Here is a 72089-nt window from a genome sequence, read left to right on the forward strand (position 1 = left end):
TGTCTTCTTGAACGGTGGCATGCGGCAATGTTGGGGACCAGCGAGGAAGATGGCTGGTGTGCATTGTTTGAAATAAAGCTGAAGTAAGCCACCACTGTGCCTACTTGGCGGACCATCTTGGTGTTTCAGCAACAAGAGCTGCACATGTTAGCTTTCTCTCTTGCAACTTCTTTTCAACAATCAGTGGCACAAAGAGATGATTAATATGTCATCTTGTTGAGTCAATCCTGTCCAGAAAAATCAAGACGGTGTGCAGGCAGTTGGTCAGGTTGCCAAGACCAAATTGTCTTCACCCGACAAAACCTGCAACTTCTTAACAGCGGCTGCATGCATGTTGGGTTAAACTTCTCTCTGATGCATGCATGTACTGCATGTCGGCAGCAGCAACACTTACGTGACTTAGTGGTTAAGGTAGTAGCATGTAGCAACATAGCTTACTAGTTAAGCTAGTATGTAGTGACATAAGTGTTTATGTACTAGTAGTAGATATTTTGCTCTTAGTCGGTTCGACCTAGTATAAAAGGAGCTGCACACCCCCCGGTTGTAATCAGGCCATCCATTCCAAATCCAGCAAAGGAAGCAAGCTAGCTTCTAGTAGTAGTGGTAGTACTGGTACACCGTGAGTTTCTCACTTGTATCAGTGTGTATCTCCACTCACTTGTATCAGTGTGTATCTCCAGAATATATCAAGTGTGTGCTACTAGTTCGTACTAGCTTCAGTATACTTTGTTTTCCTTGACTTCGTGTGATCATCGACAGCCAACTACTTTGTAGTCTGGGCTAACAATTGGTATCAGAGCCTCAGGTTGCGGTAACCATGTCGGGTGGTTCCAAGTCGCAGCCATCACAGGACGGCTCACAGTCGCCGGCTCCGCGGGAGTGGCAAGGGTGCAGCCGGTCCAGGCACGGCCGTGGCAGTGAGGTCGTGGTTAGGGAGATCGTGCGCGAGACTGTAGTCACTGATAGCGTACCCATCACCTTCCCGATGCTCACGCACTCGAACTACAACGAGTGGGCGTTGATCATGGAGTGCAACCTCCATGCGGCGAGCATGTGGGTTCCCATGAAGGACGACACAGTCGACAAGGAGGACAGGAAAGCCGTGGCGGCACTCATGCGTGCCACACCGTCGGAGATGCACGGCATGCTCGCGGCGAAGGCAAGCGCCAAGAGGCGTGGGAAATCATCCAGACCCAGTGCCCCGGTAGCAACCGCGTGCGCGAGGCGAATGCGCAGAAGCTGCGGGCGGACTTCGAGAACATCACCTTCAAGGAGGGCGAGCTCGTTGACGACTTCGCCATGCGGATCTCCAGCCTTGCGTCGCAACTCCGCGCACTCGGCGACACCATGGACGACGCGAGAGTCGTGCGGAAATTTCTCCATGTCGTGCCACCTCGCTTCGCTCAGGTAGCAGTCTCCATCGAAACCTTGCTTGACCTGAGTGAGCTCTCCATCGAGGAGCTAACGGGCCAGTTGCGGGTGGTCGAGGACCGTCTTGAAGACGGCCGCGAGAGCTTCGGCGGCGGACAACTCCTACTCTCGAAGGAGTGGGAGGCAAGCAAGGGTCATGGACGTGATGGCTGTGCCCCGCGCAACGGAGGCGGCACCAACGGGGCCGGCACTAGGGGAGGCGGCACCAGCAGAGGCGACGGTCGCACCCAGGGCAGGGCCGGGCGAGGTGCTAGCAAGGAGGTCCGAGACAGGTGCCGGTATTGCAACATCAAGGGCCACTGGGCCCATGAATGCCGCAAGAGGATAGCCGATGAGGATGCCGCAGCCGCGGCGAACCTCGTCGAGGTTGAAGAGGACGGTGGGCCAACAATAATGATGGCTTGCGTCGAGACCATGCAGGAGGGCCTAGCGCCTCCGGCGACCATGGTCCCGACAAGCATCAAAGCCGTGCCAGAGGGCGCAGCCCCTCCGACGACCACGGTGCCGGAAATCGTCAAGTCCGTGCGGGAGGCACGGAGCTCTTCAACTAATCCCCTCCCGACATCAGTAGCGCTCTCCCCGACAACAACGTTCTCGGGGGCCTACGATTGGGAGGCGATGAAGACCCAGGTGTGGGGAGCCACACCCCGGCAACCACGTCCCCTGCGGAGCTGGTGAAGCCCGTGCAAGTTGGCACGACAACGTCGTCCCCGACATCCTCGGGACCCGACAAGCCAGTGTCAGGAGGCACGGCAATGGCGCATCTGGTGGGACACGTCCCAACCATGATGCTGGCGACCACTGAACCCATGCAAGAGCACACGTCAACTCAGGTCAGCCACACCCGGAAAACCAGGTTCTCCAGGTTCTGCAAGCCCGTGTGGGTGACACGGCACTCTTTACTCGCCTCAACACCAACTCTGACAGGCCACTCACCGACAACGTTGTTTTCGGGGCCTTTCAAGTGGGAGGCAAAGAAGACACAGTCATGGGGCGGCAATGACTCGACCATGACATTGGCGACCAACGAGGTCGTGCAGGATGCGTGGGGCTCTCTGGTCGGCCACACTACAATCCCGGTGCGCTCGGGGTCCATTGAGTCCGTGCGGGAGGCACGACTCATGACTGTCGGGGAAGACCCGCCAAACAATTCTGATGGGAAGAGCGACGCGAACTTCGCTGTAATGAGAGGAGCCACTCCGGTCAGTGCGACGTCCGGCACATCGACCCCGGAAAGGGAGTTCTCGGGTAGTGCAACGTCTCGCACAGCGACCCCGGAAAACGCTACCTCGGGATGTGCAACTCCAAGAAGCTTGACCCTGACAAGCATGGCGTCCGGCACAATGACTCCGGGAAGAGCGACGCGAACTTCGTTGTAATCTTCAATCAGTGCGACGTCCGACACATCGACCCCGGGAAGGGAGTTCTCGGGCAGTGCAACGTCTGGCACAGCAACCCCGGAAAACGCTACCTCGGGATGTGCAACTCCAAGAAGCTTGACCCTGACAAGCATGGCGTCCGGCACAATGACACCGGGAAGGGAGTTCATGAGCAGTGTGACCTTGGGAACTGCGACCCCGGCAACACTGACGCCCACGAGTGACGTGGTTCCCAGGCCATTCGTGTCCCCGCTAACAGTGCGGCCAGATCTGTTCGATGTCAACAACGTCGTTGGTGTTGCACACAGGTTTCGAGGCCTAGGGGGACCTTCTCGGCAAGCATGCGAGACGACCGCAAACCCCGAAGAGGCGGACATCCCGACGAAGGGACTTGATCACGATCGGATCCAGAAGCTAGGCGACAAGGTCAGGATCATGAACATCAAGCGCCTACGACAGGATTGAGGGAGAGATTGTTGAGTCAATCCTGTCCAGAAAAACCAAGATGGTGTGCAGGCAGTTGGTCAGGTTGCCAAGACCAAATTGTCTTCACCCGGCAAAACCTGCAACTTCTTAACAGCGGCTGCATGCATGTTGGCTTAAACTTCTCTTTGATGCATGCATTTATTGCATGTCGGCAGGAGCAACACTTACGTGACTTAGTGGTTAAGGTACTCCCTCCGTTCCGTGTATAAGTCATTTACGTAGTTCTAGATCACTGATTTGAGGAATTAAATATGTGTTATATGTCATGAAAAGTATATCACTAGATTTCTACACGGATGTAGTTTCTAAATATGTATTTTTTATCACATATGATACATATTTAGATAGTTAAATTGTCGACCTAGAACTACGCGAATGACTCATACACCGGAACGGAGGTAGTAGTAGCATGTAGCAACATAGCTTACTAGTTAAGCTAGTATGTAGTGACGTAAGTGCTTATGTACTAGTAGTAGATAGTTTGCTCATAGTGGGTTCGGCCTAGTATAAAAGGAGCTGCGCACACCCCGGTTGTAATCAGGCCATTCATTCCAAATCCAGCAAAGGAAGCAAGCTAGCTTCTAGTAGTAGTGGTAGTCTAGTACACCGTGAGTTTCTCACTTGTATCAGTGTGTATCTCCAGAATATATCAAGTGTATGCTACTAGTTCGTACTAGCTTCAGTATACTTTGTTTTCCTTGACTTCGTCTGATCATCGACAGCCAGCTACTCTGTAGTCTGGGCTAACAATCCTCCTCTTTGTTCAGGGTGAGGAACTTAGGAAGCAGACCGGTGCTGCAGCATACATCGAATGCAGCGTGGAGACACATCAGGTGCAATAAAGACCAGGAATTATGATTGGTTCTCATTTGTTTGACCAAAAGTTTGCTGGTACATCAGTTTAAGCTACTGTTAATGGACCAAAAGTTAATGTTGTTGGCCTTGCCAGAATGCCATGGTTGTCTTCCACACTGCCTTCAAAGGGGTCCTTCAGCCTCCAAGGAGAAGGGAACTGATGACTGACAGGGAAAAAAACTAGGCGAAGCTCTGGATGCTCGATCGAGTAAGCACACACTTATTATCACTCTACTTCGTCGATTGTCCACATGGCAAGCAAGATGTCATGGAGCAAATTTGAGGAATAGTCTGCTCACACCATGGTCACCTTACCTCAAAATTGACATATTATAATCTACGAACTACTGTTTAGGCAGGGCTTTATACTTCAAGTAAACTATACAACCAAATGATTGTTCCAAAAATTCAAATTTGCACCATGCTTTCCACCTCATCTTCCTGCTAAACTACCCTCTTAATTGTACGGCAGACACTTGATGTGTGGTCATACGTGTGTGATGAAGCATGGTGTAATAGAAAATTGGCGATTGAATTTTTTGACATACCATGGGTTTCTTTCTGCCTCTATTTGATGCTCGGTGGTGCTGATCCGAAGGTCCTGACGGACCCTGCTCTGGACATGTCTCCTTGATTTCTGTACACCCAGAATATTTAGCTCATGTTGCCCTTCCATCATGCACCCAGAATAGTTTACCTTTTTTGCTTTTTATATTTAGCTCATGCTGTGCCTCGTGGGTTAGCCATTGCGGTGCCGATTGCCTGTACAGCTATGGTGGCGCCCAGCAGGGTAACGCGAGATGTTGTTTGATTGAAGCATCGCCAATAGCAACCCAAAGCCTTGCCAAGGATGTCCAGGCGGACTGGTAGGGATCGGAGAGTGCATGTGATGTGTGGTGGAAGGGATGCAAATGTTGTCGGTAGTGCCCTGTTGTCATCATTCGTTGTAATTGGAGCCAAGTGTCGACGAGATGGCTATTGGGAAGGCGGGAAGATGGCACTGGGAGGAGAGAGGCATCATTCGCCACCCTACATATTTATGTGCGTCAGCCGCGACGGTTGTGTGCAGATGTGGTATCTACATGTGGGTCTCTTAGTCAGAATGACATGACATGGTTGTTGTGGAGTGAGGTGCCACATCTCTTGCCCCGTGTGAGTGTGTTTGGTGGTTGACGGTAGGGCAATGAGTTATGTGGTTTGGCCTCACGCAATCCGAGCTCCCTTGTGTGGCGCAGTGGTGATTGACCTGGATAACTTTATGGTGTAGTTGGATCATGGTTATGATTTGTGTTACATTCGCTCATTTGAAGATTGAAACTCGAGAACTTTAGGGTGTAGTATATGATCAGTCGACGATATATTGGATTTATATGGGTGTAATGTGATCAACATAGTTGGGGAAATATATGTGGTACTAAATCATCTTGGATTGAATTAGTATGAAGAAAACATAGACCTTTGAGTAATAGAAATGATGATTGCATCAAGTTAGATGGTATAACTACTTGGATTCCACTCCGGAGTTTAACTTGGGGATGGGCAGTTGAATTTGTGATATTTTGACCTGAGCTTGGTGTCTTTTATGTGTGCCTCCTAGGTATGAGCATGAATCGTAGTTGGTAGACTTTGATGATTTTGTTAGCCCTCCCCAAGAATGTTATGAGTAAAGGATCATTATGGGAGGATGATTTGAATTAATTAGAATAGATGGCAAATTTAGTGGTATGTGTCTTGTTGGAGCAACTATCTCGCATTTATTATGTGTTTGTGCTCATTTAGATGCAGAAGTGGTATTATATTGGTGGATAAATATGTTAATCTTTGAATAGTTTAGATTTAGTTTGATGATTGTGATCTTGAAAAAAAAAAGATCTCGGCAGAACATATAATTTTTGGATCTATAGTTATTCAACGGAAGCTTGTTTTATATTGGACTTAGATAACCATGATACTTGGCTTAGTTGGATCGTTATTATGATTTGTGTTAGATTCGCTCATTTGGAGATTGAAACTCGAGAACTTTAGTGTGTAGTTCGATCATTGTTATGATTTGTGTTAGATTCGCTCATTTGGAGATTGAAACTCGAGAACTTTAGGCTGTACTATGATGGGTCGAAGATATATTGGATTTATATGGATGTAATATGATCAACATAGTTATGGAAATTGATGGGCTACTAAATCATCTTAGATTGAATTAGTAGAAAGAAAACCGAGTTTTTTGAGTAATAGAAATGATGTTTGCGACAAATTAGATGGTATGTCTACTTGGATTTCAGACCGGAGAGAAACTTGGGGTTGGGCAGTTGGATTTGTAATATTTTGACCTGAGCTTCGTGGCTTGTATGTACTTCAGGATATGAGCATGTAGATGGTACACATGGATCGTATTTGGTAGGCTTTGATGATCTCGCTAGCGCTCCCCAAGAATGTATGAGTAAAGGATCATTATGGGAGGACGATTTGGATTAATTAGCATAGATGGGAATTTTAGCGGTATGTGTCTTGGTGGAGTAGTTGTCTCGCTCTTATGTGTTTGTGCTCATTAGATGCAGTAGTAGTAAAAGAGTAATGCATATGAACTGATATTATACTGGTTGATAAATATATTAACCTTGGATACTTTGGTGATTGTGATGTTGAGAAATAAAAATCTTGGAGGATAAATAACCTATAATTTTTGGACCAATAGTCATCCACTTGTAGCTTGTTTTATATTGGACTAAGATAACCATGATACTTGGCTTGGTTGGATTATGGTTGTGTTAGATTCACATATTTGGAGATTGAAAGTGGAGAACTTTAGGGTGTAGTTGGATCATGGTTATGATTTGTATTAGATTCGCACATTTTGGAGATTGAAACTAGAGAACTTTAGAGTGTAGTTAGATCATGTTATGATTTGTGTTAGATTCACACATTTGGAGATTGAACCTAGAGAACTTTAGGGTGTAGTATGATCAATCGAAAATATATTGGATTTATATGGGTGTAATATGATCAACATAGTTGTGAAAATTGATGGGCTACTAAATCATTTTGTATTGAATTAGTAGGTAGAAAACAAAGATCTTTGAATAATAGAAATGATGTTTGCGTCAAGTTAGATGGTATAACTATTTGGATTCCAGACCGGAGATAAGCTTTGGGTTGGGCAGTTAGATTTGTGATATTTTGACCTGTGCTTGGTGCCTAGTTTGTGTCTTATGGATATGAGAAAGCACACGAGAAGTGTTGCTTGATCACCTAAACATCGACGTTGCCTCAACGCCTTGGCACAAAGGAACACTTGAGAAGTTGGTGCATAAGCCTGATCCGCCTGACAGGGTTTTCACGCACCTCCTGTGCATTGTTCATTTCCCTCCCAATTCGGCTTGGCACACTTTCCCTGTTTGCGGGTTCTGTGCCACTGACATGTTCCGGCATCCCACGTTCTCTCGCCGTCCGTCCCTGCCTTGGCGGTAGGTAACGTCGTTCTCTCGGGTGTGCCTCGTGGGTTAGCCATTGCGGTGCCGATTGCCTGTACGGCTATGGCGGCGCCAAGCGGGGTAACGCGAGATGTTGTAAGATTGAGGCACCGCATATAACAACCCAAAGCGAGGCAAAGGATGTCCAGGCAGACTGGTAGGGAGCGGAGAGTTCATGTGATGTGTGGCCGAAGGGATGAAAATGTTGTCGGGAGTGGCCTGTTGTCATCATTCGTTGTAATTGGAGCCAAGTGTCGACGGGGTGGCTATTGGGAAGGCGGGAAGATAGTATTGGGAGGAGATAGGCATCATTCGCCACCCTACGTATTTATGTGCGTCATCCGTGACGGTTGTGTGCAGATTTTGTATCTACATGTGGGTATCTTACTCAGAATGACATGCCATGGTTGTTGTGGAGTGAGGTGCCACAACTGTTACCCCGTGTGAGTGTGTTTGGTGGTCGACGGTAGGGCAATCTGTTATGTGGTTTGGCCTCACGCAATCCGAGCTCCCTTGTGTGGCTCAGTGGTGATTGAACTAGATAACTTTATGGTGTCGTTGGACCATGGTTATGATTTGTGTTACATTCGCTCATTTGAAGATTGAAACTTGAGAATTTTAGGGTGTAGTATGATCAGTCGACGATATATTGGATTTATATGGGCGTAATGTGATCAGGTTAACTGGGGAAATGTAAGGGGTACTAAATCATCTTGGATTGAATTAGTATGAAGAAAACACAGACCTTTGAGTAATAGAAATGATGTTTGCGTCAAGTTAGATGGTATAACTACTTGGGTTCCAGACCAGAGTTTAACTTGGGGATGGGCAGTTGGATTTGTGATATTTTGACCTGAGCTTGGTGGCTTGTAGGTGTGCCTCATGGATATGAGCATGAATCGTACTTGGTAGACTTTGATGATTTTGCTAGCCCTCCCAAGAATGTTATGAGTAAACGATCATTATGGAAGGATGATTTGAATTAATTAGAATAGATGGCAAATTTAGTGGTATGCGTCTTGCTAGATCAGCTGTCTGGCATTTATTATGTGTTTGTGTTCATTTAGATGCAGAAGTGATATTATATTGGTGGATAAATATATTAACCTTTGCACAGTTTGGATTTAGTTTGATGATTGTGATCTTGTAAAAAAAATCTCGGTAGAACATATAATTTTTGGATCTATAGTTATTCAATGAAAGCTTGTTTTATATTGGTCGTAGATAACCATGATACTTGGCTTAGTTGGATAATGGTTATGATTTGTGTTAGATTTGCTCATTTGTAGATTGAAACTCGAGAATTTAGGGTGTACTATGATCGGTCGAAGATATATTGGATTTATATGGGCGTAATATGATCAACATAGTTATGGAAAATTAATGGCTACTAAATAATCTTGGATTGAATTAGTAGGAAGAAAACCGAGTTTTTTGAGTAATAGAAATGATGTTTGCGACAAATTAGATGGTATAACTACTTTGATTACAGACCGGAGATAAACTTGGGGTTGGGTAGTTGGATTTGTGATGTTTTGACCTTAGCTTCGTGGCTTGTATGTGCTTCTGGATATGAGCATGTAGATGGTACACATGGATCGTAGTTGGTAGGCTTTGATGATTTTGCTAGCCCTCCCCGAGAATGTTATGAGTAAAGGATTATTATAGGAGGACGATTTGGATTAATTAGAACAGATGGGAATTTTAGCGGTATGTGTCTTGTTGGAGTAGTTGTCTCGCTCTTATGTGTTTGTGCTCATTTAGATGCACTAGTAGTAAAAGGGTAATGCTTATGAAGTGATATTATATTGGTTGATAAATATATTAACCTTGGAATAGTTTGGTGATTGTGATCTTGAGAAATAGAAATCTTGGTGGATAAATAACATATAATTTTTGTACCTATAGTCATCCACTTGTAGCTTGTTTTATATTGGACTTTGATAACCATGATACTTGGCTTGGTTGGTTTATGGTTGTGATTTGTGTTAGATTCACATATTAAAGATTGAAAGTAGAGAACTTTAGGGTGTAGTTGGATCATGGTTATGATTTCTGTTAGATTCGCACATCTTGGCGATTGAACCTAGAGAACTTTAGGTTGTAGTTGGATCATGGTTATGATGTGTTAGATTCACACATTTGGAGATTGAAACTAGAGAACTTTAGAGTGTAGTTATTGATCAGTCAAAAGATAGGTGTAATATGATCAACGTAGTTGTGGAATCTGATGTGTTACTAAATCATATTGGGTTGAAATAGTAGGAAGAAAACAAAGATCTTTGAGTAATTGAAATGATAATTTCGTCATGTTAGATGATATAACTACTTGAATTCCTGACCGGAGATAAACTTGGGGTTGCACAGTTGGGTTTGTGATATTTTGACCTGAGCTTGGTGGCTTGTTTGTGCGTTATGGATATTATGGATATGAGAAAGCACATGAGAAGCTTTGCTTGATCACCTTAACATCGACATTGCCGCAACGGCTTGGCACAAAGGAGTACTTCATCAAGTTGGTGCATAAGCCTGATCTGCGTGACAAGGATTTCACCTCTTCGCACACCTCCTATGCATTGTTCGTTTCCCTTCCAATTCGGCTTGGCCTACTTTCCCTGTTTGCGGGTTCTGTGCCACTAACTTGATCCGGCATCCAACATTCTCCAGCCGTGCGTCCCTGGCTTAGCGGCAGGTAATGTCGTGCTCTCGGGTGTGTATCGTGGGTTAGCCATTGCGGTGCCGACTGCCTGTACGACTATGGCATCGCCCAACAGGGTAATACGAGATGTTATGAGATTGAGGCATGGCACATAGCAACCCAAAGCCTGGTAAAGGATGCCCAACCGGACCGGTTGGAAGCGGAGAGTGCATGTGAGGTGTGGCAGAAGGGATGAAAATGTTGTCGGGACTGACATGTTGTCGTCATTCGTTGTCATTGGAGCCAAGCGTCGAGGGGATGGCTATTGAGAAGGCGGGTAGATGGCACTGGTTGGAGAGAGGCATCATCCGCCACCCTACGTATTTGTGTGTCAGCCGCGGCGGTCGTGTGCAGATTCTCTGGTATCTGCATGTGGGTCTGTTACTCGCAATGACATGTCATGGTTGTTGTGGAGTGAGGTGCCACATCCATTGCCCCGTGCAAGTGTGTTTGGTGGTTGGCGATAGGGGAATCTGCTATGTGTGTTGGCCTCATGCAATTCGAGCTCCCTTGTGTGGTGCAATTTGAGCTCCCTTGTGTGGCTCAGTGGTGATTGAACTAGAGAACTTTATGGTGTAGTTGGATCATAGTTATGATTTATGTTAGATTCGTTCATTTGGAGATTGAAACTAGAGAACTTTAGGGTGTAGTATGGTCAGTCGATATATTGGATTTATATAGGTGTAATATGATCAAAATAGTTGTGGAAATGTATGGGTTACTAAATCATCTTGGATTGAATTAGTATGAAGAAAACAAAGACCTTTGAGTAGTAGAAATGATGTTTGCCTCAAGTTAGATGGTGTTGAGCAGTTGGGTTTGTGATATTTTGACCCGAGCTTGGTGGCTTCTATGGATATGAGCATGTAGATGATACACATGGATCGTAGTTCGTAGACTTTGATGATTTTGCTATCCCTCCTCAAGAATGTTATGAGTAAAGAATCATTATGGAAGGATGATTTGAATTAATTAGAATAGATGATAATTTTAGGGGTATGTGTCTTGTTGGAGTTATCATTTTAGGGGTATGTGTCTTGTTGGAGTTATCATTTTAGGGGTATGTGTCTTGTTGGAGCAGTTGTCTCGTTTTTATTATGTGTTTGTGCTCATTTAGATGCAGTAGTAGTAAAAGGGTAATACTTATGAAGTGATATTATATTGATGGATAAATATATTAACCTTTGAACAGTTTGGATTTAGTTTGGTGATTGTGATCTTGAAAAAATATCTCGTTGGAACATTTAATTTTTGGATCTATAGCTATCCAATGAAAGCTTGTTTTATATAGGACTTAGATAACCATGATACTTGGCTTAGTTGGATCATGGTCATGATTTGTGTTAGATTCACATATTTGAAGATTGAAAGTAGAGAAATTTAGCCCTGTTGCAGCCTTGCAGGAAGCACACCTAAGCTCACATGGAACGTATGCCCTGTTGCAGCCTCGCTCGCCAGGTACCCACAGTCGTCTCTCTCTCTCTCTTGATTTGATCCCAATAATTTGTCTGCTTTATTTCTGTGGATTCTGTTTTATCTATGCCTGCTATGTGTTTGACAAAAGTCCAAGCAGGCTGAGGGAAAGATGTGCTTAGTTTTTTACTCGAGTATTTCATCTTTTTTCTGAAATTTAGCTCTAGTGAACTGAATTTTGTTGGCATCCCTTTTTTTCCTGCAGGTCAATATCATCTCATCTCACTACAATCATGCCACATGACCTGGCGAGCTCACTCCTTACTCATTCTATGTACCAGTTCTGTAGCTTTATTCACTAAACTGAGAGATGATGCTTGTGCTCAACCTGATGTTATTTGCTCGATTTTGACCATGCTGGCTGCAATAATCAATCTATTTGATATGGGGCCTATAAGCTATCCTTCATTGACCTTTGGTTACAAATCCTGGAGCTATTCTTGATGTATTGAGTGGCATTTGTTAGAACCCATTACCACCTTTTTTTGGCTGTGATTCATCTTTGCCATACTTGTGTTAGTAAACTGAACTGAGAATGTTAGATAATTTTATCTGATTTTCGATTTTGCAGCTGCAGCCGCCCACTGTATGTGGCGGTGGGTTACTTCTCCTGGTGCAGTAATACCATTTTAGAGTGTCATGTGTTTGCAACTATCCTTATCTGCTGCTAACAAGGCACCGGTTCAGAGAAAAGTAAAGGGTCAAACGAAGTAAGCTGATAATAAATTTTTCCACTTGGATATGGTTTTTTGTACTGCTCTAATTTGTCCTGGCTAAATTAACTATTTTCTATATGCCCAGTCTTGTGTCCCATGTGTTTTTCAGACGTTGAGGTCTATTCATTCATATGTAGCTCGATTGCACAGCGCGAGGCAGCAATGGTGGCAGCGTGTCGAAAGAAGTGGAGAAGAAGGTTCCTCCAGCTTCCATCCATGAATGGTGTGGGTCCGATGCCTTAGGTAAATTTCGGCTCTTCCTTCATTTCTTCATCTTCAGTTGAAGAATCAACCGTCTACTGTTTGTCTTCTTGAACGGTGGCATGCGGCAATGTTGGGGACCAGCGAGGAAGATGGCTGGTGTGCATTGTTTGAAATAAAGCTGAAGTAAGCCACCACTGTGCCTACTTGGCGGACAATCTTGGTGTTTCAGCAACAAGAGCTGCACATGTTAGCTTTCTCTCTTGCAACTTCTTTTCAACAATCAGTGGCACAAAGAGATGATTAATATGTCATCTTGTTGAGTCAATCCTGTCCAGAAAAATCAAGACGGTGTGCAGGCAGTTGGTCAGGTTGCCAAGACCAAATTGTCTTCACCCGACAAAACCTGCAACTTCTTAACAGCGGCTGCATGCATGTTGGGTTAAACTTCTCTCTGATGCATGCATGTACTGCATGTCGGCAGCAGCAACACTTACGTGACTTAGTGCTTAAGGTAGTAGCATGTAGCAACATAGCTTACTAGTTAAGCTAGTATGTAGTGACGTAAGTGTTTATGTACTAGTAGTAGATATTTTGCTCTTAGTCGGTTCGACCTAGTATAAAAGGAGCTGCACACACCCCGGTTGTAATCAGGCCATCCATTCCAAATCCAGCAAAGGAAGCAAGCTAGCTTCTAGTAGTAGTGGTAGTACTGGTACACCGTGAGTTTCTCACTTGTATCAGTGTGTATCTCCACTCACTTGTATCAGTGTGTATCTCCAGAATATATCAAGTGTGTGCTACTAGTTCGTACTAGCTTCAGTATACTTTGTTTTCCTTGACTTCGTGTGATCATCGACAGCCAGCTACTTTGTAGTCTGGGCTAACAATTGGTATCAGAGCCTCAGGTTGCGGTAACCATGTCGGGTGGTTCCAAGTCGCAGCCATCACAGGACGGCTCACAGTCGCCGGCTCCGCGGGAGTGGCAAGGGTGCAGCCGGTCCAGGCATGGCCGTGGCAGTGAGGTCGTGGTTAGGGAGATCATGCGCGAGACTGTAGTCACTGATAGCGTACCCATCACCTTCCCGATGCTCACGCACTCGAACTACAACGAGTGGGCGTTGATCATGGACTGCAACCTCCATGCGGCGAGCATGTGGGTTCCCATGAAGGACGACACAGTTGACAAGGAGGACAGGAAAGCCGTGGCGGCACTCATGCGTGCCACACCGTCGGAGATGCACGGCATGCTCGCGGCGAAGGCAAGCGCCAAGAGGCGTGGGAAATCATCCAGACCCAGTGCCCCGGTAGCAACCGCGTGCGCGAGGCGAATGCGCAGAAGCTGCGGGCGGACTTCGAGAACATCACCTTCAAGGAGGGCGAGCTCGTTGATGACTTCGCCATGCGGATGCACTCGGCGACACCATGGACGACGCGAGAGTCGTGCGGAAATTTCTCCATGTCGTGCCACCTCGCTTCGCTCAGGTAGCAGTCTCCATCGAAACCTTGCTTGACCTGAGTGAGCTCTCCATCGAGGAGCTAACAGGCCAGTTGCGGGTGGTCGAGGACCGTCTTGAAGACGGCCTCGAGAGCTTCGGCGGCGGACAACTCCTACTCTCGAAGGAGTGGGAGGCAAGCAAGGGTCATGGACGTGGTGGCTGTGCCCCGCGCAACGGAGGCGGCACCAACGGGGCCGGCACTAGGGGAGGCGGCACCAGCAGAGGCGGCGGTCGCACCCAGGGCAGGGCCGGGCGAGGTGCTAGCAAGGAGGTCCGAGACAGGTGCCGGTATTGCAACATCAAGGGCCACTGGGCCCATGAATGCCGCAAGAGGATAGCCGATGAGGATGCCGCAGCCGCGGCGAACCTCGTCGAGGTTGAAGAGGACGGTGGGCCAACAATAATGATGGCTTGCGTCGAGACCATGCAGGAGGGCCTAGCGCCTCCGGCGACCATGGTCCCGACAAGCATCAAAGCCGTGCCAGAGGGCGCAGCCCCTCCGACGACCACGGTGCCGGAAATCGTCAAGTCCGTGCGGGAGGCACGGAGCTCTTCAACTAATCCCCTCCCGACATCAGTAGCGCTCTCCCCGACAACAACGTTCTCGGGGGCCTACGATTGGGAGGCGATGAAGACCCAGGTGTGGGGAGCCACACCCCGGCAACCACGTCCCCTGCGGAGCTGGTGAAGCCCGTGCAAGTTGGCACGACAACGTCGTCCCCGACATCCTCGGGACCCGACAAGCCAGTGTCAGGAGGCACGGCAATGGCGCATCTGGTGGGACACGTCCCAACCATGATGCTGGCGACCACTGAACCCATGCAAGAGCACACGTCAACTCAGGTCAGCCACACCCGGAAAACCAGGTTCTCCAGGTTCTGCAAGCCCGTGTGGGTGACACGGCACTCTTTACTCGCCTCAACACCAACTCTGACAGGCCACTCACCGACAACGTTGTTTTCGGGGCCTTTCAAGTGGGAGGCAAAGAAGACACAGTCATGGGGCGGCAATGACTCGACCATGACATTGGCGACCAACGAGGTCGTGCAGGATGCGTGGGGCTCTCTGGTCGGCCACACTACAATCCCGGTGCGCTCGGGGTCCATTGAGTCCGTGCGGGAGGCACGACTCATGACTGTCGGGGAAGACCCGCCAAACAATTCTGATGGGAAGAGCGACGCGAACTTCGCTGTAATGAGAGGAGCCACTCCGGTCAGTGCGACGTCCGGCACATCGACCCCGGAAAGGGAGTTCTCGGGTAGTGCAACGTCTCGCACAGCGACCCCGGAAAACGCTACCTCGGGATGTGCAACTCCAAGAAGCTTGACCCTGACAAGCATGGCGTCCGGCACAATGACTCCGGGAAGAGCGACGCGAACTTCGTTGTAATCTTCAATCAGTGCGACGTCCGACACATCGACCCCGGGAAGGGAGTTCTCGGGCAGTGCAACGTCTGGCACAGCAACCCCGGAAAACGCTACCTCGGGATGTGCAACTCCAAGAAGCTTGACCCTGACAAGCATGGCGTCCGGCACAATGACACCGGGAAGGGAGTTCATGAGCAGTGTGACCTTGGGAACTGCGACCCCGGCAACACTGACGCCCACGAGTGACGTGGTTCCCAGGCCATTCGTGTCCCCGCTAACAGTGCGGCCAGATCTGTTCGATGTCAACAACGTCGTTGGTGTTGCACACAGGTTTCGAGGCCTAGGGGGACCTTCTCGGCAAGCATGCGAGACGACCGCAAACCCCGAAGAGGCGGACATCCCGACGAAGGGACTTGATCACGATCGGATCCAGAAGCTACGCGACAAGGTCGGGATCATGAACATCAAGCGCCTCCGACAGGATTGAGGGAGAGATTGTTGAGTCAATCCTGTCCAGAAAAACCAAGACGGTGTGCAGGCAGTTGGTCAGGTTGCCAAGACCAAATTGTCTTCACCCGGCAAAACCTGCAACTTCTTAACAGCGACTGCATGCATGTTGGGTTAAACTTCTCTCTGATGCATGCATTTACTGCATGTCGGCAGGAGCAACACTTACGTGACTTAGTGGTTAAGGTACTCCCTCTGTTCCGTGTATAAGTCATTTACGTAGTTCTAGATCACTGATTTGAGGAATTAAATATGTGTTATATGTCATGAAAAGTATATCACTAGATTTCTACACGGATGTAGTTTCTAAATATGTATTTTTTATCACATATGATACATATTTAGATAGTTAAATTGTCGACCTAGAACTACGCGAATGACTCATACACCGGAACGGAGGTAGTAGTAGCATGTAGCAACATAGCTTACTAGTTAAGCTAGTATGTAGTGACGTAAGTGCTTATCTACTAGTAGTAGATAGTTTGCTCATAGTGGGTTCGGCCTAGTATAAAAGGAGCTGCGCACACCCCGGTTGTAATCAGGCCATTCATTCCAAATCCAGCAAAGGAAGCAAGCTAGCTTCTAGTAGTAGTGGTAGTCTAGTACACTGTGAGTTTCTCACTTGTATCAGTGTGTATCTCCAGAATATATCAAGTGTATGCTACTAGTTCGTACTAGCTTCAGTATACTTTGTTTTCCTTGACTTCATCTGATCATCGACAGCCAGCTACTCTGTAGTCTGGGCTAACAATCCTCCTCTTTGTTCAGGGTGAGGAACTTAGGAAGCAGACCGGTGCTGTAGCATACATCGAATGCAGCGTGGAGACACATCAGGTGCAATAAAGACCAGGAATTATGATTGGTTCTCATTTGTTTGACCAAAAGTTTGCTGGTACATCAGTTTAAGCTACTGTTAATGGACCAAAAGTTAATGTTGTTGGCCTTGCCAGAATGCCATGGTTGTCTTCCACACTGCCTTCAAAGGGGTCCTTCAGCCTCTAAGGAGAAGGGAACTGATGACTGACAGGGAAAAAAACTAGGCGAAGCTCTGGATGCTCGATCGAGTAAGCACACACTTATTATCACTCTACTTCGTCGATTGTCCACATGGCAAGCAAGATGTCATGGAGCAAATTTGAGGAATAGTCTGCTCACACCATGGTCACCTTACCTCAAAATTGACATATTATAATCTACGAACTACTGTTTAGGCAGGGCTTTATACTTCAAGTAAACTATACAACCAAATGATTGTTCCAAAAATTCAAATTTGCACCATGCTTTCCACCTCATCTTCCTGCTAAACTACCCTCTTAATTGTACGGCAGACACTTGATGTGTGGTCATACGTGTGTGATGAAGCATGGTGTAATAGCAAATTGGCGATTGAATTTTTTGACATACCATGGGTTTCTTTCTGCCTCTATTTGATGCTCGGTGGTGCTGATCCGAAGGTCCTGACGGACCCTGCTCTGGACATGTCTCCTTGATTTCTGTACACCCAGAATATTTAGCTCATGTTGCCCTTCTATCATGCACCCAGAATAGTTTACCTTTTTGCTTTTTATATTCTGGTTGGGCATGTTTTTTCAGGACAGATCGGTGATAGTTAAATTTTTTATGGTGGCCGCGGCTACTCCCAGTGCCTGCTAAAGAGCAGGGCCGGCAGTAGGCATTTAGAATACGTGTTAGTAAATTTATCTCCAGGTAACTTATTAGGATGCATCTGGTACTTTTCAGCCATGGCAAATGCATGGGTGCAGCTGCATCTTGATGAGAAGATCGATGATTGGTGATGATTTATAAAAGTAGACAATGGAACTAAGATTTGGTGGAAAACAAATGATGATGTTTTAAATAACGATACTAAGCTTTTATTCCATAGATGACATTTTGGTTGTTCCGCATTTTGTTTTTCCTTTGCAAAGTTATAGATGTTATAAGAGATAAACATCATGTACAGGTTAACCTTTTGTGTGCCTATTAGTGCATGCCTTGCTGCCAACTGGAAATAGTCTATATGATGCTCATAAATAGAGCTTCCTGGTGGGAAGGATGAGGCACACTCATGTATACTTTGGTTTTGTATCCATTTGTAATACAGATTTTTCTCTTCCAAGCATATAAAATTTAGCAAATTAGAGTGCAATCAAGTCTCCTAAGTGGACAATTTTACCATATTATCAAGTTTCAGAGCATATAAGATAAGAGCATGTCATGCTACGTGAAAATCTGTTTGGAGATCTAATTTCGTATTTTTCTACTTTGTGAGTTAGAAAACCAGTTTCCTGAGGTTATAGTCTGAGCATTCAAATTGATCCGCAGAGTTCAGGGCTTCTGGATGGAAGAGTTTCCTATAGGCTCAAAATCTTAGTACTCTCTACCTAGACTTCATAATTATGCCTGACTTCTTCTAAATAATTGTTGAAGTATGCCTTTTATTTGGGTTGTTCGTGCATTAACAGTGTTGGAGGTGTTTGTGCAAGATTGTAGAGTTGGAAAGTATAGAAAAACGTCAGTTGGTGCAGGGACTTGGTGAAGCCATCAGCCTTGACTGTGTCTGCTTCCCCAATGGTTTTGACTTCTGACTACTGATTCTGACACATATTACTTGGTGTTTTGGTCTTTATGGCAGCTTTCAGTTTGAACTCGCATTCCGTGGCTTCATCCTCTTTGGTGCAGCTTGGAGTTAGTAGTGTGCGCATCTCAATCTTCTGATTTTCCTGAAGCATATTACGTGGTTTATGGTGTCTGTTAACTTGCATGTGATTTTGATGGAATCTGATCCCGTTTTTTGCTCCCAGGGAATATACAAAAGGCTAGAAGTAAATGATGGAAGATCCTTTGTTCTCAAACTTCGTATAGTAGATAATCAAATTTTGCCCTTTAGCTTGCAAAATTATCACCTGATAGAAGTAAAGGTTGCATGTACATGAGCTCTGATTACCTCCATAATACTTGAATTGTTTTTGGCGTCACGCTTAGATTTGTCAAACTACCATTCGAAATACTGTTCTCGATGATCGCACTTGGTTTTTTAATTATGTATTTTCCTGGTGAGTTCTTGAGGCTCATATTATGCCACGGAATTAGTTTTTGGTATGCGCAGACTTTTAAATTTGCTGATAAAGAAGTATCACGCCTAATTTGCTGGCTCTCTTATTTATTACTATGTTGACACTTAATAGTAGTGGCCTCCTATCCTTGTAGTTGGATAATGTTGATGACTCGATATGTGCAGAGAGGTTAGGAATTGCTACTATGAAATAAAATAATGCAGAGTTGAAGGTTCTGAATTGGAAGCTTGAACAAACAACACTCTTTCTGATGTCTTCAGTTAGTGTCATCTTCACTAAATATGAATCTGGTTTGTTGGTTGTGGAGTTGATTTTCGGAAGTGAATGTTCTTCACATTGGTGCTTCTTCTGTGGGATCTGGATAATGGAATCCTCAATTGTATCTGCTTGTTTTACTGGGAAACTTCCTAGTTTTAATTTTATTTACAACTAGCAAAACAGTCCTCCTAATTTGATGATTAATACCTGCTGATTGTACACTTTCAACTCAAGTTACATTGTAACATATGCAACCATTTGTTCACGCATCCTACAGCCGGGCCATGGGGGCGGAGTGGATCCCGGCCCTTGCTGGTGGGAGGGCTCTGTTTTTAGATCTTTCAGCCCTTGTTGATGGGAGGGCTCTGTGTTTAGATATTTCATTAAGTTATGTCCTACTCAGAAAAGCGAGATGACGATGACTCCCTGAAGATGAAATAAGGTTCTTCCTGTCTAGTCCCCGTTTTGGTGGTGTGCCTAGCATCATCGATGTGCGTGCGGAGGTGTGTCTCTGGTGGATTTGTCTTTGCTGGATTTGCTCGGATCTGGTTGTTGTTCGTATATGTTCTGGTGTGTTGGTCTTATAGGACCTTAGCACGATGACTTCCCAATTGTCTACTACAACAAGTTTTGTCTGGCTACGACGAGGGAGGGGCGATGACAGCAGCGTGTCTTCTGCTCGCTTGTCTTTTGCTCATTTTAGTGCTTGTAGTTGTCGTTAGATGGTCTACGATTCTGGATGTTATTTTATTATTCTTAGTGTTCGTTGTATAATCATGACTGAAGATGAACGGATGGGAAGTTATCTTGAAAAAAAAGAGTTAGGGAATCTTTAGTTACATAGTTTGCTGCTGTACTTTATAGTTTTTAAATTTAATTGACAAGAAGTAAAGCTACTCTCGTTTGATATTTCTTGTCAACTGCTTATTCCATACATCCTGGATTTTCAAGGCGCAAAGTATCCTGAATTCATCATGTAACCCTTATAATGGCTAAACCACGGAAGCTCTTTCTGTGCCTGGTGAGACAAAATTCATGTTTTAACCTTTTTGCAAAAGTTAAGCCGGATCTGATCCCGGTTGGGAAAAAAATTCGGATTTGACCCTTTTGCTACCGCCGGAGCCCTTGACTATGGGTTATGACAACCTACCGCCGCGGGCCCTAGCGGTAGGAAAATGGCCTACCGCCGAAGAGGCTGGCGGTAGCGCATGTAAACCTACTGTGGGGTCTGGTGTTAGGCACGCGCGTGCACTGTGTCCACAACTTAGAATTCTTTTTACGGTAGGCGTACAACCCTTTCGTCAGGGACCTCGACGGTAGGTTATTATACCCTACCGTCAAGGGCTCCGACGGTGGCAAAAGGGTCAGATCCGAATTTTTTCCCAACCTGGATCAGATCCGGTTTAACTTTCACAAAAAGGTCAAAACAGTGAATTTGTCCGTCGGGTGATGAATCTGAGCTCCATGTGCAAAAACAGAAAAATGCATCTGCATCCTGTACCACTGGATTGGAGATGAATGATGATTTAGGTGGAGGGATTTCACACCACTTAAGGCCTCGTTTGGTTAAGGGGGATTGGGGAGGTTTTGAGAGGGAGGGATTTTAAAGGATTGGGTGAATCCCTTTGTTCCACCCAATCCTCTCAAATCTCCAGGGTTTTGCTTACACTAGTCTTTCGAGGAGGGTTTTGAAACACATGGATAGGAAGGGATTGAAGGAGAACGGGGGGATTGGGCTAAGCAAACCCCTCCTATCAAATGGGCGCTCGAGGATCTGTGGGGTTTCTGGACCCCCCGGGGATTTTCCTCTCAAAACCTTTCCAATCCCTTTTAACCAAACGAGGCCCAATGCACATTTCACATAAAACCTCCTGCTAACAATTAGATACTCCCTCTGTTTCTTTGTATAAAGTGTATATGTTTTTTCAAAAGTTAACGAGTGCAAGTTTGATCGATTTTTTAGAAAAACATATCAATATCCACAATACAAAATTTATATCACTAGATCCATCATGAAAAATAGTTTCATATTCTATCTATTGGGTATTGCAAATGTTGTTATTTTATTCTATAATTTTGGTCAAACATCCAAATGGTTGACTTGCAAGGAAATCAATACACCTTATATTCTGGAATGGAGAGAGTATGAAATAAGATTTGTACAGTAGCAAAGTTGTACTAAAATAAAGACATTTATTTGGGACAGAGTGAGTACTGAAATATTACCAATTGCACGATGATACAACGCGTAAGAAAACATCATACCCTACACGAAGGTGTGGAGAGGGAAGCCGAGGCCCCGAAAGAAGTGGGGGATGAACAACACCCTCTCGACCTCCTTGGGCATGGTGATGACTTGGTCCTTCTCTGGAGCACGCCGAAAAGTAGCTGACGTGCTTCAACTCCAAAATGTCGTTGTTGGTGACACAGGAGGCCACCCACTTTCCTTTAGAACCCGAGCTGACCATGGTCAAATTGGGGAAAATGTTTGAAAGGATTGGGGGAAGATGGAGCTTGGGAGCTTGGAGCTCAGAGGATTAGGGAAGTCGATGACGATGTGATGTCTGGAAGGCGCGTGAAAACTATTGTTGTAGTTTCCTTTTTATAAGCTGATGTAATACCAAGAGCCCCTCTACTACGCCGTGGATCTCGTCACTTCCCGATAAATCGTGTAGTTATGCGCGCATGGGATAGCCCAAATCATAAACCATATCCCGTGAAAAGCGAGGCACGATCTCCATATTGATGGGACGTGTCAATGAAAAACTACCTCGAACCACGGATCAACTTTTTGTAAGTGATGAGTGGTCATGACCGTCCGCGACCTTTCATTGAAAGATTGTTAGACAGAAGCATTGTTCACACTTGAGCGGCTTGTCTTCAAGGCTAAGTAACATATGTTGCTCGGAAAACAGGGAAATCATTGATGGCCAAACTGTTACCGGCTGAACATAAATGGAGAGAGGAGCTCGCCCCGCAAGCCGAAGACCTTGTGTGCAAAAAGACTGCTGGGAATCAAGACTACGGTGTTGGAGGCCAGTTCAGGGGCTACTGAGGTAGTCCGGGATTAAAGGGTCCTCGGGTCGTTGACCTATCTTCATGGGTTGGACTCATGGGCCGCCCTATGGTTATCACCGAAGGGACGAACTACAAGACAATGTCGTATCCAAGATGGAATTCTCCTGGGCTTGGCATGCACTCCAAGTCCTGATGATGGATTCGACATATTTACTCCTTGATGTAACCGACATTGTGTAATCCTAGGTACCCCTAGTATCTATATAAACCAGAGGGTTTTAGCTCATAAGGAACATTAAGATCAATACTCCTAGGGTTTAGACCATAGCATACGATCTCGAGGTACATCAACTCTGTACTCGATACTCAATCATCAATATAAACGAGAGCATGACGTAGGATTTTACCTCCATCAAGAGAGACCGAACCTGGGTAAACATTGTCTTCCCTGTCTCCCGTTACCAATCGATCCAAGATCCACACTTCGGGACCCCTACGCGAGATCTGCCGGTTTTGACACCGACAGTCGAGCCATTATACCGGTAGTAAACCCGGACAAACGTCATGTTAGGCTTGTAAAAGCCCGACCTTCATTTATGAAGCCCGAGCCCGACTCGAAGCCCGAAATACTCTTTGTTTTCAAGGCCGAGTCTGACCTGAAATCATGCTCGACACCCAAAAGCCCGACCTAAACGATGTTTTTAGTTTACCAAATGTAAGGCCGACCCGACGAACGAAATACAAAAAAAGAAAAGCCCGGCCCCGGCCCAAACTACCTTCCGAGCTGTAAAACAAGGCCTGAGTCCGGCCCAAATGGCAAGCCCAACCTGGCCCTGCGTGAGTTTTTCAAGTCGGGCTACCCATGCCCGGGTCTAAGCAGCACACAAAGGCGGTTTTAGGTACCTTCTAGAAGGTTCCCAGTTCTTGGTTGATATTTATTTATTTTTTACTAGGTTTTGCGGTTTCCTTTTTTTATGTTTCTTCTCCTTGCTTTTAGTTTTTACATAGTTTCATTTTTTTCACATTTTCAAAAAGTTTGGAATTCCAATTTTTCTTGTGTTTAAAAATAAATTTCATAATTTGAATTTTTGTTCATGTTTCTCAAAACAAATTCTGTTTAAAAAATGCTCGTAATTCAAAAATTTGTTCAGTTTTTTTTTCATTTTTTGAAAAATTAAAAAATGTTAAAAATGTAGAAAATGATCAGAATTTCTAATTTTTGTTCATGTTTTTAGAAATATTGCAATTTTTTAAATATTTATTGAATTTGAATTTTTTCACACTTTTCAATAAAAATTATAATTTGTTTTTGTAATTTAATTTTTTTGTTCAGTTTTTCAGAAATTCTGCAAGTTTTTCAAAATATATTGGATTTGATTTATTTTGACACTTTTCAGTAAATTTTATATTATTTTTTGTAATTCCGACTTTGTTTATGTTTTCGAAAAAAATTCGAAATAAAATGTTCACCCTTTTTCCAATTTGGTTAGCAAATTTTTGAATGACAAGCTACAGTATTTTGACGAGCTACACTGGGCCGATGCAGCGTTGCGTTAGCTGGTTTGCCGGGCAATGGGCCGGCCCAGTTCGCTGCCTGCCTGTGCGTCGCCGCCTTGTCTTCTGACCGTTGGTGTGTGGCCTCCACTTACCAAAGTTGTCGCTCGCACGAAAACGAAAGAGGAAAGAAAAACATACCTAGCCCACGCAATCGACCGTCTTCCACATGATGAAGCAGTCTGCCGCCGCCGTCTCCAAGAACACGGGCGGGGAACTGCCGCCGCCGTCTGCCGATCTTTTCCCTCACATCCGGTCGCTTCCGTCGTCGGCCGCTTCCCGTTTCTTCGCCCGTCGTCCCTCCCCGCACTCACGCACGCCTGCACCTATCTCGAGCGGAACAGGGGATCAATTGATGGTTCGGCTTCCATCCAAACCGGCCGCCGGCCAGTCCACCGAGGAGAGAGCCCAAATTGTGCTTGCGAAACCCTAACATCTCCGCTGCCTCGCCCAGTTCTTGCTCGCCTTAGCTCGGAGGGAAGGAGCAGGACGCCGCCGCCCGTCCCCTCGCACCATGCCCAGGACGACGGCGCCATGGACGGCATGGCGCGCGACGTCACGGAGCCTCCCTCCCCTGCGGCGCCCCGGGGCCCTAGATCCTCCTCCTTGCCGGCGCCTCCGCGTGCGCGACCCTCAACTACGGCCGCGCGTGCCGTTCAACCCTCTGTTCGAATCCATGATGTATTGTCATTTCTTTCTGATCTAAGCATACATGGATGGTGGCAGCGGTGGGGAGGAGCCCTGCGACGACCTCGACGCCTGCTCCGTCGACCACAACCACCGCGTCCGCAAGAAAGGTACAAAACCAACCGCACATCCCCCCTTCAAGAATCAGAAACAACCATACATGCTGCCACGAACAACCCATACATTACATTGCCTTGTTAGGACAAGCGAATTCATATGGTAGTAATGATTAATAAGATTAGGAGCCGTGGATGCAGTGAAGTGGCTAGAGAATTTCGGAATCCAGACTGTTGCTGCTATAGATCTACTCTGCTCCACCATTTTGGTAACTGATGGCAATGCAGCAGCTGTGTGGTTCCCAGCTTTATGCAGCAGCTATTCAACTACTGATTTATTGCTTGGTGATCAATTGTGCGTGCTTAGATAATTTATACTGGGTAAACTGTAGAGCTCAGCAGCATGCGCACCTGAATTTGCTGTGATGACCGGACAAGTTACATGTTCAGTCAGTCATTCCCTGCCAGCCCATGGCTATGCTTTCCTTCTAAATTCCACATGTTATGTGCAGCCGCATGGATTGGGGATATGCACTTCGGTTTTGGGTTCAAATGGGCAATCGTTGAGCATTTGTATCACTATCGAGGATCTCAAGCACTTGGATCGCACTATGATCAAGTGCATTCTGGTGCTATGATGATTGTGACAGAAGATGTTAGCAGCAGAAGCAATCGCTATGTAAGCGTGATAGCCTGGCGTGACTTCTCTTTTGATCCTGCTTTGTTTATTTTTCAAATCATCAATATTCCCATTGCTTTTCTTCTTGCATAATTGCTCTAATCTCCAGCAATTTTGTGTTGTTGATAAAAATTGGTAGTATATGCAGCCGTGATCATGAAATTGTATTGAGGAGAATAGGAAAAAGATAATTTGAAAGCAAGAGGGGGAAAACTAGGGGGAAAACAGATCAGGAGTGAAGATGGCTGGTGGGAGGAGGGATCAGGGGGGGGAGAAGCATGGTATGATGCCAGCCGCTGGCAAATCGGCACTCGGGGTACTGTAGCAGGGGTAAGGGTACTAGCTAGTTCCTGGTGCTTGCCTAATACCAACTCAATTACTCTTATGATGGCGAAGCATGGTATGATGCCAGCCGCTGGCAAATCGGCACTCGGGGTACTGTAGCAGGGGTAAGGGTACTAGCTAGTTCCTGGTGCTTGCCTAACACCAACTCAATTACTCTTATGATGGTTATTATTGCCTTATTAGCACACTCTTATTGGAGGAAAAGGACGAATATCACCTTTTTGTTTTAGAAAAGGGCTGCGGCAAACGTTTCATAGGCGCACCTGTTATAAGAAATGGAAGTATAGATAATTATATCAGCTGCATATTTCTTTTGTTATATATGTGATCCAGAAGTGCAGGTTCGTGAACTGAAAAACTGGTGGTTACATGCAGGATTTTGACCTCCACAGGAAATCTGCAAGGGGAACAACAACAAAGGAAACTGGTGTAAGATTGAGTATTAAGACTCAAAGAGCTACCATCAAGATTATGTCTCTGACAAACAAGTATAGGGTAAGCACTTATTTTTCTTTTAGACATCGATTTAAATTAGCAATTAACTACAATAAAATAGTAATAAACATATTTGTCTTATAGATACTAAGAAAACTTAGCAATGTCATGTGCCTTATAGACTTAAATTTATCTCATTTAGTTAATCAGAGCACAAAGAATGAATATCAAATTGGCTAACTCGAATTATCTGTAACTTTCACCATACCATGTGTACACTGTACAGTATCCGTTAAAGTCTAAAAATGGCTCAGTAGTGGCCTTCCGCCCTTCCCTACTGTTTTTCACTTCTAAAAAATCTCAACTTAAGACTGCAATGCAATATGGGTGCAGTTCATGTCTATGATGCCTGAGTAACCTTGAAAAAAAATAAGTTCATATATAGTTTCGTTGTGAGTAAACTAAGAAGGGTAAAATTGGGAAGAAGAAACACAACGATCAACAGTAGTCATATCTTTATCTTAAATTAAACTGAAGTTGCCATGGTAGGAATATCTTATAAAACTCTGATTTTGTAGCAAGACACTAAGTTTGACTGAACCTTGTTTGTGCCTTATGGATATGAGAAAGCACACGAGAAGTGTTGCTTGATCACCTTAACATCGACATTGCCGCAACGGCTTGGCACAAAGGAGCACTTGAGAAGTTAGTGCATAAGCCTGATCCGCCTGATAGGGTTTTCACCGCACCTCCAGTGCATTGTTCATTTCCCTCCCAATTCGGCTTGCGCACATTCTCTTTTTGCGGGTTCTATGCCACTGACATAATCCGGCATCCGACATTCTCCCACCGTGCGTCCCTGGCTTGGCGGTAGGTAACGTCGTGCTCTCGGGTGTGCCTCGTGGGTTAGCCATTGCGGTGCCGATTGTCTCTACGGATATGGCGGCACCCAACAGGGTAACGCGAGATGTTGTGAGATTGAGCCATCCCACATAGCAACCCAAAGCCAGGCAAAGGATGTCCAGGCGGACTGGTAGGGATCAGAGAGTGCATGTGATGTGTGGCGGAAGGGATGCAAATGTTGTCGCGAGTGGCATGTTGTGATCATTCGTTGTAATTGGAGCCAAGTGTCAACAAGGTGGCTATTGGGAAGGCGGGAAGATGGCACTGGGAGGAGAGATGCATCATTCGCCATCCTACGTATTTATGTGCGTTAGTCGCGACGGTTGTGTGCAGATTTGGTATCTACATGTGGGTCTCTTAGTCAGAATGACATGACATGGTTGTTGTGGAGTGAGGTGCCACATCTGTTGCCCCGTGTGAGTGTGTTTGGTGGTCGACGGTAGGGCAATATGTTATGTGGTTTGGCCCCACGCAATCCGAGCTCCCTTGTGTGGCTCAGTGGTGATTGAACTAGAGAACTTTATGGTGTAGTTGGATCATGGTTATGATTTGTGTTACATTCGCTTACTAGAGAACGTTAGGGTGTAGTATGATCAGTTGAAGATATATTGGATTTATATGGGTGTAATATGATCATGGTTTTTAAGGCAACGCCTTAGGGAGGGGGAGCGCTTTGACGCCCAGGCGACGACTAGGCGGACACTTTAGGCGCCCAAAGCGGTCGATTTTCTAAAGCGGAGGGGGAGTGCTGTGACGCGTAGGCGTCGCCTAGGCGAATCTTCAGGGACGCCTTAAAAACAAGGAATATGATCAACATAGTTATGGGAATTGATTGGCTACTAAATCATCTTGGATTGAATTAGTAGGAAGAAAACCGAGTTTTTTGAGTAAAAGAACTGATGTTTGCGACAAATTAGATGGTATAACTACTTGGATTCCATACCGGAGATAAACTTGGGGTTGGGCAGTTGGATTTGTGATATTTTGACCTGAGCTTTGTGGCTTGTATGTGCTTCGGGATATGAGCATGCAACTGGGACACATGGATTGTAGTTGGTAGGCTTTGATGATTTTGCTAGCCCTCCCCAAGAATGTTATGAGTAAAGGATCAACATGGGAGAAGTATTTCGATTAATTATAATAGATGGGAATTTTAGTTGTATGCGTCTTGTTCGAGTAGCTGTCTCGCTCTTATGTGTTTGTGCTCATTTAGATGCAGTAGTAGTAAAAGGGTAATGCTTATGAATTGATATTATATTGGTTGATAAATATATTAACCTTGGAATAGTTTGGTGATTGTGATCTTGAGAAATGAAAATCTTGGTGGATAAATAACATATAATTTTTGGACCTACAGTCATCCACTTGTAGCTTGTTTTATATTGGACTTAGATAACCATGATACTTGGCTTGGTTGGATTATGGTTGTGATTTGTGTTAGATTCACATATTTGGAGATTGAAAGTACTTCCTCCGTCCCGGTGCATTAGGCATCTTACGAAAATCAAATAATCCCAAAACACTAAGGCACATTAGAGTAGTACTAGTTGCGTGCATATTAATTAGACCACATCTATTAATTGAAGGACCAATGCATGCAATTTATGCGGCACACTTTTTGGATTTCAAGAGGTATTCTAATTAATAGCATGTTTTCAGTTGAGAAAGGAATGGTGTGATTGGCTTCCTCTGCAATTTAATTTTCTTCTCCTACCCAATCTATGCGTGCCTAGGTTGTAGTGCATCTCCTAAAATGCCTAATGCACCGAGACGGAGGGAGTAGAGAAATCAGGGTGTAGTTGGATCATGGTTATGATCTATGTTAGATTCGCACATCTTGGAGATTGAAACTAGAGAACTTTAGAGTGTAGTTGGATCATGGTTATGATCTGTGTTAGATTCACACATTTGGAGATTGAAACTAGAGAACTTTATGGTGTAGTATGATCAGTCGAAAATATATTGGATTTATATGGGTGTAATATGATCAACATAGTTGTGAAAATTGATGGGCTACTAAATCATTTTGGATTGAATTAGTAGGAAGAAAACAAAGGTCTTTGAATAATAGAAATGATGTTTGCGTCAAGTTAGATGGTATAACTACTTGGATTCCAGACCGGAGATAAACTTTGGGCTGGGAAGTTGGATTTATGATATTTTGACCTGTGCTTGGTGCCTTGTTTGTACCTTATGGATATAAGAAAGCACAAGAGAAGTGTTTCTTCATCACCTTAACATCGACGTTGCCGCAACGGCTTGGCACAAAAGAGCACTTGAGAAGTTGGTGCATAAGCCCGATCCGCGTGACAGGGTTTTCACCGCACCTCCTGTGAATTGTTCATTCCCATCCAAATTTGGCTTTGCGCACTTTCCCTGTTTGCGGGTTCTGTGCCACTGACTTGATCCAGCATCCCACGTTCTCCCGCGGTGCGTCCTTGGTTTGGCGGTAGGTAACGTCGTGCTCTCGGCTGTGCCTCGTGGGTTAGCCATTGCGGTGCCGATTGCCTGTACAGCTATGGTGGCGCCCAGCAGGGTAACGCGAGATATTGTGAGACTGAAGCATCGCACATAGCAACCCATAGCCTGGCAAAGGATGTCCAGGCGGACTGGTAGGGATCGGAGAGTGCATGTGATGTGTGGCGGAAGGGATGCAAATGTTGTCGGGAGTGGCATGTTGTGATCATTCGTTGTAATTGGAGCCAAGTGTCGACGGGATGGCTATTGGGAAGGCGGGAAGATGGCACTTGGAGGAGAGATGCATCATTCGCTATCCTACGTATTTATGTGCGTCAGTCGCGACGGTTGTGTGCAGATGTGGTATCTACATGTGGGTCTCTTAGTCAGAATGACATGACATGGTTGTTGCGGAGTGAGGTGCCACATCTGTTGCCCCGTGTGAGTGTGTTTGGTGGTTGACGGTAGGGCAATCTGTTATGTGGTTTGGCCCCACGCAATCCGAGCTCCCTTGTGTGGCTCAGTGGTGATTGAACTAGAGAACTTTATGGTGTAGTTGGATCATGGTTATGATTTGTGTTACATTCGCTTACTAGAGAACGTTAGCGTGTAGTATGATCAGTTGAAGATATATTGGATTTATATGGGTGTAATGTGATCAACATAGCTGGGGAAATGTATGGGGTACTAAGTCATCTTGGATTGAATTAGTATGAAGAAAACACAAACCTTTGAGTAATAGAAATGATGTTTGCGTCAATTTAGATGGTATAACAACTTGGATTCGAGACCGGAGTTTAACTTGGGGATGGGGAGTTGGATTTGTGATATTTTGACCTGAGCTTGGTGGCTTGTATGTGTGCTTCATGGATATGAGCATGAATCGTAGTTGATAGACTTTGATGATTTTGTTAGCCCTCCCCAAGAATGTTATGAGTAAAGCATCATTATGGGAGGATGATTTGAATTAACTAGAATAGATGGCAAATTTAGTGGTATGTGTCTTGTTGGAGCAGCTGTCTCGCATTTATTGTGTGTTTGTGCTCATTTTGTTGCAGAAGTGATAGTATGTTGGTGGTAAATATATTAACCTTTGCATAGTTTGGATTTAGTTTGATGATTGTGATCTTGTAAAAAAAATCTCGGTGAACATATAATTTTTGGATCTGTAGTTATTCAATGGAAGCTTGTTTTATATTGGACTTAGATAACCATGATAGTTGGCTTAGTTGGATAATGGTTATGATTTCTGTTAGATTCACTCATTTGTAGTTTGAAACTCGAGAATTCAGGGTGTACTATGATCGGTCGAAGATATATTGGATTTATATGGGTGTAATATGATCATGGTTTTTAAGGCGACGCCTTAGGGAGGGGGAGCGCTTTGACGCCTAGGCGACGACTAAGCAGACACTTTAGGCGCCCAAAGCGGCCGATTTCCTAAAGCGGAGGGGGAGCGCTCTGACGCCTAGGCGTCGCCTAGGGGAATCTTCAGGGACGCCTTAAAAACAAGGAATATGATCAACATAGTTATGGGAATTGATTGGCTACTAAATCATAGGGACGCCTTAAAAACAAGGAATATGATCAACATAGTTATGGGAATTGATTGGCTACTAAATCATCTTGGATTGAATTAGTAGGAAGAAAACCGAGTTTTTGGAGTAAAAGAAATGATGTTCGCGACAAATTAGATGGTATAACTACTTGGATTCCATACCGGAGATAAACTTGGGGTTGGGCAGTTGGATTTGTGATATTTTGACCTGAGCTTTGTGGCTTGTATGTGCTTCGAGATATGAGCATGCACATGGGACACATGTATTGTAGTTGGTAGGCTTTGATGATTTTGCTAGCCCTCCCCAAGAATGTTATGAGTAAAGGATCATCATGGGAGAAGTATTTGGATTAATTATAATAGATGGGAATTTTAGTTGTATGCGTCTTGTTCGAGTAGTTGTCTCGCTCTTATGTGTTTGTGCTCATTTAGATGCAATAGTAGTAAAAGGGTAATGCTTATGAAGTGATATTATATTGGTTGATAAATATATTAACCTTGGAATAGTTTGGTGACTGTGATCTTGAGAAATAAAAATCTTGGTGGATAAATAACATATAATTTTGGACCTACACTCATCCACTTGTAGCTTGTTTTATATTGGACTTAGATAACCATGATACTTGGCTTGGTTTGGTTGGATTATGGTTGTGATTTGTGTTAGATTCACATATTTGGAGATTGAAAGTAGAGAAATTCAGGGTGTAGTTGGATCATGGTTATGATCTATGTTAGATTCGCACATCTTGGAGATTGAAACTAGAGAACTTTAGAGTGTAGTTGGATCATGGTTATGATTTGTGTTAGATTCACATATTTGGAGATTGAAACTAGAGAACTTTATGGTGTAGTATGATCAGTCGAAAATATATTGGATTTATATGGGTGTAATATGATCAACATAGTTGTGAAAATTGATGGGCTACTAAATCATTTTGGATTGAATTAGTAGGAAGAAAACAAAGGTCTTTGAATAATAGAAATGATGTTTACGTCAAGTTAGATGGTATAACTACTTGGATTCCAGACCGGAGATAAACTTTGGGCTGGGAAGTTGGATTTATGATATTTTGACCTGTGCTGGTTGCCTTGTTTGTGCCTTATGGATATGAGAAAGCACAAGAGAAATGTTTCTTCATCACCTTAACATCGACGTTGCCGCAACGGCTTGGCACAAAAGAGCACTTGAGAAGTTGGTGCATAAGCCCGATCCGCGTGACAGGGTTTTCACCGCACCTCCTGTGAATTGTTCATTTCCATCCAAATTCGGCTTGGCGCACTTTCCCTGTTTGCGGGTTCTGTGCCACTGACTTGATCCAGCATCCCACGTTCTCCCGCGGTGCGTCCCTGGTTTGGCGGTAGGTAACGTCGTTCTCTCGGCTGTGCCTCGTGGGTTAGCCATTGCGGTGCCGATTGCCTGTACAGCTATGGTGGCGCCCAGCAGGGTAACGCGAGATGTTGTGAGATTAAAGCATCGCACATAGCAACCCAAAGCCTGGCAAAGGATGTCCAGGCGGACTGGTAGGGATCGGAGAGTGCATGTGATGTGTGGCGGAAGGGATGCAAATGTTGTCGGTAGTGGCCTGTTGTCATCATTCGTTGTAATTGGAGGCAAGTGTCGACGGGATGGCTATTGGGAAGGCGGGAAGATGGCACTGGGAGGAGAGATGCATCATTCACCGTCCTACGTATTTATGTGCGTCAGTCGCGACGGTTGTGTGCAGATGTGGTATCTACATGTGGGTCTGTTAGTCAGAATGACATGACATGGTTGTTGCGGAGTGAGGTGCCACATCTGTTGCCCCGTGTGAGTGTGTTTGGTGGTTGACGGTAGGGCAATCTGTTATGTGGTTTGGCCCCACGCAATCCGAGCTCCCTTGTGTGGCTCAGTGGTGATTGAACTAGAGAACTTTATGGTGTAGTTGGATCATGGTTATGATTTGTGTTACATTCGCTTACTAGAGAACGTTAGGGTGTAGTATGATCAGTTGAAGATATATTGGATTTATATGGGTGTAATGTGATCAACATAGCTGGGGAAATGTATGGGGTACTAAGTCATCTTGGATTGAATTAGTATGAAGAAAACATAGACCTTTGAGTAATAGAAATGATGTTTGCGTCAAGTTAGATGGTATAACTACTTGGATTCGAGACCGGAGTTGAACTTGGGGATGGGCAGTTGGATTTGTGATATTTTGACCTGATCTTGGTGGCTTGTATGTGTGCCTCATGGATATGAGCATGAATTGTAGTTGATAGACTTTGATGATTTTGCTAGCCCTCCCCAAGAATGTTATGAGTAAAGCATCATTATGGGAGGATGATTTGAATTAATTAGAATAGATGGCAAATTTAGTGGTATGTGTCTTGTTGGAGCAGCTGTCTCGCATTTATTGTGTGTTTGTGCTCATTTAGTTGCAGAAGTGATAGTATGTTGGTGGTAAATATATTAACCTTTGCATAGTTTGGATTTAGTTTGATGATTGTGATCTTGTAAAAAAAATCTCGGTGAACATATAATTTTTGGATCTGTAGTTATTCAATGGAAGCTTGTTTTATATTGGACTTAGATAACCATGATAGTTGGCTTAGTTGGATAATGGTTATGATTTCTGTTAGAATCACTCATTTGTAGTTTGAAACTCGAGAATTCAGGGTGTACTATGATCGGTCGAAGATGTATTGGATTTATATGGGTGTAATATGATCATGGTTTTTAAGGCGACGCCTTAGGGAGGGGGAGCGCTTTGACGCCCAGGCGACGACTAGGCGGTCACTTTAGGCGCCCAAAGCGGTCGATTTTCTAAAGCGGAGGGGGAGCGCTCTGACGCCTAGGCGTTGCCTAGGCGAATCTTCAGGGACGCCTTAAAAACAAGGAATATGATCAACATAGTTATGGGAATTGATTGGCTACTAAATCATCTTGGATTGAATTAGTAGGAAGAAAACCGAGTTTTTTGAGTAAAAGAAATGATGTTTGCGACAAACTAGATGGTATAACTACTTGGATTCCATACCGGAGATAAACTTGGGGTTGGGCAGTTGGATTTGTGATATTTTGACCTCAGCTTTGTGGCTTGTATGTGCTTCGGGATATGAGCATGCAGATGGGACACATGGATTGTAGTTGGTAGGCTTTCATGATTTTGCTAGCCCTCCCCAAGAATGTTATGAGTAAAGGATCAACATGGGAGAAGTATTTGGATTAATTATAACAGATGGGAATTTTAGTTGTATGCGTCTTGTTCGAGTAGCTGTCTCGCTCTTATGTGTTTGTGCTCATTTAGATGCAGTAGTAGTAAAAGGGTAATGCTTATGAAGTGATATTATATTGGTTGATAAATATATTAACCTTGGAATAGTTTGGTGATTGTGATCTTGAGAAATAAAAATCTTGGTGGATAAATAACATATAATTTTTGGACCTACAGTCATCCACTTGTAGCTTGTTTTATATTGGACTTAGATAACCATGATACTTGGCTTGGTTGGATTATGGTTGTGATTTGTGTTAGATTCACATATTTGGAGATTGAAAGTAGAGAAATTCAGGGTGTAGTTGGATCATGGTTATGATCTATGTTAGATTCGCACATCTTGGAGATTGAAACTAGAGAACTTTAGAGTGTAGTTGGATCATGGTTATGATTTGTGTTAGATTAACACATTTGGAGATTGAAACTAGAGAATTTTATGGTGTAGTATGATCAGTCGAAAATATATTGGATTTATATGGGTGTAATATGATCAACATAGTTGTGAAAATTGATGCTACTAAATCATTTTGGATTGAATTAGTAGGAAGAAAACAAAGGTCTTTGAATAATAGAAATGATGTTTGCGTCAAGTTAGATGGTATAACTACTTGGATTCCAGATCGGAGATAAACTTTGGGCTGGGAAGTTGGATTTATGATATTTTGACCTGTGCTTGGTGCCTTGTTTGTGCCTTAAGGATATGAGAAAGCACAAGAGAAGTGTTTCTTGATCACCTTAACATCGACGTTGCCGCAACGGCTTGGCACAAAAGAGCACTTGAGAAGTTGGTGCATAAGCTCGATCCGCGTGACAGGGTTTTCACCGCACCTCCTGTGAATTGTTCATTTCCATCCAAATTCGGCTTGGCGCACTTTCCCTGTTTACGGGTTCTGTGCCACTGACTTGATCCAGCATCCCACGTTCTCCCACGGTGCGTCCCTGGTTTGGCGGTAGGTAACGTCGTGCTCTCGGCTGTGGCTCGTGGGTTAGCCATTGCGGTGCCGATTGGCTGTACAGCTATGGTGGCGCCCAGCAGGGTAACGCGAGATGTTGTGAGATTGAAGCATCGCACATAGCAACCCAAAGCCTGGCAAAGGATGTCCAGGCGGACTGGTAGGGATCGGAGAGTGCATGTGATGTGTGGCGGAAGGGATGCAAATGTTGTCGGTAGTGGCCTGTTGTCATCATTCGTTGTAATTGGAGCCAAGTGTCGACGGGATGGCTATTGGGAAGGCGGTAAGATGGCACTGGGAGGAGGGATGCATCATTCTCCATCCTACATGTGGGTCTCTTAGTCAGAATGACATGACATGGTTGTTGCGGAGTGAGGTGCCACATCTTTTGCCCCGTGTGAGTGTGTTTGGTGGTCGACGGTAGGGCAATCTGTTATGTTGTTTGGCCCCACACAATCCGAGCTCCCTTGTGTGGCTCAATGGTGATTGAACTAGAGAACTTTATGGTGTAGTTGGATCATGGTTATGATTTGTGTTACATTCGCTCATTTGAAGATTGAAACTAGAGAACTTTAGGGTGTAGCATATGATCAGTTGACGATATATTGGATTTATATGGGTGTAATGTGATCAGCATAGTTGGGGAAATATATGTGGTACTAAATCATCTTGGATTGAATTAGTATGAAGAAAACATAGACCTTTGAGTAATAGAAATGATGATTGCGTCATGTTAGATGGTATAACTACTTGGATTCGAGACCAGAGTTTAACTTGGGGATGGGCAGTTGGATTTGTGATATTTTGACCTGAGCTTGGTGGCTTGTATGTGTGCCTCATAGATATGAGCATGAATCGTAGTTGATAGACTTTGATGATTTTGCTAGCCCTCCCCAAGAATGTTATGAGTAAAGCATCATTATGGGAGGATGATTTGAATTAATTGAATAGATGGCAAATTTAGTGGTATGTGTCTTGTTGGAGCAACTATCTCGCATTTATTATGTGTTTGTGCTCATTTAGATGCAGAAGTGATATTATATTGGTGGATAAATATGTTAACCTTTGAAAAGTTTGGATTTGTTTGATGATTGTGATCTTGAAAAATAAAGATCTCGGTAGAACATGTAATTTTCGGATCTATAGATATTCAACGGAAGCTTGTTTTATATTGGACTTAGATAACCATGATACTTGGCTTAGTTGGATCATTGTTATGATTTGTGTTAGATTCGCTCATTTGGAGATAGAAACTCGAGAACTTTAGGGTGTACTATGATGGGTCGAAGATATATTGGATTTATATGGATGTAATATGATCAACATAGCTATGGAAATTGATGGGCTAGTAAATTATCTTGGATTGAATTAGTAGGAAGAAAACCGAGTTTTTTGAGTAATAGAAATGATGTTTGCGACAAATTAGATGGTATTACTACTTGGATTTCAGACCGGAGAGAAACTTGGGGTTGGGCATTTGGATTTGTGATATTTTGACCTGAGCTTCGTGGATTGTATGTCCTTCAGGATATGAGCATGTAGATGGTACACATGGATCGTATTTGGTAGGCTTTGATTATCTCGCTAGCCCTCCCCAAGAATGTATGAGTAAAGGATCATTATGGGAGGACAGTTTGGATTAATTAGCATAGATGGGAATTTTAGCAGTATATGTCTTGGTGGAGTAGTTGTCTCGCTCATTTAGATGCAGCAGTAGTAAAAGGGTAATGCTTATGAAGTGATATTATACTGGTTGATAAATATATTAATCTTGGAATAGTTTGGTGATTGTGATCTTGAGAAATAAAAATCTTGGTGGATAAATAACATATAATTTTTGGACCTATAGTCATCCACTTGTACCTTGTTTTATATTGGACTAAGATAACCATGATACTTGTGTTATATTGGACTAAGATATTGTTTTATATTGTGTTAGATTCACATATTTGGAGATTGAAAGTAGAGAACTTTCGGGTGTAGTTGGATCATGGTTACGATTTGTGTTAGATTCGCACATTTTGGAGATTGAAACTAGAGAACTTTAGAGTGTAGTTGGATCATGGTTATTATTTGTGTTAGATTCACACATTTGGAGATTGAAACTAGAGAACTTTAGGTTGTGATATGATCAGTCGAAAATATATTGGATTTATATGGGTGTAATATGATCAACATAGTTGTGAAAATTGATGGGCTACTAAATCATTTTGGATTGAATTAGTAGGAAGAAAACAAAGATCTTTGAATAATAGAAATGATGTTTGCATCAAGTTAGATGGTATAACTACTTGGATTCCAGACCGGAGATAAGCTTTGGGTTGGGCAGTTGGATTTGTGATATTTTGACCTGTGCTTGGTGCCTTGTTTGTGCCTTATGGATATGAGAAAGCACACGAGAAGTGTTGCTTGATCACCTAAACATCGACGTTGCCTCAACGCCTTGGCACAAAGGAGCACTTGAGAAGTTGGCGCATAAGCCTGATCCGCCTGACAAGGTTTTCACCGCACCTCCTGTGCATTGTTCATTTCCCTCCCAATTCGGTTGGCACACTTTCCCTGTTTGCGCGTTCTGTGCCACTTACTTGATCCGACATCCCACGTTCTCCCGCCGTGCATCCCTGGCTTGGCGGTAGATAACGTCGTTCTCTCGGGTGTGTCTCGTGTGTTAGCCATTGCGGTGCCTATTGCCTGTACGCCTATGGCGGCGCCCAGCAGGGTAACGCGAGATGTTGTGGGATTGAGGCACCGCACATAACAACCCAAAGCAGGGCAAAGGATGTCCAGGCAGATTGGTAGGGAGCGGAGAGTTCATGTGATGTGTGGCGGAAGGGATGAAAATGTTATCGGGAGTGGCATGTTGTCATCATTCGATGTAATTGGATCCAAGTGTCGACTGGATGGCTATTGGGAAGGCGGGAAGATAGCACTGGGAGGAGAGAGGCATCATCCGCCACCCTACGTATTTATGTGCGTTAGCCGCGACGGTTGTGTGCAGATTTGATATCTACATGTGGGTCTCTTACTCAGAATGACATGACATGGTCGTTGTGGAGTTAGGTGCCACCTCTGTTGCCCCGTGTGAGTGTGTTTGGTGGTCGATGGTAGGGCAATCTGTTATGTGGTTTGGCCTCACGCAATCCGAGCTCCCTTGTGTGGCTCAGTGGTGATTGAACTAGATAACTTTATGGTGTAGTTGGATCATGGTTATGATTTGTGTTACATTCGCTCATTTGAAGATTGAAACGAGAGAACTTTAGGGTGTAGTATGATCAGTCGACGATATTTTGACTTAGGGATGGGAGTTGGATTTGTGATATTTTGACCTCAGCTTGGTGGCTTGTATGTGTGCCTCATGGATATGAGCATGAATCGTAGTTGGTAGACTTTGATGATTTTGCTAGCCCTCCCCAAAAGTGTTATGAGTAAAGGATCATTATGGGAGGATCATTTGAATTAATTAGCATAGATGACAAATTTAGTGGTATGTGTCTTGTTGGAGCAGCTGTCTCGCATTTATTATGTGTTTGTGCTCATTTAGATGCAGAAGTGATAATGTATTGGTGGATAAATATATAAACCTTTGAATAGTTTGGATTTAGTTTGATGATTGTGATCTTGAAGAAAAAAAGATCTCGGCAGAACATATAATTTTTGGATCTATAGTTATTCAACGGAAGCTTGTTTTATATTGGACTTAGATAACCATAATACTTGGCTTAGTTGGATCATTGTTATGATTTGTGTTAGATTCGCTCATTTGGAGATTGAAACTCGAGAACTTTAGTGTGTAGTTGGATCATTGTTATGATTTGTGTCAGATCCGCTCATTTGGAGATTGAAACTCTAGAACTTTAGGGTGTACTATGATCGGTCGAAGATATATTGGATTTATATGGATGTAATATGATCAACATAGTTATGGAAATTGATGGGCTACTAAATCATCTTGGATTGAATTAGTAGGAAGAAAACCGAGTTTTTTGAGTAATATTAATGATCTTGCGTCAAATTAGATGGTATAACTACTTGGATTTTGGATCGGAGAGAACCTTGGGGTTAGGCAGTTGGATTTGTGATATTTTGACCTGAGCTTCATGGCTTGTATGTGCTTCAGGATATGAGCATGTAGATGGTACACATGGATCGCAGTTGGTAGGCTTTGATGATTTTGCTACCCCTCCCCAAGAATGAGTAACTGATCATTATGGGAGGACAGTTTAGATTAATTAGAATAGATGGAAATTTTAGCGGTATGTGTCTTGTTGGAGTAGCTGTCTCGCTCTTATGTGTGTGTGCTCAGTTAGTTGCAGTAGTAGTAAAAGGGTAATGCTTATGAAGTGATATTATACTGGTTAATAAATATAATAACCTTGGAATTGTTTGGTGATTGTGATTTTGAGAAATAAAAATCTTGGTGGATAAATAACATATAATTTTTTGACCTACAGTCATCCACTTGTAGCTTGTTTTATATTGGACTAAGATAACCATGATACTTGGCTTGGTTGGATTATGGTTGTGATTTGTGTTAGGTTCACATGTTTGGAGATTGAAAGTAGAGAACTTTAAGGTGTAGTTGGATCATGGTTATGTTTTGTGTTATATTCACACATCTTGGAGATTGAAACTAGAGAACTTTAGAGTGTAGTTGGATCATTGTTATGATTTGTGTTAGATTCACACATTTGGAGATTGAAACTAGAGAACTTTAGGGTGTAGTATGATCAGTCGGGAATATATTGTATTTATATGGGTGTAGTATGATCAAAATAGTTGTGAAAATTGATGGGATACTAAATCATTTTGGATTGAATTGGTAGGAAGAAAACAAAGATCTTTGAATAATAGAAATGATGTTTGCGTCAAGTTAGATCGTATAACTACTTGGATTCCAGACCGGAGATAAACTTTGGGCTGGGCAGTTGGATTTGTGATATTTGGACCTGTGCTTGGTGCCTTGTTTGTGCCTTATGGATATGAGAGCACACGAGAAGTGTTGCTTGATCACCTTAACATCGACGTTGCCGCAACGGCTTGGCACAAAGGAGCACTTGAGAAGTTGGTGCATAGAAGCCTGATCCGCCTGACAGGGTTTTCAGCTCACCTCCTGTGCATTGTTCATTTCGCTCCCAATTCGGCTTGGCGCCCAGCAGGGTAACGCGAGATGTTGTGAGATTGAGGCATCACACATAGCAACCCAAAGCCAAGCAAAGGATGTTCAGGCGGACTGGTAGGGAGCGGAAAGTGCATGTGATGTGTGGCGAAAGGGATGAAAATGTTGTCGGGAGTGGCATGTTGTCATCATTCGTTGTAATTGGAGCCAAGTGTCGACAGGATGGCTATAGGGAAGGCAGGAATATATCATTGGGAGGAGAGAGGCATCATCCGCCACCCTACGTGTTTATGTGCGTCACCCGCGACGGTTATGTGCAGATTTGGTATCTACATGTGGGTCTCTTACTCAGAATGACATGGCATGGTTGTTGTGGAGTGAGGTGACACATCTGTTGCCCCGTGTGAGTGTGTTTGGTGGTCGACAGTAGGGCAATCTGTTATGTGGTCTGGCCTCACGCACATCCGAGCTCCCTTGTGTGGCTCAGTGGTGATTGAACTAGAGAACTTTATGGTGTAGTTCGATCATGGTTATGGTTTATGCTACATTCGCTCATTTGAAGATTGAAACTAGAGAACTTTAGGGTGTAGTATCATCAGTCGACGATATATTGGATTTATATTGGTGTATTGTGATGGCTTAGTGGTGATTGAACTAGAGAACTTTATGGTGTAGTTCGATCATGGTTATGGTTTGTGCTACATTCGGTCATTTGAAGATTGAAACTAGAGAACTTTAGGGTGTAGTATCATCAGTCGACGATATATTGGATTTATATTGGTGTATTGTGATCAGCATAGCTGGGGAAATGTATGGGGTTCTAAATCATCTTGGATTGAATTAGTATGAAGAATACACAGACCTTTGAGTAATAGAAATGATATTTGTGTCAAGTTAGATGGTATAACTACTTGAATTTCACACCGGAATTTAACTTGGGGATGGGCAATGGATTTGTGATATTTTGACCCGAGCTTGGTGGCTTGTATGTGTGCCTCATGGATATGAGCATGAATCGTAGTTGGTAGACTTTGATGATTTTGTTAGCCCTCCCCAAGAATGTTATGAGTAAAGAATCATTATGGGAGGATGATTTGAATTAATTAGAATAGATGGCAAATTTATGGGGTTCTAAATCATCTTGGATTGAATTAGTATGAAGAATACACAGACCTTTGAGTAATAGAAATGATATTTGTGTCAAGTTAGATGGTATAACTACTTGAATTCCACACCGGAGTTTAACTTGGGGATGGGCAATGGATTTGTGATATTTTGACCCGAGCTTGGTGGCTTGTATGTGTGCCTCATGGATATGAGCATGAATCGTAGTTGGTAGACTTTGATGATTTTGTTAGCCCTCCCCAAGAATGTTATGAGTAAACAATCATTATGGGAGGATGATTTGAATTAATTAGAATAGATGGCAATTTTAGTGGTATGTGTCTTGTTGGAGCAGCTATCTCGCATTTATTATGTGTTTGTGCTCATTTATATGCAGAAGTGATATTATATTGGTGGATAAATATATTAACCTTTGCATCGTTTGGATTTAATTTGATGATTGTGATCTTGAAAAAAAAGATCTCGGTAGAACATATAATTTTTGGATCTATAGTTATTCAATGGAAGGTTCTTTTATATTGGACTTAGATAACCATGATACTTGGCTTAGTTGGATCATTGTTATGATTTGTGTTAGATATGCATATTTGTAGTTTGAACCAGAGAACTTTATGGTGTAGTTGGATCATGGTTATGAATTGAGTTAGATTCGCACATCTTGGAGATTGCAACTAGAGAACTTTAGAGTGTGGTTGGATCATGGTTATGATTTGTGTTAGATTCACCCATTTGGAGATTGAAACTAGAGAACTTTAGGGTGTATTATGATCATGGTTATGATTTGTGTTAGATTCACACATTTGGAGATTGAAACTAGAGAACTTTAGGGTGTAGTATGATCAGTCGAAAATATATTGGATTTATATGGGTGTAATATGATCAACATAGTTGTGAAAATTGATGGGCTACTAAATCATTTTGGATTGAATAAGCAGGAAGAAAACAAAGGTCTTTGAATAATAGAAATGATGTTTGCGTCAAGTTAGATGGTATAACTACTTGGATTCCAGACCGGAGAAAAACTTTGGGCTGGGAAGTTGGATTTATGATATTTTGACCTGTGCTTGGTGCCTTGTTTGTGCCTTATGGATATGAGAAAGCACAAGAGAAGTGTTTCTTCATCACCTTAACATCGACGTTGCCGCAACGGCTTGGCACAAAAGAGCACTTGAGAAGTTGGTGCATAAGCCCGATCCGCGTGATAGGGTTTTCACCGCACCTCCTGTGAATTGTTCATTTCCATCCAAATTCGGCTTGGCGCACTTTCCCTGTTTGCGGGTTCTGTGCCACTGACTTGATCCAGCATCCCACGTTCTCCCACGGTGCGTCCCTGTTTGGCGGTAGGTAACGTCGTGCTCTCGGCTGTGCCTCGTGGGTTAGCCATTGCGGTGCCGATTGCCTGTACAGCTATGGTGGCGCCCAGCAGGGTAACGCGAGATGTTGTTTGATTGAAGCATCGCCAATAGCAACCCAAAGCCTTGCCAAGGATGTCCAGGCGGACTGGTAGGGATCGGAGAGTGCATGTGATGTGGCGGAAGGGATGCAAATGTTGTCGGTAGTGGCCTGTTGTCATCATTCGTTGTAATTGGAGCCAAGTGTCGACGAGATGGCTATTGGGAAGGCGGGAAGATGGCACTGGGAGGAGAGAGGCATCATTCGCCACCCTACGTATTTATGTGCGTCAGCCGCGACGGTTGTGTGCATATGTGGTATCTACATGTGGGTCTCTTAGTCAGAATGACATGACATGGTTGTTGTGGAGTGAGGTGCCACATCTCTTGCCCCGTGTGAGTGTGTTTGGTGGTTGACGGTAGGGCAATGAGTTATGTGGTTTGGCCTCACGCAATCCGAGCTCCCTTGTGTGGCGCAGTGGTGATTGACCTGGATAACTTTATGGTGTAGTTGGATCATGGTTATGATTTGTGTTACATTCGCTCATTTGAAGATTGAAACTCGAGAACTTTAGGGTGTAGTATATGATCAGTCGACGATATATTGGATTTATATGGGTGTAATGTGATCAACATAGTTGGGGAAATATATGTGGTACTAAATCATCTTGGATTGAATTAGTATGAAGAAAACATAGACCTTTGAGTAATAGAAATGATGATTGCGTCAAGTTAGATGGTATAACTACTTGGATTCCACTCCGCAGTTTAACTTGGGGATGGGCAGTTGAATTTGTGATATTTTGACCTGAGCTTGGTGTCTTTTATGTGTGCCTCCTAGGTATGAGCATGAATCGTAGTTGGTAGACTTTGATGATTTTGTTAGCCCTCCCCAAGAATGTTATGAGTAAAGGATCATTATGGGAGGATGATTTGAATTAATTAGAATAGATGGCAAATTTAGTGGTATGTGTCTTGTTGGAGCAACTATCTCGCATTTATTATGTGTTTGTGCTCATTTAGATGCAGAAGTGGTATTATATTGGTGGATAAATATGTTAATCTTTGAATAGTTTAGATTAAGTTTGATGATTGTGATCTTGAAAAAAAAAGATCTCGGCAGAACATATAATTTTTGGATCTATAGTTATTCAACGGAAGCTTTTTCGAGAAAACGCAGAGATGTGCGTTTCTTTGTATTGAAAAGAGGGGAAGTCAGTCTCAGAGGAGATGATTACAGCAGGTTACAAGCAGTTTCAGTGAACATCCCAGGATGGGGGCAAGACTACCCTAAGCCCCTTGTCCCCGGCTCTAGCCCAACACCTCATCTCATCTTTGATCCCATCCGAGAGTTCGGAGAGCGACGGAGTGGCATGATCAAATACACACGCATTCCTATGTTTCCAGATCATCCATGGAACTAGCAGCGTGGTGGACCTCAGCGCCTTGCGGAGTGATGGTGGAGTTGCATCTCTCACCCTAATCCACCAATCCTGAATGGAGATATCCTGCTCCGGTGTGTGGGCTGGTAAGCACAGCCAGGAGAGAGCCTCGTGCCAGGCTTGCCGCGCGAAGGGGCAGGCCAGTAGCAGGTGGTGGATGGTCTCTGGCTCTTGGTCGCAAAGCAGGCAGTGGGCGTGATGTGGGAGGCCGCGGCGAGCAAGTCTGTCCGCGGTCCAGCATCGGTCCAGGTTCGCAAGCCAATGGAAGAACTTAACCTTCGGCGGAGCCCATCCCTTCCAGATTAACTGCCAGGAATGGCAAGTGATGGATCCGTGGAAGGTTGCCTGATAGCAGGATCGCGCCGAGTATTCTCCATTGGCAGTCCATTTCCAAACAAGCTTGTCTGGCTCAGCGGACAAGGTGGTGTGCGTGACGCGCTGCCATGTCGCCAGGTATTGGCCAATCTCTTGCAGCCCCACGACGCCGCGGATGTCACGGACCCAGGCATTGCCGGCTAGGCCTTCCGCCACCGTCCGCACCCTTCTCCTGTTCTTAGGGATGCATAGGTACAGCAGGGGTGCTAGCTCGCGAATCGACTGCCCATGCAGCCTTGTTTTATGTTGGACTTAGATAACCATAATACTTGGCTTAGTTGGATCATTGTTATGATTTGTGTTAGATTCGCTCATTTGGAGATTGAAACTCGAGAACTTTAGTGTGTAGTTGGATCATTGTTATGATTTGTGTCAGATCCGCTCATTTGGAGATTGAAACTCTAGAACTTTAGGGTGTACTATGATCGGTCGAAGATATATTGGATTTATATGGATGTAATATGATCAACATAGTTATGGAAATTGATGGGCTACTAAATCATCTTGGATTGAAATAGTAGGAAGAAAACCGAGTTTTTTGAGTAATAGAAATCATGTTTGCGTCAAATTAGATGGTATAACTACTTGGATTTTGGATCGGAGAGAACCTTGGGGTTAGGCAGTTGGATTTGTGATATTTTGACCTGAGCTTCATGGCTTGTATGTGCTTCAGGATATGAGCATGTAGATGGTACACATGGATCGCAGTTGGTAGGCTTTGATGATTTTGCTACCCCTCCCCAAGAATGTTATGAGTAACTGATCATTATGGGAGGACAGTTTGGATTAATTAGAATAGATGGGAATTTTAGCGGTATGTGTCTTGTTGGAGTAGCTGTCTTGCTCTTATGTGTGTGTGCTCATTTAGATGCAGTAGTAGTAAAAGGGTAATACTTATGAAGTGACATTATACTGGTTGATAAATATAATAACCTTGGAATAGTTTGGTGATTGTGATTTTGAGAAATAAAAATCTTGGTGGATAAATAACATATAATTTTTTGACCTACAATCATCCACTTGTAGCTTGTTTTACATTGGACTAAGATAACCATGATACTTGGCTTGGTTGGATTATGGTTGTGATTTGTGTTAGATTCACATGTTTGGAGATTGAAAGTAGAGAACTTTAAGGTGTAGTTGGATCATGGTTATGTTTTGTGTTAGATTCGCACATCTTGGAGATTGAAACTAGAGAACTTTAGAGTGTAGTTGGATCATTGTTATGATTTGTGTTAGATTCACACATTTGGAGATTGAAACTAGAGAACTTTAGGGTGTAGTATGATCAGTCGGAAATATATTGTATTTATATGGGTGTAGTATGATCAAACATAGTTGTGAAAATTGATGGGCTACTAAATCATTTTGGATTGAATTAGTAGGAAGAAAACAAAGATCTTTGAATAATAGAAATGATGTTTGCGTCAAGTTAGATGGTATAACTACTTGGATTCCAGACCGGAGATAAACTTTGGGCTGGGCAGTTGGATTTGTGATATTTGGACCTGTGCTTGGTGCCTTGTTTGTGCCTTATGGATATGAGAGCACACGAGAAGTGTTGCTTGATCACCTTAACATCGACGTTGCCGCAACGGCTTGGCACAAAGGAGCACTTGAGAAGTTGGTGCATAGAAGCCTGATCCGCCTGACAGGGTTTTCACCTCACCTCCTGTTCATTGTTCATTTCGCTCCCAATTCGGCTTGGCGCACTTTCCCTGTTTGCGGGTTCTATGCCACTGACTTGATCCGACATCCCACATCTCCCGTTGTGCGTTCCTGGCTTGGCGGTAGGTAACGTCTTGCTCCCGGGTGTGCCTCATGGGTTAGCCATTGCGGTGACGATTGCCTGTACGGCTATGGCGGCGCCCAGCAGGGTAACGCGAGATGTTGTGAGATTGAGGCATCACACATAGCAACCCAAAGCCAAGCAAAGGATGTTCAGGCGGACTGGTAGGGAGTGGAAAGTGCATGTGATGTGTGGCGAAAGGGATGAAAATGTTGTCGGGAGTGGCATGTTGTCATCATTCGTTGTAATTGGAGCCAAGTGTCGACAGGATGGCTATAGGGAAGGCGGGAATATATCATTGGGAGGAGAGAGGCATCATCCGCCACCCTACGTATTTATGTGCGTCACCCGTGACGGTTATTTGCAGATTTGGTATCTACATATGGGTCTCTTACTCAGAATGACATGACATGGTTGTTGTGGAGTGAGGTGCCACATCTGTTGCCCCGTGTGAGTGTGTTTGGTGGTCGACAGTAGGGCAATCTGTTATGTGGTCTGGCCTCACGCACATCCGAGCTCCCTTGTGTGGCTCAGTGGTGATTGAACTAGAGAACTTTATGGTGTAGTTCGATCATGGTTATGGTTTGTGCTACATTCGCTCATTTGAAGATTGAAACTAGAGAACTTTAGGGTGTAGTATCATCAGTCGACGATATATTGGATTTATATTGGTGTATTGTGATCAGCATAGCTGGGGAAATGTATGGGGTTCTAAATCATCTTGGATTGAATCAGTCGACGATATATTGGATTTATATTGGTGTATTGTGATCAGCATAGCTGGGGAAATGTATGGGGTTCTAAATCATCTTGGATTGAATTAGTATGAAGAATACACAGACCTTCGAGTAATAGAGATGATATTTGTGTCAAGTTAGATGGTATAACTACTTGAATTTCACACCGGAGTTTAACTTGGGGATGGGCAATGGATTTGTGATATTTTGACCCGAGCTTGGTGGCTTGTATGTGTGCCTCATGGATATGAGCATGAATCGTAGTTGGTAGACTTTGATGATTTTGTTAGCCCTCCCCAAGAATGTTATGAGTAAAGAATCATTATGGGAGGATGATTTGAATTAATTAGAATAGATGGCAAATGTATGGGGTTCTAAATCATCTTGGATTGAATTAGTATGAAGAATACACAGACCTTTGAGTAATAGAAATGATATTTGTGTAAAGTTAGATGGTATAACTACTTGAATTCCACACCGGAGTTTAACTTGGGGATGGGCAATGGATTTGTGATATTTTGACCCGAACTTGGTGGCTTGTATGTGTGCCTCATGGATATGAGCATGAATCGTAGTTGGTAGACTTTGATGATTTTGTTAGCCCTCCCCAAGAATGTTATGAGTAAAGAATCATTATGGGAGGATGATTTGAACTAATTAGAATAGATGGCAAATTTATGGGGTTCTAAATCATCTTGGATTGAATTAGTATGAAGAATACACAGACCTTTGAGTAATAGAAATGATATTTGTGTCAAGTTAGATGGTATAACTACTTGAATTCCACACCGGAGTTTAACTTGGGGATGGGCAATGGATTTGTGATATTTTGACCCGAGCTTGGTTGCTTGTATGTGTGCCTCATGGATATGAGCATGAATCGTAGTTGGTAGACTTTGATGATTTTGTTAGCCCTCCCCAAGAATGTTATGAGTAAAGAATCATTATGGGAGGATGATTTGAATTAATTAGAATAGATGGCAATTTTTGTGGTATGTGTCTTGTTCGAGCAGCTATCTCGCATTTATTATGTATTTGTGCTCATTTAGATGCAGAAGTGATATTATATTGGTGGATAAATATATTAACCTTTGCACCGTTTGGATTTAATTTGATGATTGTGATCTTGAAAAAAAAGATCTAGGTAGAACATATAATTTTTGGATCTATAGTTATTCAATGGAAGGTTCTTTTATATTGGACTTACATAACCATGACACTTGGCTTAGTTGGATCATTGTTATGATTTGTGTTAGATATGCATATTTGTAGTTTGAACCAGAGAACTTTATGGTGTAGTTGGATCATGGTTATGAATTGAGTTAGATTCGCACATCTTGGAGATTGCAACTAGAGAACTTTAGAGTGTGGTTGGATCATGGTTATGATTTGTGTTAGATTCACCCATTTGGAGATTGAAACTAGAGAACTTTAGGGTGTATTATGATCATGGTTATGATTTGTGTTAGATTCACACATTTCGAGATTAAAACTAGAGAACTTTAGGGTGTAGTATGATCAGTCGAAAATATATTGGATTTATATGGGTGTAATATGATCAACATAGTTGTGAAAATTGATGGGCTACTAAATCATTTTGGATTGAATAAGTAGGAAGAAAACAAAGGTCGTTGAATAATAGAAATGATGTTTGCGTCAAGTTAGATGGTATAACTACTTGGATTCCAGACCGGAGATAAACTTTGGGCTGGGAAGTTGGATTTATGATATTTTGACCTGTGCTTGGTGCCTTGTTTGTGCCTTATCGATATGAGAAAGCACACAAGAAGTGTTGCTTGATCACCTTAACATGGACATTGGCGCAACTTAGCACAAAGGAGCATTTGAGAAGCTGGTGCATAAGACTGATCCGCCTGACAGGGTTTTCAGCGCACCTCCTGTGCATTGTTCATTTCCCTCCCAATTCGGCTTGGCCCACTTTCCCTGTTTGCGGCTTCGGTGCCACTGACTTGATCCGGCATCCCACATTCTCCCGCCATGCGTCCGTGGCTTGGCGGTAGGTAACGTCGTGCTCTTGGGTGTGCCTCGTGGGTTAGCCATTGCGGTGCCGATTGCCTATACGGCTGTGGCGGCGCCCAGCAGGGTAACGCGAGATGTTGTGAGATTGAGGCATCTCACATAGCAACCCAAAGCAAGGCAAATGATTTCCAGGCGGACTGGCAGGGAGCGGAGAGTGCATGTGATGTGTGGCGGAAGGGATGAAAATGTTGTCGGGAGTGGCCTGTTGTCATCATTCGTTGTAATTGGAGCCAGGTGTTGATGGGATGGCTATTGGGAAGGCGGGAAGATAGCACTGGGAGGAGAGAGGCATCATCTGCCACCCTACATATTTATGTGCGTCAGCCTCGACGGTTGTGTGCAGATTTGGTATCTACTTGTGGGTCTCTTACTCAGAATGACATGACATGGTTGTTGTGGAGTGAGGTGCCACATCTGTTGCCCCGTGTGAGTGTGTTTGGTGGTCGACGGTAGGGCAATCTGTTATGTGGTTTGGCCTCACGCAATCCGAGCTCCCTTGTGTGGCTCAGTGGTGATTGAACTAGATAACTTTATGGTGTTGTTGGATCATGGTTATGATTTGTGTTACATTCGCTCATTTGAAGATTGAAACTAGAGAACTTTAGGGTGTAGTATGATCAGTCGACGATATATTGGATTTATATGGGTGTAATGTGATCAGCTTAACTGGGGAAATGTAAGGGGTACTAAATCATCTTGGATTGAATTAGTATGAAGAAAACACAGACCTTTGAGTAATAGAAATGATGTCTGCGTCAAGTTAGATGGTATAACTACTTGGATTCCACACCGGAGTTTAACTTGGGGATGGGCAGTTGAATTTGTGATATTTTGACCTAACTTGGTGGCTTGTATGCGTGCCTCCTGGATATGAGAATGAATCGTAGTTGGTAGACTTCCATGATTTTGTTAGCCCTCCCCAAGAATGTTACAAGTAAAGGATCATTATGGGAGGATGATTTGAATTAATTAGAATAGATGGCAAATTAAGTGGTATGTGTCTTGTTGGAGCAGCTATCTCGCATTTATTATGTGTTTGTGCTCATTTAGATGCAGAAGTGATATTATATTGGTGGATAAATAAATTAACCTTTGAAAAGTTTGGATTTGTCTGATGATTGTGATCTTGAAAAATAAAGATCTCGGTAGAACATATAATTTTTGGATCTATAGTTATTCAACGGAAGCTTGTTTTATATTGGACTTAGATAACCATGATACTTGGCTTAGTTGGATCGTTATTATGATTTGTGTTAGATTCGCTCATTTGGAGATTGAAACTCGAGAACTTTAGTGTGTAGTTCGATCATTGTTATGATTTGTGTTAGATTCGCTCATTTGGAGATTGAAACTCGAGAACTTTAGGGTGTACTATGATGGGTCGAAGATATATTGGATTTATATGGATGTAATATGATCAACATAGTTATGGAAATTGATGGGCTACTAAATCATCTTGGATTGAATTAGTAGAAAGAAAACCGATTTTTTTGAGTAATAGAAATGATGTTTGCGACAAATTAGATGGTATGTCTACTTGGATTTCAGACCGGAGAGAAACTTGGGGTTGGGCAGTTGGATTTGTAATATTTTGACCTGAGCTTCGTGGCTTGTATGTACTTCAGGATATGAGCATGTAGATGGTACACATGGATCGTATTTGGTAGGCTTTGATGATCTCGCTAGCGCTCCCCAAGAATGTATGAGTAAAGGATCATTATGGGAGGACGATTTGGATTAATTAGCATAGATGGGAATTTTAGCGGTATGTGTCTTGGTGGAGTAGTTGTCTCGCTCTTATGTGTTTGTGCTCATTAGATGCAGTAGTAGTAAAAGAGTAATGCATATGAACTGATATTATACTGGTTGATAAATATATTAACCTTGGATAGTTTGGTGATTGTGATGTTGAGAAATAAAAATCTTGGAGGATAAATAACCTATAATTTTTGGACCTATAGTCATCCACTTGTAGCTTGTTTTATATTGGACTAAGATAACCATGATACTTGGCTTGGTTGGATTATGGTTGTGTTAGATTCACATATTTGGAGATTGAAAGTGGAGAACTTTAGGGTGTAGTTGGATCATGGTTATGATTTGTATTAGATTCGCACATTTTGGAGATTGAAACTAGAGAACTTTAGAGTGTAGTTGGATCATGTTATGATTTGTGTTAGATTCACACATTTGGAGATTGAACCTAGAGAACTTTAGGGTGTAGTATGATCAATCGAAAATATATTGGATTTATATGGGTGTAATATGATCAACATAGTTGTGAAAATTGATGGGCTACTAAATCATTTTGTATTGAATTAGTAGGTAGAAAACAAAGATCTTTGAATAATAGAAATGATGTTTGTGTCAAGTTAGATGGTATAACTATTTGGATTCCAGACCGGAGATAAGCTTTGGGTTGGGCAGTTAGATTTGTGATATTTTGACCTGTGCTTGGTGCCTAGTTTGTGTCTTATGGATATGAGAAAGCACACGAGAAGTGTTGCTTGATCACCTAAACATCGACGTTGCCTCAACGCCTTGGCACAAAGGAACACTTGAGAAGTTGGTGCATAAGCCTGATCCGCCTGACAGGGTTTTCACGCACCTCCTGTGCATTGTTCATTTCCCTCCCAATTCGGCTTGGCACACTTTCCCTGTTTGCGGGTTCTGTGCCACTGACATGTTCCGGCATCCCACGTTCTCTCGCCGTCCGTCCCTGGCTTGGCGGTAGGTAACGTCGTTCTCTCGGGTGTGCCTCGTGGGTTAGCCATTGCGGTGCCGATTGCCTGTACGGCTATGGCGGCGCCAAGCGGGGTAACGCGAGATGTTGTAAGATTGAGGCACCGCATATAACAACCCAAAGCGAGGCAAAGGATGTCCAGGCAGACTGGTAGGGAGCGGAGAGTTCATGTGATGTGTGGCCGAAGGGATGAAAATGTTGTCGGGAGTGGCCTGTTGTCATCATTCGTTGTAATTGGAGCCAAGTGTCGACGGGGTGGCTATTGGGAAGGCGGGAAGATAGTATTGGGAGGAGATAGGCATCATTCGCCACCCTACGTATTTATGTGCGTCATCCGTGACGGTTGTGTGCAGATTTTGTATCTACATGTGGGTATCTTACTCAGAATGACATGCCATGGTTGTTGTGGAGTGAGGTGCCACAACTGTTACCCCGTGTGAGTGTGTTTGGTGGTCGACGGTAGGGCAATCTGTTATGTGGTTTGGCCTCACGCAATCCGAGCTCCCTTGTGTGGCTCAGTGGTGATTGAACTAGATAACTTTATGGTGTCGTTGGACCATGGTTATGATTTGTGTTACATTCGCTCATTTGAAGATTGAAACTTGAGAATTTTAGGGTGTAGTATGATCAGTCGACGATATATTGGATTTATATGGGCGTAATGTGATCAGGTTAACTGGGGAAATGTAAGGGGTACTAAATCATCTTGGATTGAATTAGTATGAAGAAAACACAGACCTTTGAGTAATAGAAATGATGTTTGCGTCAAGTTAGATGGTATAACTACTTGGGTTCCAGACCAGAGTTTAACTTGGGGATGGGCAGTTGGATTTGTGATATTTTGACCTGAGCTTGGTGGCTTGTAGGTGTGCCTCATGGATATGAGCATGAATCGTACTTGGTAGACTTTGATGATTTTGCTAGCCCTCCCAAGAATGTTATGAGTAAACGATCATTATGGAAGGATGATTTGAATTAATTAGAATAGATGGCAAATTTAGTGGTATGCGTCTTGTTAGATCAGCTGTCTGGCATTTATTATGTGTTTGTGTTCATTTAGATGCAGAAGTGATATTATATTGGTGGATAAATATATTAACCTTTGCACAGTTTGGATTTAGTTTGATGATTGTGATCTTGTAAAAAAAATCTCGGTAGAACATATAATTTTTGGATCTATAGTTATTCAATGAAAGCTTGTTTTATATTGGTCGTAGATAACCATGATACTTGGCTTAGTTGGATAATGGTTATGATTTGTGTTAGATTTGCTCATTTGTAGATTGAAACTCGAGAATTTAGGGTGTACTATGATCGGTCGAAGATATATTGGATTTATATGGGCGTAATATGATCAACATAGTTATGGAAAATTAATGGCTACTAAATCATCTTGGATTGAATTAGTAGGAAGAAAACCGAGTTTTTTGAGTAATAGAAATGATGTTTGCGACAAATTAGATGGTATAACTACTTTGATTACAGACCGGAGATAAACTTGGGGTTGGGCAGTTGGATTTGTGATGTTTTGACCTTAGCTTCGTGGCTTGTATGTGCTTCTGGATATGAGCATGTAGATGGTACACATGGATCGTAGTTGGTAGGCTTTGATGATTTTGCTAGCCCTCCCCGAGAATGTTATGAGTAAAGGATTATTATAGGAGGACGATTTGGATTAATTAGAACAGATGGGAATTTTAGCGGTATGTGTCTTGTTGGAGTAGCTGTCTCGCTCTTATGTGTTTGTGCTCATTTAGATGCACTAGTAGTAAAAGGGTAATGCTTATGAAGTGATATTATATTGGTTGATAAATATATTAACCTTGGAATAGTTTGGTGATTGTGATCTTGAGAAATAGAAATCTTGGTGGATAAATAACATATAATTTTTGTACCTATAGTCATCCACTTGTAGCTTGTTTTATATTGGACTTTGATAACCATGATACTTGGCTTGGTTGGTTTATGGTTGTGATTTGTGTTAGATTCACATATTAAAGATTGAAAGTAGAGAACTTTAGGGTGTAGTTGGATCATGGTTATGATTTCTGTTAGATTCGCACATCTTGGCGATTGAACCTAGAGAACTTTAGGTTGTAGTTGGATCATGGTTATGATGTGTTAGATTCACACATTTGGAGATTGAAACTAGAGAACTTTAGAGTGTAGTTATTGATCAGTCAAAAGATAGGTGTAATATGATCAACGTAGTTGTGGAATCTGATGTGTTACTAAATCATATTGGGTTGAAATAGTAGGAAGAAAACAAAGATCTTTGAGTAATTGAAATGATAATTTCGTCATGTTAGATGATATAACTACTTGAATTCCTGACCGGAGATAAACTTGGGGTTGCACAGTTGGGTTTGTGATATTTTGACCTGAGCTTGGTGGCTTGTTTGTGCGTTATGGATATTATGGATATGAGAAAGCACATGAGAAGCTTTGCTTGATCACCTTAACATCGACATTGCCGCAACGGCTTGGCACAAAGGAGCACTTCATCAAGTTGGTGCATAAGCCTGATCTGCGTGACAAGGATTTCACCTCTTCGCACACCTCCTATGCATTGTTCGTTTCCCTTCCAATTCGGCTTGGCCTACTTTCCCTGTTTGCGGGTTCTGTGCCACTAACTTGATCCGGCATCCAACATTCTCCAGCCGTGCGTCCCTGGCTTAGCGGCAGGTAATGTCGTGCTCTCGGGTGTGTATCGTGGGTTAGCCATTGCGGTGCCGACTGTCTGTACGACTATGGCATCGCCCAACAGGGTAATACGAGATGTTATGAGATTGAGGCATGGCACATAGCAACCCAAAGCCTGGTAAAGGATGCCCAACCGGACCGGTTGGAAGCGGAGAGTGCATGTGAGGTGTGGCAGAAGGGATGAAAATGTTGTCGGGACTGACATGTTGTCGTCATTCATTGTCATTGGAGCCAAGCGTCGAGGGGATGGCTATTGAGAAGGCGGGTAGATGGCACTGGTTGGAGAGAGGCATCATCCGCCACCCTACGTATTTGTGTGTCAGCCGCGGCGGTCGTGTGCAGATTCTCTGGTATCTGCATGTGGGTCTGTTACTCGCAATGACATGTCATGGTTGTTGTGGAGTGAGGTGCCACATCCATTGCCCCGTGCAAGTGTGTTTGGTGGTTGGCGATAGGGGAATCTGCTATGTGTGTTGGCCTCATGCAATTCGAGCTCCCTTGTGTGGTGCAATTTGAGCTCCCTTGTGTGGCTCAGTGGTGATTGAACTAGAGAACTTTATGGTGTAGTTGGATCATAGTTATGATTTATGTTAGATTCGTTCATTTGGAGATTGAAACTAGAGAACTTTAGGGTGTAGTATGGTCAGTCGATATATTGGATTTATATAGGTGTAATATGATCAAAATAGTTGTGGAAATGTATGGGTTACTAAATCATCTTGGATTGAATTAGTATGAAGAAAACAAAGACCTTTGAGTAGTAGAAATGATGTTTGCCTCAAGTTAGATGGTGTTGAGCAGTTGGGTTTGTGATATTTTGACCCGAGCTTGGTGGCTTCTATGGATATGAGCATGTAGATGATACACATGGATCGTAGTTCGTAGACTTTGATGATTTTGCTATCCCTCCTCAAGAATGTTATGAGTAAAGAATCATTATGGAAGGATGATTTGAATTAATTAGAATAGATGATAATTTTAGGGGTATGTGTCTTGTTGGAGTTATCATTTTAGGGGTATGTGTCTTGTTGGAGCAGTTGTCTCGTTTTTATTATGTGTTTGTGCTCATTTAGATGCAGTAGTAGTAAAAGGGTAATACTTATGAAGTGATATTATATTGATGGATAAATATATTAACCTTTGAACAGTTTGGATTTAGTTTGGTGATTGTGATCTTGAAAAAATATCTCGTTGGAACATTTAATTTTTGGATCTATAGCTATCCAATGTAAGCTTGTTTTATATAGGACTTAGATAACCATGATACTTGGCTTAGTTGGATCATGGTCATGATTTGTGTTAGATTCACATATTTGAAGATTGAAAGTAGAGAAATTTAGCCCTGTTGCAGCCTTGCAGGAAGCACACCTAAGCTCACATGGAACGTATGCCCTGTTGCAGCCTCGCTCGCCAGGTACCCACAGTCGTCTCTCTCTCTCTCTTGATTTGATCCCAATAATTTGTCTGCTTTATTTCTGTGGATTCTGTTTTATCTATGCCTGCTATGTGTTTGACAAAAGTCCAAGCAGGCTGAGGGAAAGATGTGCTTAGTTTTTTACTCGAGTATTTCATCTTTTTTCTGAAATTTAGCTCTAGTGAACTGAATTTTGTTGGCATCCCTTTTTTTCCTGCAGGTCAATATCATCTCATCTCACTACAATCATGCCACATGACTTGGCGAGCTCACTCCTTACTCATTCTATGTACCAGTTCTGTAGCTTTATTCACTAAACTGAGAGATGATGCTTGTGCTCAACCTGATGTTATTTGCTCGATTTTGACCATGCTGGCTGCAATAATCAATCTATTTGATATGGGGCCTATAAGCTATCCTTCATTGACCTTTGGTTACAAATCCTGGAGCTATTCTTGATGTATTGAGTGGCATTTGTTAGAACCCATTACCACCTTTTTTTGGCTGTGATTCATCTTTGCCATACTTGTGTTAGTAAACTGAACTGAGAATGTTAGATAATTTTATCTGATTTTCGATTTTGCAGCTGCAGCCGCCCACTGTATGTGGCGGTGGGTTACTTCTCCTGGTGCAGTAATACCATTTTAGAGTGTCATGTGTTTGCAACTATCCTTATCTGCTGCTAACAAGGCACCGGTTCAGAGAAAAGTAAAGGGTCAAACGAAGTAAGCTGATAATAAATTTTTCCACTTGGATATGGTTTTTTGTACTGCTCTAATTTGTCCTGGCTAAATTAACTATTTTCTATATGCCCAGTCTTGTGTCCCATGTGTTTTTCAGACGTTGAGGTCTATTCATTCATATGTAGCTCGATTGCACAGCGCGAGGCAGCAATGGTGGCAGCGTGTCGAAAGAAGTGGAGAAGAAGGTTCCTCCAGCTTCCATGCATGAATGGTGTGGGTCCGATGCCTTAGGTAAATTTCGGCTCTTCCTTCATTTCTTCATCTTCAGTTGAAGAATCAACCGTCTACTGTTTGTCTTCTTGAACGGTGGCATGCGGCAATGTTGGGGACCAGCGAGGAAGATGGCTGGTGTGCATTGTTTGAAATAAAGCTGAAGTAAGCCACCACTGTGCCTATTTGGCGGACCATCTTGGTGTTTCAGCAACAAGAGCTGCACATGTTAGCTTTCTCTCTTGCAACTTCTTTTCAACAATCAGTGGCACAAAGAGATGATTAATATGTCATCTTGTCGAGTCAATCCTGTCCAGAAAAATCAAGACGGTGTGCAGGCAGTTGGTCAGGTTGCCAAGACCAAATTGTCTTCACCCGACAAAACCTGCAACTTCTTAACAGCGGCTGCATGCATGTTGGGTTAAACTTCTCTCTGATGCATGCATGTACTGCATGTCGGCAGCAGCAACACTTACGTGACTTAGTGCTTAAGGTAGTAGCATGTAGCAACATAGCTTACTAGTTAAGCTAGTATGTAGTGACGTAAGTGTTTATGTACTAGTAGTAGATATTTTGCTCTTAGTCGGTTCGACCTAGTATAAAAGGAGCTGCACACACCCCGGTTGTAATCAGGCCATCCATTCCAAATCCAGCAAAGGAAGCAAGCTAGCTTCTAGTAGTAGTGGTAGTACTGGTACACCGTGAGTTTCTCACTTGTATCAGTGTGTATCTCCACTCACTTGTATCAGTGTGTATCTCCAGAATATATCAAGTGTGTGCTACTAGTTCGTACTAGCTTCAGTATACTTTGTTTTCCTTGACTTCGTGTGATCATCGACAGCCAGCTACTTTGTAGTATGGGCTAACAATTGGTATCAGAGCCTCAGGTTGCGGTAACCATGTCGGGTGGTTCCAAGTCGCAGCCATCACAGGATGGCTCACAGTCGCCGGCTCCGCGCGAGTGGCAAGGGTGCAGCCGGTCCAGGCACGGCCGTGGCAGTGAGGTCGTGGTTAGGGAGATCATGCGCGAGACTGTAGTCACTGATAGCGTACCCATCACCTTCCCGATGCTCACGCACTCGAACTACAACGAGTGGGCGTTGATCATGGAGTGCAACCTCCATGCGGCGAGCATGTGGGTTCCCATGAAGGACGACACAGTCGACAAGGAGGACAGGAAAGCCGTGGCGGCACTCATGCGTGCCACACCGTCGGAGATGCACGGCATGCTCGCGGCGAAGGCAAGCGCCAAGAGGCGTGGGAAATCATCCAGACCCAGTGCCCCGGTAGCAACCGCGTGCGCGAGGCGAATGCGCAGAAGCTGCGGGCGGACTTCGAGAACATCACCTTCAAGGAGGGCGAGCTCGTTGACGACTTCGCCATGCGGATCTCCAGCCTTGCGTCGCAACTCCGCGCACTCGGCGACACCATGGACGACGCGAGAGTCGTGCGGAAATTTCTCCATGTCGTGCCACCTCGCTTCGCTCAAGTAGCAGTCTCCATCGAAACCTTGCTTGACCTGAGTGAGCTCTCCATCGAGGAGCTAACAGGCCAGTTGCGGGTGGTCGAGGACCGTCTTGAAGACGGCCTCGAGAGCTTCGGCGGCGGACAACTCCTACTCTCGAAGGAGTGGGAGGCAAGCAAGGGTCATGGACGTGGTGGCTGTGCCCCGCGCAACGGAGGCGGCACCAACGGGGCCGGCACTAGGGGAGGCGGCACCAGCAGAGGCGGCGGTCGCACCCAGGGCAGGGCCGGGCGAGGTCCTAGCAAGGAGGTCCGAGACAGGTGCCGGTATTGCAACATCAAGGGCCACTGGGCCCATGAATGCCGCAAGAGGATAGCCGATGAGGATGCCGCAGCCGCGGCGAACCTCGTCGAGGTTGAAGAGGACGGTGGGCCAACAATAATGATGGCTTGCGTCGAGACCATGCAGGAGGGCCTAGCGCCTCCGGCGACCATGGTCCCGACAAGCATCAAAGCCGTGCCAGAGGGCGCAGCCCCTCCGACGACCACGGTGCCGGAAATCGTCAAGTCCGTGCGGGAGGCACGGAGCTCTTCAACTAATCCCCTCCCGACATCAGTAGCGCTCTCCCCGACAACAACGTTCTCGGGGGCCTACGATTGGGAGGCGATGAAGACCCAGGTGTGGGGAGCCACACCCCGGCAACCACGTCCCCTGCGGAGCTGGTGAAGCCCGTGCAAGTTGGCACGACAACGGCGTCCCCGACATCCTCGGGACCCGACAAGCCAGTGTCAGGAGGCACGGCAATGGCGCATCTGGTGGGACACGTCCCAACCATGATGCTGGCGACCACTGAACCCATGCAAGAGCACACGTCAACTCAGGTCGGCCACACCCGGAAAACCAGGTTCTCCAGGTTCTGCAAGCCCGTGTGGGTGACACGGCACTCTTTACTCGCCTCAACACCAACTCTGACAGGCCACTCACCGACAACGTTGTTTTCGGGGCCTTTCAAGTGGGAGGCAAAGAAGACACAGTCATGGGGCGGCAATGACTCGACCATGACATTGGCGACCAACGAGGTCGTGCAGGATGCGTGGGGCTCTCTGGTCGGCCACACTACAATCCCGGTGCGCTCGGGGTCCATTGAGTCCGTGCGGGAGGCACGACTCATGACTGTCGGGGAAGACCCGCCAAACAATTCTGATGGGAAGAGCGACGCGAACTTCGCTGTAATGAGAGGAGCCACTCCGGTCAGTGCGACATCCGGCACATCGACCCCGGAAAGGGAGTTCTCGGGTAGTGCAACGTCTCGCACAGCGACCCCGGAAAACGCTACCTCGGGATGTGCAACTCCAAGAAGCTTGACCCTGACAAGCATGGCGTCCGGCACAATGACTCCGGGAAGAGCGACGCGAACTTCGTTGTAATCTTCAATCAGTGCGACGTCCGACACATCGACCTCGGGAAGGGAGTTCTCGGGCAGTGCAACGTCTGGCACAGCAACCCCGGAAAACGCTACCTCGGGATGTGCAACTCCAAGAAGCTTGACCCTGACAAGCATGGCGTCCGGCACAATGACACCGGGAAGGGAGTTCATGAGCAGTGTGACCTTGGGAACTGCGACCCCGGCAACACTGACGCCCACGAGTGACGTGGTTCCCAGGCCATTCGTGTCCCCGCTAACAGTGCGGCCAGATCTGTTCGATGTCAACAACGTCGTTGGTGTTGCACACAGGTTTCGAGGCCTAGGGGGACCTTCTCGGCAAGCATGCGAGATGACCACAAACCCCGAAGAGGCGGACATCCCGACGAAGGGACTTGATCACGATCGGATCCAGAAGCTACGCGACAAGGTCGGGATCATGAACATCAAGCGCCTCCGACAGGATTGAGGGAGAGATTGTTGAGTCAATCCTGTCCAGAAAAACCAAGACGGTGTGCAGGCAGTTGGTCAGGTTGCCAAGACCAAATTGTCTTCACCCGGCAAAACCTGCAACTTCTTAACAGTGGCTGCATGCATGTTGGGTTAAACTTCTCTCTGATGCATGCATTTACTGCATGTCGGCAGGAGCAACACTTACGTGACTTAGTGGTTAAGGTACTCCCTCTGTTCCGTGTATAAGTCATTTACGTAGTTCTAGATCACTGATTTGAGGAATTAAATATGTGTTATATGTCATGAAAAGTATATCACTAGATTTCTACACGGATGTAGTTTCTAAATATGTATTTTTTATCACATATGATACATATTTAGATAGTTAAATTGTCGACCTAGAACTACGCGAATGACTCATACACCGGAACGGAGGTAGTAGTAGCATGTAGCAACATAGCTTACTAGTTAAGCTAGTATGTAGTGACGTAAGTGCTTATGTACTAGTAGTAGATAGTTTGCTCATAGTGGGTTCGGCCTAGTATAAAAGGAGCTGCGCACACCCCGGTTGTAATCAGGCCATTCATTCCAAATCCAGCAAAGGAAGCAAGCTAGCTTCTAGTAGTAGTGGTAGTCTAGTACACCGTGAGTTTCTCACTTGTATCAGTGTGTATCTCCAGAATATATCAAGTGTATGCTACTAGTTCGTACTAGCTTCAGTATACTTTGTTTTCCTTGACTTCGTCTGATCATCGACAGCCAGCTACTCTGTAGTCTGGGCTAACAATCCTCCTCTTTGTTCAGGGTGAGGAACTTAGGAAGCAGACCGGTGCTGCAGCATACATCGAATGCAGCGTGGAGACACATCAGGTGCAATAAAGACCAGGAATTATGATTGGTTCTCATTTGTTTGACCAAAAGTTTGCTGGTACATCAGTTTAAGCTACTGTTAATGGACCAAAAGTTAATGTTGTTGGCCTTGCCAGAATGCCATGGTTGTCTTCCACACTACCTTCAAAGGGGTCCTTCAGCCTCTAAGGAGAAGGGAACTGATGACTGACAGGGAAAAAAACTAGGCGAAGCTCTGGATGCTCGATCGAGTAAGCACACACTTATTATCACTCTACTTCGTCGATTGTCCACATGGCAAGCAAGATGTCATGGAGCAAATTTGAGGAATAGTCTGCTCACACCATGGTCACCTTACCTCAAAATTGACATATTATAATCTACGAACTACTGTTTAGGCAGGGCTTTATACTTCAAGTAAACTATACAACCAAATGATTGTTCCAAAAATTCAAATTTGCACCATGCTTTCCACCTCATCTTCCTGCTAAACTACCCTCTTAATTGTACGGCAGACACTTGATGTGTGGTCATACGTGTGTGATGAAGCATGGTGTAATAGCAAATTGGCAATTGAATTTTTTGACATACCATGGGTTTCTTTCTGCCTCTATTTGATGCTCGGTGGTGCTGATCCGAAGGTCCTGACGGACCCTGCTCTGGACATGTCTCCTTGATTTCTGTACACCCAGAATATTTAGCTCATGTTGCCCTTCCATCATGCACCCAGAATAGTTTACCTTTTTGCTTTTTATATTCTGGTTGGGCATGTTTTTTCAGGACAGATCGGTGATAGTTAAATTTTTTATGGTGGCCGCGGCTACTCCCAGTGCCTGCTAAAGAGCAGGGCCGGCAGTAGGCATTTAGAATACGTGTTAGTAAATTTATCTCCAGGTAACTTATTAGGATGCATCTGGTACTTTTCAGCCATGGCAAATGCATGGGTGCAGCTGCATCTTGATGAGAAGATCGATGATTCGTGATGATTTATAAAAGTAGACAATGGAACTAAGATTTGGTGGAAAACAAATGATGATGTTTTAAATAACGATACTAAGCTTTTATTCCATAGATGACATTTTGGTTGTTCCGCATTTTGTTTTTCCTTTGCAAAGTTATAGATGTTATAAGAGATAAACATCATGTACAGGTTAACCTTTTGTGTGCCTATTAGTGCATGCCTTGCTGCCAACTGGAAATAGTCTATATGATGCTCATAAATAGAGCTTCCTGGTGGGAAGGATGAGGCACACTCATGTATACTTTGGTTTTGTATCCATTTGTAATACAGATTTTTCTCTTCCAAGCATATAAAATTTAGCAAATTAGAGTGCAATCAAGTCTCCTAAGTGGACAATTTTACCATATTATCAAGTTTCAGAGCATATAAGATAAGAGCATGTCATGCTACGTGAAAATCTGTTTGGAGATCTAATTTCGTATTTTTCTACTTTGTGAGTTAGAAAACCAGTTTCCTGAGGTTATAGTCTGAGCATTCAAATTGATCCGCAGAGTTCAGGGCTTCTGGATGGAAGAGTTTCCTATAGGCTCAAAATCTTAGTACTCTCTACCTAGACTTCATAATTATGCCTGACTTCTTCTAAATAATTGTTGAAGTATGCCTTTTATTTGGGTTGTTCGTGCATTAACAGTGTTGGAGGTGTTTGTGCAAGATTGTAGAGTTGGAAAGTATAGAAAAACGTCAGTTGGTGCAGGGACTTGGTGAAGCCATCAGCCTTGACTGTGTCTGCTTCCCCAATGGTTTTGACTTCTGACTACTGATTCTGACACATATTACTTGGTGTTTTGGTCTTTATGGCAGCTTTCAGTTTGAACTGGCATTCCGTGGCTTCATCCTCTTTGGTGCAGCTTGGAGTTAGAAGTGTGCGCATCTCAATCTTCTGATTTTCCTGAAGCATATTACGTGGTTTATGGTGTCTGTTAACTTGCATGTGATTTTGATGGAATCTGATCCCGTTTTTTGCTCCCAGGGAATATACAAAAGGCTAGAAGTAAATGATGGAAGATCCTTTGTTCTCAAACTTCGTATAGTAGATAATCAAATTTTGCCCTTTAGCTTGCAAAATTATCACCTGATAGAAGTAAAGGTTGCATGTACATGAGCTCTGATTACCTCCATAATACTTGAATTGTTTTTGGCGTCACGCTTAGATTTGTCAAACTACCATTCGAAATACTGTTCTCGATGATCGCACTTGGTTTTTTAATTATGTATTTTCCTGGTGAGTTCTTTAGGCTCATATTATGCCACAGAATTAGTTTTTGGTATGCGCAGACTTTTAAATTTGCTGATAAAGAAGTATCATGCCTAATTTGCTGGCTCTCTTATTTATTACTATGTTGACACTTAATAGTAGTGGCCTCCTATCCTTGTAGTTGGATAATGTTGATGACTCGATATGTGCAGAGAGGTTAGGAATTGCTACTATGAAATAAAATAATGCAGAGTTGAAGGTTCTGAATTGGAAGCTTGAACAAACAACACTCTTTCTGATGTCTTCAGTTAGTGTCATCTTCACTAAATATGAATCTGGTTTGTTGGTTGTGGAGATGATTTTCGGAAGTGAATGTTCTTCACATTGGTGCTTCTTCTGTGGGATCTGGATAATGGAATCCTCAATTGTATCTGCTTGTTTTACTGGGAAACTTCCTAGTTTTAATTTTATTTACAACTAGCAAAACAGTCCTCCTAATTTGATGATTCATACCTGCTGATTGTACACTTTCAACTCAAGTTACATTGTAACATATGCAACCATTTGTTCACGCATCCTACAGCCGGGCCATGGGGGCGGAGTGGATCCCGGCCCTTGCTGGTGGGAGGGCTCTGTTTTTAGATCTTTCAGCCCTTGTTGATGGGAGGGCTCTGTGTTTAGATATTTCATTAAGTTATGTCCTACTCAGAAAAGCGAGATGACGATGACTCCCTGAAGATGAAATAAGGTTCTTCCTGTCTAGTCCCCGTTTTGGTGGTGTGCCGAGCATCATCGATGTGCGTGCGGAGGTGTGTCTCTGGTGGATTTGTCTTTGCTGGATTTGCTCGGATCTGGTTGTTGTTCGTATATGTTCTGGTGTGTTGGTCTTATAGGACCTTAGCACGATGACTTCCCAATTGTCTACTACAACAAGTTTTGTCTGGCTACGACGAGGGAGGGGCGATGACAGCAGCGTGTCTTCTGCTCGCTTGTCTTTTGCTCATTTTAGTGCTTGTAGTTGTCGTTAGATGGTCTATGATTCTGGATGTTATTTTATTATTCTTAGTGTTCGTTGTATAATCATGACTGAAGATGAATGGATGGGAAGTTATCTTGAAAAAAAAAGAGTTAGGGAATCTTTAGTTACATAGTTTGCTGCTGTACTTTATAGTTTTTAAATTTAATTGACAAGAAGTAAAGCTACTCTCGTTTGATATTTCTTGTCAACTGCTTATTCCATACATCCTGGATTTTCAAGGCGCAAAGTATCCTGAATTCATCATGTAACCCTTATAATGGCTAAACCACGGAAGCTCTTTCTGTGCCTGGTGAGACAAAATTCATGTTTTAACCTTTTTGCAAAAGTTAAGCCGGATCTGATCCCGGTTGGGAAAAAAATTCGGATTTGACCCTTTTGCTACCGCCGGAGCCCTTGACTATGGGTTATAACAACCTACCGCCGCGGGCCCTAGCGGTAGGAAAATGGCCTACCGCCGAAGAGGATGGCGGTAGCGCATGTAAACCTACTGTCAAGGGGTCTGGTGTTAGGCACGCGCGTGCACTGTGTCCACAACTTAGAATTCTTTTTACGGTAGGCGTACAACCCTTTCGTCAGGGACCTCGACGGTAGGTTATTATACCCTACCGTCAAGGGCTCCGACGGTGGCAAAAGGGTCAGATCCGAATTTTTCCCAACCTGGATCAGATCCGGTTTAACTTTCACAAAAAGGTCAAAACAGTGAATTTGTCCGTCGGGTGATGAATCTGAGCTCCATGTGCAAAAACAGAAAAATGCATCTGCATCCTGTACCACTGGATTGGAGATGAATGATGATTTAGGTGGAGGGATTTCACACCACTTAAGGCCTCGTTTGGTTAAGGGGGATTGGGGAGGTTTTAAGAGGGAGGGATTTTAAAGGATTGGGTGAATCCCTTTGTTTCACCCAATCCTCTCATAATCTCCAGGGTTTTGCTTACACTAGTCTTTCGAGGAGGGTTTTGAAACACATGGATAGGAAGGGATTGAAGGAGAACGGGGGGATTGGGCTAAGCAAACCCCTCCTATCAAATGGGCGCTCGAGGATCTGTGGGGTTTCTGGACCCCCCGGGGATTTTCCTCTAAAACCTTTCCAATCCCTTTTAACCAAACGAGGCCCAATGCACATTTCACATAAAACCTCCTGCTAACAATTAGATACTCCCTCTGTTTCTTTGTATAAAGTGTATATGTTTTTTCAAAAGTTAACGAGTGCAAGTTTGATCGATTTTTTAGAAAAACATATCAATATCCACAATACAAAATTTATATCATTAGATCCATCATGAAAAATAGTTTCATATTCTATCTATTGGGTATTGCAAATGTTGTTATTTTATTCTATAATTTTGGTCAAACATCCAAATGGTTGACTTGCAAGGAAATCAATACACCTTATATTCTGGAATGGAGAGAGTATGAAATAAGATTTGTACAGTAGCAAAGTTGTACTAAAATAAAGACATTTATTTGGGACAGAGTGAGTACTGAAATATTACCAATTGCACGATGATACAACGCGTAAGAAAACATCATACCCTACACGAAGGTGTGGAGAGGGAAGCCGAGGCCCCGAAAGAAGTGGGGGATGAACAACACCCTCTCGACCTCCTTGGGCATGGGGATGACTTGGTCCTTCTCTGGAGCACGCCGAAAAGTAGCCGACGTGCTTCAACTCCAAAATGTCGTTGTTGGTGACACAGGAGGCCACCCACTTTCCTTTAGAACCCGAGCTGACCATGGTCAAATTGGGGAAAATGTTTGAAAGGATTGGGGGAAGATGGAGCTTGGGAGCTTGGAGCTCAAAGGATTAGGGAAGTCGATGACGATGTGATGTCTGGAAGGCGCGTGAAAACTATTGTGGTAGTTTCCTTTTTATAAGCTGATGTAATACCAAGAGCCCCTCTACTACGCCGTGGATCTCGTCACTTCCCGATAAATCGTGTAGTTATGCGCGCATGGGATAGCCCAAATCATAAACCATATCCCGTGAAAAGCGGGGCACGATCTCCATATTGATGGGACGTGTCAATGAAAAACTACCTCGAACCACGGATCAACTTTTTGTAAGTGATGAGTGGTCATGACCGTCCGCGACCTTTCATTGAAAGATTGTTAGACAGAAGCATTGTTCACACTTGAGCGGCTTGTCTTCAAGGCTAAGTAACATATGTTGCTCGGAAAACAGGGAAATCATTGATGGCCAAACTGTTACCGGCTGAACATAAATGGAGAGAGGAGCTCGCCCCGCAAGCCGAAGACCTTGTGTGCAAAAAGACTGCTGGGAATCAAGACTACGGTGTTGGAGGCCAGTTCAGGGGCTACTGAGGTAGTCCGGGATTAAAGGGTCCTCGGGTCGTTGACCTATCTTCATGGGTTGGACTCATGGGCCGCCCTATGGTTATCACCGAAGGGACGAACTACAAGACAATGTCGTATCCAAGATGGAATTCTCCTGGGCTTGGCATGCACTCCAAGTCCTGATGATGGATTCGACATATTTACTCCTTGATGTAACCGACATTGTGTAATCCTAGGTACCCCTAGTATCTATATAAACCAGAGGGTTTTAGCTCATAAGGAACATTAAGATCAATACTCCTAGGGTTTAGACCATAGCATACGATCTCGAGGTACATCAACTCTGTACTCGATACTCAATCATCAATATAAACGAGAGCATGACGTAGGATTTTACCTCCATCAAGAGAGACCGAACCTGGGTAAACATTGTCTTCCCTGTCTCCCGTTACCAATCGATCCAAGATCCACACTTCGGGACCCCTACCCGAGATCTGCCGGTTTTGACACCGACAGTCGAGCCATTATACCGGTAGTAAACCCGGACAAACGTCATGTTAGGCTTGTAAAAGCCCGACCTTCATTTATGAAGCCCGAGCCCGACTCGAAGCCCGAAATACTCTTTGTTTTCAAGGCCGAGTCTGACCTGAAATCATGCTCGACACCCAAAAGCCCGACCTAAACGATGTTTTTAGTTTACCAAATGTAAGGCCGACCCGACGAACGAAATACAAAAAAAGAAAAGCCCGGCCCCGGCCCAAACTACCTTCCGAGCTGTAAAACAAGGCCTCAGTCCGGCCCAAATGGCAAGCCCAACCTGGCCTTGCGTGAGTTTTTCAAGTCGGGCTACCCATGCCCGGGTCTAAGCAGCACACAAAGGCGGTTTTAGGTACCTTCTAGAAGGTTCCCAGTTCTTGGTTGATATTTATTTATTTTTTACTAGGTTTTGCGGTTTCCTTTTTTTATGTTTCTTCTCCTTGCTTTTAGTTTTTACATAGTTTCATTTTTTTTCACATTTTCAAAAAGTTTGGAATTCCAATTTTTCTTGTGTTTAAAAATAAATTTCATAATTTGAATTTTTGTTCATGTTTCTCAAAACAAATTCTGTTTAAAAAATGCTCGTAATTCAAAAATTTGTTCAGTTTTTTTTTCATTTTTTGAAAAATTAAAAAATGTTAAAAATGTAGAAAATGATCAGAATTTCTAATTTTTGTTCATGTTTTTAGAAATATTGCAATTTTTTAAATATTTATTGAATTTGAATTTTTTCACACTTTTCAATAAAAATTATAATTTGTTTTTGTAATTTAATTTTTTTGTTCAGTTTTTCAGAAATTCTGCAAGTTTTTCAAAATATATTGGATTTGATTTATTTTGACACTTTTCAGTAAATTTTATATTATTTTTTGTAATTCCGACTTTGTTTATGTTTTCGAAAAAAATTCGAAATAAAATGTTCACCCTTTTTCCAATTTGGTTAGCAAATTTTTGAATGACAAGCTACAGTATTTTGACGAGCTACACTGGGCCGATGCAGCGTTGCGTTAGCTGGTTTGCCGGGCAATGGGCCGGCCCAGTTTGCTGCCTGCCTGTGCGTCGCCGCCTTGTCTTCTGACCGTTGGTGTGTGGCCTCCACTTACCAAAGTTGTCGCTCGCACGAAAACGAAAGAGGAAAGAAAAACATACCTAGCCCACGCAATCCACCGTCTTCCACATGATGAAGCAGTCTGCCGCCGCCGTCTCCAAGAACACGGGCGGGGAACTGCCGCCGCCGTCTGCCGATCTTTTCCCTCACATCCGGTCGCTTCTGTCGTCGGCCGCTTCCCGTTTCTTCACCCGTCGTCCCTCCCCGCACTCACGCACGCCTGCACCTATCTCGAGCGGAACAGGGGATCAATTGATGGTTCGGCTTCCATCCAAACCGGACGCCGGCCAGTCCACCGAGGAGAGAGCCCAAATTGTGCTTGCGAAACCCTAACATCTCCGCTGCCTCGCCCAGTTCTTGCTCGCCTTAGCTCGGAGGGAAGGAGCAGGACGCCGCCGCCCGTCCCCTTGCACCATGCCCAGGACGACGGCGCCGTGGACGGCATGGCGCGCGACGTCACGGAGCCTCCCTCCCCTGCGGCGCCCCGGGGCCCTAGATCCTCCTCCTTGCCGGCGCCTCCGCGTGCGCGACCCTCAACTACGGCCGCGCGTGCCGTTCAACCCTCTGTTCGAATCCATGATGTATTGTCATTTCTTTCTGATCTAAGCATACATGGATGGTGGCAGCGGTGGGGAGGAGCCCTGCGACGACCTCGACGCCTGCTCCGTCGACCACAACCACCGCGTCCGCAAGAAAGGTACAAAACCAACCGCACATCCCCCCTTCAAGAATCAGAAACAACCATACATGCTGCCACGAACAACCCATACATTACATTGCCTTGTTAGGACAAGCGAATTCATATGGTAGTAACGATTAATAAGATTAGGAGCCGTGGATGCAGTGAAGTGGCTAGAGAATTTCGGAATCCAGACTGTTGCTGCTATAGATCTACTCTGCTCCACCATTTTGGTAACTGATGGCAATGCAGCAGCTGTGTGGTTCCCAGCTTTATGCAGCAGCTATTCAACTACTGATTTATTGCTTGGTGATCAATTGTGCGTGCTTAGATAATTTATACTGGGTAAACTGCAGAGCTCAGCAGCATGCGCACCTGAATTTGCTGTGATGACCGGACAAGTTACATGTTCAGTCAGTCATTCCCTGCCAGCCCATGGCTATGCTTTCCTTCTAAATTCCACATGTTATGTGCAGCCGCATGGATTGGGGATATGCACTTCGGTTTTGGGTTCAAATGGGCAATCGTTGAGCATTTGTATCACTATCGAGGATCTCAAGCACTTGGATCGCACTATGATCAAGTGCATTCTGGTGCTATGATGATTGTGACAGAAGATGTTAGCAGCAGAAGCAATCGCTATGTAAGCGTGATAGCCTGGCGTGACTTCTCTTTTGATCCTGCTTTGTTTATTTTTCAAATCATCAATATTCCCATTGCTTTTCTTCTTGCATAATTGCTCTAATCTCCAGCAATTTTGTGTTGTTGATAAAAATTGGTAGTATATGCAGCCGTGATCATGAAATTGTATTGAGGAGAATAGGAAAAAGATAATTTGAAAGCAAGAGGGGGAAAACTAGGGGGAAAACAGATCAGGAGTGAAGATGGCTGGTGGGAGGAGGGATCAGGGGGGGAAGCATGGTATGATGCCAGCCGCTGGCAAATCGGCACTCGGGGTACTGTAGCAGGGGTAAGGGTACTAGCTAGTTCCTGGTGCTTGCCTAACACCAACTCAATTACTCTTATGATGGGGAAGCATGGTATGATGCCAGCCGCTGGCAAATCGGCACTCGGGGTACTGTAGCAGGGGTAAGGGTACTAGCTAGTTCCTGGTGCTTGCCTAACACCAACTCAATTACTCTTATGATGGTTATTATTGCCTTATTAGCACACTCTTATTGGAGGAAAAGGACGAATATCACCTTTTTGTTTTAGAAAAGGGCTGCGGCAAACGTTTCATAGGCGCACCTGTTATAAGAAATGGAAGTATAGATAATTATATCAGCTGCATATTTCTTTTGTTATATATGTGATCCAGAAGTGCAGGTTCGTGAACTGAAAAACTGGTGGTTACATGCAGGATTTTGACCTCCACAGGAAATCTGCAAGGGGAACAACAACAAAGGAAACTGGTGTAAGATTGAGTATTAAGACTCAAAGAGCTACCATCAAGATTATGTCTCTGACAAACAAGTATAGGGTAAGCACTTATTTTTCTTTTAGACATCGATTTAAATTAGCAATTAACTACAATAAAATAGTAATAAACATATTTGTCTTATAGATACTAAGAAAACTTAGCAATGTCATGTGCCTTATAGACTTAAATTTATCTCATTTAGTTAATCAGAGCACAAAGAATGAATATCAAATTGGCTAACTCGAATTATCTGTAACTTTCACCATACCATGTGTACACTGTACAGTTTCCGTTAAAGTCTAAAAATGGCTCAGTAGTGGCCTTCCGCCCTTCCCTACTGTTTTTCACTTCTAAAAAATCTCAACTTAAGACTGCAATGCAATATGGGTGCAGTTCATGTCTATGATGCCTGAGTAACCTTGAAAAAAAATAAGTTCATATATAGTTTCGTTGTGAGTAAACTAAGAAGGGTAAAATTGGGAAGAAGAAACACAACGATCAACAGTAGTCATATCTTTATCTTAAATTAAACTGAAGTTGCCATGGTAGCAATATCTTATAAAACTCTGATTTTGTAGCAAGACACTAAGTTTGACTGAACCTGCAAAAAGTCAAATCAGATTGTAGCATAGACAGAGAGGTAAATATTCTGATGGTAAGCAGGTATGAATGTTCCTAGAATAACTATATTTGACAAACTTACACGCTTTACTGGTTTGATCTGAAAAGTTATTCTTATGCCCCCACCTTATATTGCTAAATTTGGTACTAAATATAAATTCGAGGAGTGATATAAACAAAGCAGTACGTAAACATGCAAAAAAATCACAAAAGAAAATAAGGTATCAGATTAGTTTCATAATCACAGTTATGCAAGAGAATACCAAATAACATGGACATCCAGGGGATCGCTTTGAGTAGGCAATTGTTAAGTTAATTACCAGTACGGTGTCACTTAGATAGTACTTCAGATAATATTCCTCCAAACTTGATGAAAGTTCTTTTACGGCTGAGATCGTTGTTAAAAGCAAATATGATTCAGTATTTTTGCAAGATAACAGTTCTCTTTTCATGAGTATATAGAAGAAATATAGTGTTTCTATAAGATAACTTGTGTTGGCTGTTATGCAGGAAACGAATTACTGAACTCACAGAAAGTAAATTGTGTATCCCATCCAGCGTTCAACCTAATGGACATCCAGGGGATCACTTTGAGTAGGCAATTGTTTGTGGAGAAAAATGCATCGTACTAAAGCTAACATTCCTCAGATGAGATCAACTTTTAGCAACTGGGTCTTCTATCTTCAGACAACAATTTGTTAGTTGTTCCTCGCTTCAGTGCATCTTCTCATATTACTGTTTTTAAACTACATTATAGTGTGCTTATTATTTTCTGTTTTTTTACAGTGAATTAATTAAGTAAAACTAGAAGTGTCTGAAGTAGATGTAGCACGG

Source organism: Hordeum vulgare, chromosome 6H (assembly GCF_904849725.1).
Source record: "Hordeum vulgare subsp. vulgare chromosome 6H, MorexV3_pseudomolecules_assembly, whole genome shotgun sequence".
In the NCBI taxonomy this organism is placed as follows: domain Eukaryota; kingdom Viridiplantae; phylum Streptophyta; class Magnoliopsida; order Poales; family Poaceae; genus Hordeum; species Hordeum vulgare.